At 41.9% G+C, this 72,089-nt stretch overlaps 3 protein-coding genes and 2 long non-coding RNA genes across 5 annotated transcripts in view; 3 read left to right on the forward strand and 2 right to left on the reverse strand.

The window, feature by feature from the left end:
• Positions 1 to 9,227: 9,227 nt before the first annotated feature.
• LOC119741648 lies at positions 9,228 to 9,912 on the reverse strand. The gene is made up of 2 exons (XR_005272760.1): positions 9,800 to 9,912; positions 9,228 to 9,461 (listed from the first exon to the last, which is right to left on the reverse strand). It is a non-coding gene; the product is annotated as an uncharacterized LOC119741648 (long non-coding RNA).
• Positions 9,913 to 26,779: 16,867 nt separating this feature from the next.
• Positions 26,780 to 34,986, reverse strand: LOC119741653. Its single transcript, XM_038217494.1, has 2 exons — positions 34,704 to 34,986; positions 26,780 to 34,330 (listed from the first exon to the last, which is right to left on the reverse strand). The coding sequence occupies exon 2, from the start codon at positions 32,504 to 32,506 to the stop codon at positions 27,053 to 27,055; it is 5,454 nt and encodes a 1,817-aa protein (XP_038073422.1). The 5' UTR covers positions 32,507 to 34,330; positions 34,704 to 34,986; the 3' UTR covers positions 26,780 to 27,052.
• Positions 34,987 to 39,569: 4,583 nt separating this feature from the next.
• LOC119741033 lies at positions 39,570 to 40,532 on the forward strand. The gene has a single exon (XM_038216631.1). The coding sequence runs from the start codon at positions 39,570 to 39,572 to the stop codon at positions 40,530 to 40,532; it is 963 nt and encodes a 320-aa protein (XP_038072559.1).
• Positions 40,533 to 62,947: 22,415 nt separating this feature from the next.
• LOC119741660 lies at positions 62,948 to 67,570 on the forward strand. The gene is made up of 2 exons (XR_005272762.1): positions 62,948 to 63,533; positions 67,538 to 67,570. It is a non-coding gene; the product is annotated as an uncharacterized LOC119741660 (long non-coding RNA).
• Positions 67,571 to 71,973: 4,403 nt separating this feature from the next.
• LOC119741668 overlaps positions 71,974 to 72,089 on the forward strand; it is a 1,536-nt gene continuing 1,420 nt past the window's right edge. Inside the window, exon 1 of the mRNA XM_038217510.1 lies at positions 71,974 to 72,089. This exon is cut by the window's right edge and continues 483 nt beyond it. The gene's annotated coding sequence lies outside the window, so the exon portion shown is untranslated.

Genomic DNA, 72,089 nt, shown 5'->3' on the forward strand with positions numbered 1-72,089 from the left:
AGTGCCTTATATTGCCCGTTAAAGTGACCCCATTTTCCCGGCACTATCAGAATGCATTCTTTTAAACTGCGTATATCACTGCTCCTTTAAAACAGGTGTACCTCCTCACGTTGCCAAAAACCCATAATTGTATTGCATAATCTACGAGCTCATGTGACTGGGCACACTTAATTTTGGTATTGGCTAGAGCCAAAAAGTAATAGTGCCTAATTAGCCCGTTAAAGCTACGCCATTTTTACTGCACTATTGTAATGCGAATTCTGCTGCGTATATCACTACCTCTTTAAAACAAAGTGTACCTCACATAATTTTTGCCAAACAAACTTGCAGTTTTATTTTATAATCTACGAGATATACTACAATCATGTACACTATATTACTGTACCGTATACAAATGCCCCGGATTTTGTTTTAAGGGAGGGGGGCACCGTTGGCATGTGACGTCATTTGTTATTTGTCCACCCACTGACAGTTTGCAGTCCAAACGTCACGAGCCTGCCGCACCCTTGAGGCCAACACAGGCGCGGATCGGGGGGGGGGGGTAAGGGGTCGACCCCCCCCCCCCCCCCCCCCAGCTGTGACACCATCCCCAACAAAAACATACAGGTATAATGTCCGTCTGTTCAAAATACGGACAGAGGCAACTTAGATAGGGGTATTATTTTGTACACCATTCTGTAATCCAGGGTTAATAATCGTCGAATTTTAACAGCGCCCCCTATGGTACCCCCAATTTATGATTTTACGGAGGCCAAGTGTCCGGAGAAAAAAAACCTGTGTACATTTTCAGATTTGTTTGCTGATGAAACCCCCTCCTGCGAACATTCCTGGGTCCGCCATTGCAACAGTGGCGTAAATCTATGCCGGGGACTGGGGGATGGGGGATAGCTAAACCCCCCAAAAAAATCGGGCCGTGAAATTCAAAAAGGGGGGGGGGGGGGGGGCTTGCTGGAGACCACATGACACTGGGGGCGCTGTTCATGATACAGATATATCAGTGGATTTCAAGCTTTTTGTACTTCTTGTACTCCTTTTCTCAGTACTATTTAATACATTTCGGCGGTTGGAAAGTTTGAAAAATACCTAAAAATCTGCCTTTTTTTTCTCTAAAAACGAAATGATGGGAGGGGGGGGGTGATCCAATAGCCCAGCCCCCCTCCCCGGTCAAAAAGTGGGGCGGGATATATAGGACATAAAACAAACATTTGTGTACACCTTTTCCCCATACTGATAATTAATCGGTTGATTTTTGATACTTTATCGGTTGATACAGTATCGTGCAGGGAAATGGGGTCAAGTTTAACGGGCTAATTAGGCACTAATTAGTGTTCGGCTGAAGCCAATACCAAATTACATATGCCCACTATAGCATTATCTCGTAGATTATGAAATAAAATCTTACTTACTTCAACATCTCTAAAAGCGTTGGCAAATTGCGCGAAATGTGATGATTCCAATTATGCAGCTAATTTAATGGTGATTATCGCATCAAAATTTGAAATGAAATGGTCCCTCGGATGTGTAGTTTGATACGGCGTGGAAAAAAACTATTGTTATTTGTCGTTTATTTTGAAAAGTTCGTTGAATAAATGAAGTTGTCGTGCTGGAAAATAGATCACCTTTTTCCGCATGTGTTATAAATTTTGTTTTACTTCTTGCGAATGCGCGGCTAATACGCGGTTGAATACGCGGCCGGAAATCCGGCCGAATCCGTGGCTACCTTGAGTCAGGTCAGTGCGAGCGAAATGTTATACCAGCGAACTCTAGCATTCGGACGACAGAGGGCGTTATTTCGGCGGTAGTCTCCCATGCGTTGCAAAATTTGAGTCCGGCTTGCTCGAGCTCTTAAACTAAAAAATAAAACCTACACCGTAGGGCGGCCTACTAGTACTACTACCCTACTACCGCCCGGTACCGGTAGCCTACTAGTATTCAACTGTCTGTAGACTAGTGCAGGGGTCATTTAGGTTTCGAGGTAAGTATCTCTTTGTTTAGCTTGACTCAACTCCAGGAGCACGTTTTGGCGGCCCTTGAACTGGAACATGTTTCTGGCGTCACAGCCGTGACCTGAAACATGTTTCCTGTGCACCGCGAAAACGACTGACCGGAAAATCGTTCATGACGTCATGTTACTACAGTCAATTGACCGGTTCCGCAATCGCAAATCGTCTGAAGCGTCTTGTGGCGAAAAAACGCGCTTTCACAGGAAGCTACCTATCTATAAATTTGCGCAAATTACTCACCTACTTCATGATATGAATAGTTTTCTGCGATCGTTTGAAAGAGAAATTTGCCAGGACATTTTGTAGAGGTCGGTGCTTTGACAGGTTCCGCAAACGTTTTCCGGTTTCGCAAACGGCGCCCTCTGTGAGACTGGACTGAAAATATTCCTTGTTTACTGGCCAAATCTATATCGTTTTTGCCCCGAAACCAGCCAAGAAAAGATGTGGATTATATTTCCCTGTGCATGAGCCAAGGTCTGCACATTATAATGCGTCCAAATTTACAAAATGTAACTCCATGAAGTTGTTATGGGGTCATTCCGTGTCAAATCAACACGCTTTTGGACCCGACCCTCACAGATTGAAACAATATTTGGTGTGATGATTGGCCTATATGAGAAACCCCCAGAACTGATCTTTTTTGTAAATTGACTCGTTAGTTTTTGAGATACGGGTCAACGAACTTTTGACTAATTAGCATGACCTCCGAACTTTAAATACTTGTATCTCAAAAACTATAGTGCCTACAAAGCCAAGTTGTACATCATATTAAAGTTCTTTGAATGGCCTCCATTTCATTAAATAAAACCAAAATCGTAGCATGAAGTGCAGAGAAAATGCGTAACAAAATGACCTTTGACCTCAAATTACGAAAAACAATATGCTTCAAATTTTGTAATTTTTTTTCAAATGTTAGTTTATGATGTCAGCAACAATCTTTAAAAAAAATTGGGATGGGCGGTCTTAAAGTTTTTAAGTTATGATTTTTTGAAGAAAGCCTGTCCATGAAAAAGTATGCATAATAATGTACATGTACATGTATATGTATACATTGTACTTGTACTGTGTACATGTGCACATTTTACCTGTGCATCATGTTTGCCCTTTACAACCGCATAGTCTCAACTCATATCCAAGTCAGGTGTGTTTACAAACACAAATTTATGCCCCGCAACCGTGACTGTTCCCATGACATAACACCACTCTTTTAACATCAACTTACACGTACGTACCTTGGTCACATGGAACGTTCATTGACAGCATTAGTGTCTTCTGTAGGTTTTATATGAATTAATCCCTAATCCCTATGATCTCAGAATAAATACAAGATTTTTATTGTTTTAGCCACTGTGACCTTGACCCTTGACCTTTGGACCCCAATGCGATAGGCCTATTTGGATTACCAAGAACGATCCACAAACCAAATTTGAAGTTCACATGTAAAGTATTTCTCAAGTTATCGCACTAACAAAATTTCTTTTGTTTTAGTCACTGGGACCTTGACCCTTGACCTTTCGACCCCAAATGCAAAAGGGTTCTTAGGATTACCAAGAACAATACACAAACCAAATTTGAAATTCATATGTTAAGTATTTCTCAAGTTATCGTGCTGACAAGATTTGTCCGGACACACACACACACACCCACACACGTTTGTTTTACATACGCTATGTGGACATTCCTTTGTTTTCGTGTAGTTAAGAAAACTCGGTACATAAAATAACTTCACTTAAACTGTGAAAACTCTTTTAACCCAATTTTTTTTCTATGATTCCCTATAGTGTTTCTCTTCATTCTGCTACGGATAAACCTAACCCAAAAATGCCTTTATACCTGTTTTTCAGAAAGGGCAAAACGTTATGTGGACACGGCTTAGTCCACATAATAAAAACACAACCTGCATTATGTGGACATCTTTTGTTCACAAATCCACATAGGGAATGTAAGACAAACTCACCCCCACACACACCCACCCACCCACCCACACAGACTTGTTTCACATACCTAGTGTGGACTTTCCTTTCTTTTCGTGTAGTTAAGGAACACCAGTGGAAAAACTCATTTTTCTCAAACTGTGAAAACTCTTACAACCCAATTTTTTTTCAATGATTCCCTTTAGTGTTTCTCTTCATTCTGCTACAGATAAACCTAACCCAAAAATGCCTCTAAACCTGTTTTCCAGAAATGGGGAAACACTGTGTGGACGTGGGCAAGTCCACACTTCGTCGCTGCTACCTACATTATGTGGACGTCTTTTGTTCGGAAGTCCACACTGCGTATGTAAGACAAGCTCACCCACACACACACACCCACCCACCCACCCATACTTGTTTCACATGACTAGTGTGGACTTTCCATTGCTTTCGTGTAGTTAAGAAAAACCAGTGAAAAAACTCATTTTTCTCAAACTGTGAAAACTCTTTCAACCCAATTTTTTTTCTATGATTCCCTTTAGTGTTTCTCTTCATTCTGCTACAGATAAACCTAACCCAAAAATGCCTCTAAACCTGTTTTCCAGAAATGGGGAAACACTGTGTGGACGTGGGGCAAGTCCACACAACGTCGGTGCTACCTACATTATGTGGACGTCTTTTGTTCGGAAGTCCACACTGCGTATGTAAGACAAGCTCACCCACACACACACCCACCCACCCACCCACCCACGGAAGGACAAGGCGGAAACAGTATGCCCCTTCGGCTTCGCCGCGGGGCATAAAAATATGTTATACCGGTCTACGTTACTTTCATTTTTCGCTCAACCAAAGTCTGTGTTGCAGTGTTCATCTCCTCGGCGGAGATCTTGTATACGCGTCCTGTTTCAGTGAACGGTTCCACTGCTGTTAGTACATCCTTGCCATGAATTACAAGTGTGTCTGGTCGATAGGGGAACTTGAAAGATGGAGATGGCCCATGGGGATGAAGGAAACTCAGTTCCACTTCTTGGGATGCTGGAAGGATCTGCTGAACACATGCTAGCCACCAGTAACAGTCATACATCACTGTAACATCTGTATCTGTCTGTATCTGTAGCGTACTGCAAGCAAACTCCACTATGGGATATACGGTTGCAGGCGCGTGGTGGCTAGCAGCATCCCTAAACAATTTTGTTAGTAGGCCCCCTTAGTGTTGAAGACAACTGCATCTCATGGAGTCTTGACTTAAAGGACTCCACTGAAGTAGCTTCCCTGACTTCTGGAGGAAGTAGGTTCCACTGAGCTGTTGTTCTTGGTACGAAAGAGTATCTGTAGCAGTCCTTCTTAGATGTAGGGTGAACAAAGGATAATGAAGATGATTTTCTAGTTGACATTTTGTCCCGTTTGGAATCAACTTGGTACTGATCAACATCAATTGCGATTTTGTGGTGAATGGATTTGTAGAGCAAGGTTAGTCTGGATATGATTCTGCGTTCCTCCAATGATTTCCATCCGAGGTGGGTGATCATGGATGAGACACTACTTGTGCGCCTGAAGTCCTTACAGACGAACCTGGCCGCTCTGCGTTGGACAGCTTCAAGTTTATTTTTGTGGTCCTGATGGTATGGATCCCATATGCTGGCGCAATATTCTAACTTGGGTCTGACCAGGGTCTTATATGCAGTTTCTTTAACTTTGGTGGAGCAGCTGAACAGATTCCTGCGCAACAGTCCAAGAACTTTGTTTGCTTTAGTAGTAGAGTTACTTATGTGTTCGGCCCAGTTCAGTTTGTTGTTTAATTCTACTCCCAGGTAGGTGTGATTTGTGACTGTTTGGAGAGAATTGCCGTTTATCTTGTAAGATGACAGAAGAGGTTTCCTTTTGTGGGTCATGTGCATGGCGTAACATTTGGTGACGTTAAATCGCATCTGCCACTTGGACTCCCAGTTACAAAGGGTATCGATGTCGTTTTGTAGTTTCTTGTTGTCTTCTGGAGTTTGAACTTCACGGTATAATATGCAGTCATCTGCCAGAAGTCTCACTTGAGATGAGATTCCTTCCGGAAGGTCGTTGAGATACAAGATGAAGAGTAGCGGTCCAAGCACAGTGCCCTGGGGCACTCCTGATGTCACAGCTATTGAACTAGATGAACTGCCCTCTAAGACTACTTGTTGAGATCTTTTTGTAAGGAAAGTGTTGATCCAGTGGAGTAGAGAGCCAGAGATCCCAACATGTTTCAGCTTTGACAATAATCTCTGATGTGGAACTAGGTCAAACGCTTTGCTGAAATCCATGATGATTACATCGGCTTGCCCTTGGTTATCTAGGATTTTAGCGAGGTCGTTTACGGTCAGGGTGAGTTGGGTTTCACACGATCGGCCTTTGCGGAACCCATGCTGTTCATTGTTGAGAACGTTGTACTGATCAAGGTGACACATGATGTTAGAGTGGATAATATGTTCAAGCAACTTGCAAGGGATGGATGTCAGTGAAATTGGCCTGTAATTTGATGGATCTGAACGGTTTCCTTTTTTGAAGATAGGTGAGACGTTAGCCCTGAGCCAGTCGTCTGGCAGCTCCCCGGTATCAATGGATTTCTGGAAAATTTGTTGTAGGAGTGGAGCAACACTGTCAGCACATTCCTTCAGGATCGTTGGAAGGATGCCATCAGGGCCTGGTGCTTTCTGTGGTTTTAACTCTTTCAATAGCTTTTTGATGCCCGCAGTTGTGATGGTAATAGAAGACATTTGTTGAAACTTCGGACTGTCAAGGTTTGGGATGTTGTCACAGTTTTCCTTAGTAAAGATAGACTGAAAATGACTGTTTAAGGCATTTGCTTTGTCAATGGGTGTTGTAGCAATACCATTAGCAGTGTTGAGTGTTGAGACACCAGTTGAGCTTTGCCTGAGACTTTTAATGTATCTCCAAAAGGGCTTGGTGTTGTTTGATGTCAAGTTTTCACCTAAATCCAGCAGATGTTCACTACGAGATTTTCTTAAAGTACGGTCTAAGAGGCGGCGCAGCTGTCTGAAGATTTCCCAGTCAGAGGTAGCACCCGTACTTCTGGCTTTATCATAGACATACCGGTACATGTACCCCTTGATATCTGCAAAATCAATACATGCAGTTTGTCCATGGACTTGGAGGCAAACTGGTTCCTCCCTTGAGTCTGAGGAGGAGGAAAAATCAAGCACCTTAATATTGTCTTTAGACATCGGACAAAAACAGTGCAGCTTTTGTGTTCCTAGAATGGTACGTGCAATTTGGAATCTTTGCCTGAGAATATCCGCTTCATTCTTCATCTCTCACCGAGGAGATGAACACTGCAACACAGACTTTGGTTGAGCGGAAAATGAAAGTAGACCGGTATAACATATTTTTTATAAGTAATTTTGTTCTGCCCTTAATATATATGAGTTGAGACTATGCGGTTGTAAAGGGCAAACGTGATGCACAGGTAAAATGTGCACATGTACATGTACATATACACAGTACAAGTGTACATGTACATGTTTACTTGTACATGTACATTTAATATTATGCATACTTTTTCATGGACAGGCTTTCTTCAAAAAATCATAACTTAAAAACTTTGAAAGCGCCCATCCCAATTTTTACTTAAGATTGTTGCTGACATCATAAACTAACATTTGAAAAAAAATTACAAAATTTGAAGCATATTGTTTTTCGTAATTCGAGGTCAAAGGTCATTTTGTTACGCATTTTCTCTGCACTTCATGCTACGATTTTGGTTTTAATTTATGAAATGGAGGCCATTCAAAGAACTTTAATATGATGTACAACTTGGCTTTGTAGGCGCTATAGTTTTTGAGATACAAGTATTTAAAGTTCGGAGGTCATGCTAATTAGTCAAAAGTTCGTTGACCCGTATCTCAAAAACTAACGAGTCAATTTACAAAAAAAATCAGTTCTGGGGGTTTCTCATATAGGCCAATCATCACACCAAATATTGTTTCAATCTGTGAGGGTCGGGTCCAAAAGCGTGTTGATTTGACACAGAATGACCCTATGGTTCGTTTGATCTTTGTTCACGTTATAATTATTTGACTTGCTTCAATCTGTAACTAACTTCTTCTCATTGTCTTCTCTCCACAGGTTTCTTCAGGCTTGCGAGCTACAGTGCCTAGGGTGCTTTTGAGGAATCCTTGGTTTCATTACCAGAAATTATAGAATAATAATAATAATAATAATAAAATTAAATGACTTTCTTGCTTTTTGTGCATTCTGTCAATCATCTTGCAATCATTAATATTTTTCTTTTTTGTTGTTGTCTTATTCTTATTTAGACACACTCTGACTTTGGATAGAACCAGACACAAACCTTGTACCGAATTGCTCCAGTTGGTTGTTTTTTTCTCACTTATAAGCACAGACCAGCTATTTATGAATTTGAATTAATATTTTCTCCAGGATCATTTTAATTCCTATGACACTTGAGGAAGTGACTGCATGGCTGGATGAATTGGAACTGAATCATTGTCTGCAGGGGAGCACTGTTTATTAATATTATTTGTTTATTTAATTATTATTATTTATTTACTTTTGTTTATTCCCTCCCCCTTTTTTCATTTTACTGTTTTTTTTTTGTGGGGGGGGGGGGGGGAGTGTTTCAATTTGTTCAGGGTAAAAACACAATATGCTTAATTTTGTGTGCACCAACATCCAGTAGGGGGAACCTGGGGGCCGGGAGGGGAGGGGGAACAGGCCTCAGCAGGCCAGATACATACAGGCCACATACATATTGTTTCACGTTCAAATTAAATTTCACAAACAAATGAGAACAAATTGTTAAAAATGTCATAAATCCTATGGCTGTTTCATAGCAATGGCAATTTCTAATTATAATGTCGTTGGAAAGTTAAAGAGAGGGTTCAGTTACTCCTCATACGTTGTTGCACATATTAACTCTGTACGTGTATCATGCTTGGGCAACTGTATTAGCAAACCTCATCTACCGTTCGGTGATGCTCTTAAAAGAAAATGTCAACACATTCATCACGTACATCCCGATAACCCTTTCAATATATTGACATGTGATACCTGCATGTGTAAAATGTAAATTTAATACAAAACTAAAGCACTCAAGAAGCTACCCCTTTTAAATCCAAAATTATACCTGTCGTATAAATAAATGGTGATGAATCACAGAAATAGACATGTTCTGTGGGTTTTTCATGCAAAGTAGCATAGTTGAACACCTCACTTCTCTTTCACATGTACTGGTTAATAAAAATGTATGTAACGCCTTTAAATGTATTGCCTTTATGACGCCTGCATGTCTGTTTAATTGTTATACACAAATAATTTAAGCACTCCAGAAGCTAGCACTATACAAAAAAAGAACTTGTCACATAAATAAATTAATTCAAAGGAATGGTGATGAAGACACACAGCTACATGTACTTTCACTATAATATTCAACTTCTTCTTGACCTTCACATGTAAAACTGAAAAAGATGTGCAGATGGCCTCTTATGGCCCATCAGGAGGCTGGCGTAATCTTCTTCTTTGTCTTTGGCATTGTCTGGATGAAACAGAAATTTTATATAAATCATTTAGTTTATGACCAAGTTGAGAAAAAAATTGAGAAATGGTTTATAGTTTTTGACAAATTTTGTGCTCCAAGAAAACAATCAAAATGTGTGTCTCTGTACTGACAAGAGACTGGTCTTCATTATGAAATATTAGTGTACCTATTTTTCTTTTTGTTTAAAAGGGTAAAGAGTAAGGTTAGAACCCACCGAAAAAGGATAATTTTAAATTTACTAAATTACTGGAAATGTCCTTTGGGTTAGAAACACACCTGCGTTTTATTTTCCATATTATTATGCACTATTTTTAATTGTTCCCCACAAACCTCACCTCCTAGCCTGGGCTGACTCATGCACCCTGGATGTGGAGAGTTGTAACTCTAAAATGAATCCAAACCCCTGAGGCACAACCGCTTCAACACCAAGTATGGGGTGAATTTTTTTAGAGCACAGGAAAAACGATTAGTGGGAATTTTGCTCACTAAGAAAGATTTTTGTATTTTAAATTTTGAAGTCCGAATTTTTTTTTATCCAAAACCTACAGTGCTATCCGGAAGCTGGACAGAAACAAAATCATTTTGTTTCAATTTTTTTTCAATTATGCACTGAACACCCAGAAATGATCATCAAATTCAACATTTTTAAACAAGGATTAATAGAAATTCTAAAAAAAAAGAAAAAAAAGATTCATGCCAAAATAAATAATGTGCGCCGCGCTAGGGGGCCGTCATCAACAATACTTGTCAATAGCAGCACTGGTTAATACAGTCGCACCATGGCCAGTGTATTGTATAGGTAGTATGAATGCGTTTGCGGAACCGGCCAAACGACCAGCAGTTAATCTGGTGGGTATAGAAAAAAAATTCACAGACTTCAAATCTTATATTTGTATGGTGGAATAATGAATAATTTCCGAACAAGTTGCATCTATCGCCATGATTTAATTCCCCTGAACAATCGTGTAGCTGGCCGACAAACATGAAATCACGCTTCCGTGCGCGTTCCATTTTGGCAGTTCGTTAACGGCAAGTGACGGTCGTAGGGGATTTATTTTTAAATGTAAGTGAGTATCCTAAAACTAACACCATTTTTGAAAAGTAGATTGAATAACCTTTCCATCAGTACCAAAGTTTAAGTCCTTGGCGTTTTTGTCTTCCTGAAAACGAGAGCTAGTTTTCCGAAATTGCGGAACTGGTCAAATTGCGGAACCGGTCAAATTGCGGAACCGGTCAATTGACTGTACCTACTGCACTGCACACAACCCCAAAACAATCACGCAGCGACCGGACATGATTAACAGTAATATTCAAAGCAAAAGTGGGAGTTTTTTTTATTATAGCGTTTCCCTTAAGTTCTAAAAAAGAGTAGGCCTGATATTCTGTATCAACTTTCATACCAATTGAAGGTAAAAACCCACGGAGCAACTATAGAATGCAGGGCCACGCCGGAGCAAGGTTTTTTTATTTTGCTTGGAGGCGTGGATGGAGGCCGGCGATGTGAGGATAGGAGTAATAGGCTACAATATAAGAATATGCAAACCTGCAAAAAGTACAGCGAATGCACTTGTCTTCTCATCAATGATCAGAATGGGAAGAGAGGGCGCTTGTACGTCGGGGCACGGAGTCGCGGAGGTGCGGAGCCGCGGAGTCGCAGAGACTAGTCGCGGGGCACTGGAGACGCGGAGTCGCAGAGACGCACGCCGCCGATAGAGGGCGCAATTCTCGGCGGTATTTTTTACAAAGGAAGGTTAAGGTAGGAGGGCGACGGGGCACTGGAGTCGCGGAGTCGCGGAGTCAGGGAGACGCGGAGTCGCAGAGACACGCGCCGCCGATAGAGGGCGCAATTCTCGGCGGTATTTTTTAGAGAACGAAGCATCCATATCCATTGTTAATTTCCTCGCAAAGGAAGGTAGGAGGGCAACGGGGCACTGGAGACGCGGAGTCGCGTAGTCAGGGAGTCGCGGAGTCAGGGAGACGCGGAGTCAGGGAGTCGCGGAGTCGGGGAGGCGCGGAGTCGCAGAGTCGCATAGACGCACGCCTCCACGCAGCCGTACGGAGGCGCGGATGTAGAGTGAAGTGGCCCTGCATGGAGGTAGGTTGACTGCAGCTCCACGCCTCCTCGCAGCCGTACGGAGGCGCGGATGTAGAGTGAAGTGGCCCTGCATTCTATAGTTGTACCAAACCCACTATTTAAACTCCATTTATGGGTACACACCTGTAAATCGATCCGCCAAGCTCATGAATAAAAGTTATACCCTCAAAATATTCTATATTAGAGAGTTCTGAGCGCCGTAAAATTGGGGAATTGAAGGGATATGGTAGTGAACCTCTGGCCCGGACTTGGGGCTTCCAATTCTGAGCATTTTGGATGCTATTGGGCTCGAAAGTGGCGCTATTTTGCCATGTTGTGGAGGGATCGTTTTTCAAGATGGCTACTTTTCCGCTTTGGGGAAAATAGGGGTCGTCTTCTTTGCGTGAAAATATCTCGAAAAGTCAATGGTCAACCCACCATAAATTGAAAAGAAAATGAAAGATGACACATTGATCATCATTTTTCTGTGCAGCTTGAATACCTGTGAGAGTTTTGAGTATTTTTAAAAGAATTTTGAAGTACGGGCATTTAGCACTAGTGTCTATGGGAGTTTATTTGCAGGTATGCACCCTATAAAGAATCACAAAGATGGCCGTTTCGCGCATGCGCTGTGCCGCGGCAGTGGTCTTTTCAGTGGGCGGAACCTACGGGGAGGGGGAAAAAGTGTTTTAAAGGTATCAACAAGGGTTTTTTGCCGTAACGGATGCTTCCAAATCATAAGGGAGCAGTAGGCTATCACCCGATTACAACAATTGATACTTGAAAAGTGGGGGGGGGGGCATTTTGAGCTTAAAAGTAGCTGGAACTCAATTTATTGTCGCTGGGGGCGCTCTACAGCTTAGCAGGGGCAAAACAATCACTATTTTCGGGCTTAATATCTACCTCGGATAATATTTTTCTTTCATTTTTTTTTTCAAAATATTGACTTTGGAGATATTCTGCTTGTCCTGAATGTGATTTTGTGTTAAAATTTAAAAGTTGCCTGCTATTATAGGGTACACACCTGTAAATCGATCCGCCAAGCTCATGAATAAAAGTTATACCCTCAAAATATTCTATATTAGAGAGTTCTGAGCGCCGTAAAATTGGGGAATTGAAGGGATATGGTAGTGAACCTCTGGCCCGGACTTGGGGCTTCCAATTCTGAGCATTTTGGATGCTATTGGGCTCGAAAGTGGCGCTATTTTGCCATGTTGTGGAGGGATCGTTTTTCAAGATGGCTACTTTTCCGCTTTGGGGAAAATAGGGGTCGTCTTCTTTGCGTGAAAATATCTCGAAAAGTCAATGGTCAACCCACCATAAATTGAAAAGAAAATGAAAGATGACACATTGATCATCATTTTTCTGTGCAGCTTGAATACCTGTGAGAGTTTTGAGTATTTTTAAAAGAATTTTGAAGTACGGGCATTTAGCACTAGTGTCTATGGGAGTTTATTTGCAGGTATGCACCCTTATGGTAAAAAGTAATGTCGTCTGCTAAGCTTTTTTACCTCTCCGCCATCTTGAAACATAAGTGAACCGACCGGAAACCTCGGTTCAACTTTGGTCGAAACAATGACGTCATTTCAGTGTAACTGAAGCGCTAGCCCAACTGCGTCTGGCTGTACAGTACTATCGCAAGCTCTGTAGTACGGCCAGACGCCCAATGCTTCCACAGAGACTGAATTTTGTTGGCCGCTGATGTAGTGATTTTGCTACATCTTTCGATCGAGATTATCTTTTCATCCAGGACACAAATTTCCAAAGTTAAGGTTCTTAGTCATAGAGCAACTCATACCTTTTCGAAAAAACGTTCTTTGGTCTCAATATTTTCATCCATCTGGCCAAAAGACGACTTTGTTATCATCTTCCACAAATATCGTCCCGAAAATGCTCCCCCATGCGATTTCAAAATGGTGGCCGCGCTGTAATGTATGCATTATGCGAGCGCGCTTGGGCAAGATAATGAATATGCATCATAGTTTATGACGTTTGTCGGACACTCAGCGCGGCTGGCCATACAAACACGAGGTCATGTCTCATGAACTAAATACATGTAATGCATATTCATTAATATTCATAATAAAGGCTCAAAAGAATGCAAACAAATGTGAAGAATTATTAACTTCTTTGTTGGGTAGTCGATAATTTTACTGTTGGTGCTATTGGTTTATACCTGCTCATGCGTTTCAAAATTCACACCGAAAAATGGTTTTAGTTACGAGACATACATCCAACGAAAAAAATGCCCACCACCAATTCACGATTGTTACAATTGTATATAAATGTAGCCAGCCTCGCTGATCTGATGATAGATAACCAGTGGCCAGCTGTGCGTGACATAGTTTAGCATAGTTTTTCCTGAGATCAACCACGTGGTGGGGGCATTAATTTAGTCCATGGGTTTGTTGGCATGGTGGGTCCAGCTGGGGTCGTAGATTCAGGAATATTTCCTTCAGTTCTCAATTAACTTTAGGGACTAGTAAATCTGATATTAATTATTTCTTGGATTTTTTCAAAACAAAGCCATTAATTGTATGTAACGTTCACGCGCGGATCCAGATGGGGGCACACCAGGCCCGTGCCCCCCCCCCCCCCCTTTCGAAACTTTTTTTTTTTTTTTTTTTTTACGAGTCGTCTTAGGGCGGGCGGGCATTAAATACATCCCTTTGAGAACATGGCTATCTTTTTCGTTTTTGAGGAGTCATTATGGCGGGCGGACGGGCAGTCATCATATCAATCGCTTTGAACATAACTATATCATACATACTTATCAACAAAAATATACAATGCATAAGTTTTGAAGGTCGCCTGTCAATTATTGTCTCAAAATTTCTTTCTAAGCGAGAATATATTTTTATAAGAAACTTTTTTATTTCCCGGCTGGAATAGGGGGCACATTTAATACAGCACTTGCATTTAATGCTTCATGTCAAAATATATTCCAAAATATATTCTAGAGTAGAACATGTACCGGTACACAAAATAATGTAGGCCATGTGGGTTTTTTTTTGGATAAATGAAGAATAAAATCGTCATCCCCCTTTTTTTTTTTTTCCAGCCTCAGATTTACGTCTGGTTCTCTAAATATTTTTTTAAAAGCAAAATGAATGTTTGACTGAATGTTTGCGGCGCTATGCACCAGGAGCTTCTAAAGTTCAAAATTTTCCGGGCCCTCTATGCGGGCTCCGAACCCATGCCGTGGCTTCGCAGGTTGTTGTATCACAACAAAAATTCACCCACAGGTTTGAAAAAATCCTGGGGAGAACAGCATGGTTTTCAACTTTGAGTACAGAAGAAACTTTATTAGAACAAGAGTACATTTTAACAAATGAAGGAAAATTCTTCATAAATTAAAACAAATTCTGCTTCAAAATTACAGAGGAAAGTGCCCAGTAATCGCCTCAGATTGCACCGCCTTGGCACCTAAAATCAGAAATTTTCCGGGGCCCTTAAGCGGGCCCCGAACCCCACGCCTATCGCCACCCCGCTGCTGTATGCCAATCAGTTTGGAAACTGCATCTGCTATAGCTATTTGCATAAAATTTAAATATGCATAAGGCACTTCAAAAACCCATAGTTCAATGATAAATCCCTTAGCTGTCTTAGAATTTGTTTTTGGAGAATTCGTTTGTTGAGAAAAAGTTATTGGACATGTTGGAAATTGTTTTAAACCTTTGTTCCAAGCTTGTTGGTAAAAGGAAATTGTATTCTTGAATTTTATATCTTCAACGCTGTGATTAGAAAGTCCACTGTTTTTGAGAACTCAAGAAGCCTCCACTAAAGTTTAACTTTGAATCCTTTGAATCCTTTGGAAAGTTAAGGGTTGGAGAGTCACCTCTGTGCTGACGCCCCCTGTCGTGTTTAGGGTTCACGACTTGATACGTCCCCCGCAATAAAGGAATCACTCGCTTTATTCCGGTATATATCTCTTAAAACTATACACAAAATGTATTTTTTAAAGAAAGGAGAAGACCCCACATAGTCTTCTCAATTTGTGGAATATTTAAAGAATTTAATTTTTTTACAATTACAAGGAAGGTAGATTACAGTAGATAACCAGTGGCCAGCCGTGTGACATAGTTTAGCAGTTTGTCTTTCCTGAGATCAACCACTGGTGGCCCCGGGACATTATTTAGTCCATGGGTTGGTTGGCGGGTCCAGCTGGGATCGTTTGTTCAGGAATATTTCCTTCAGTCACTCCATCAGACATCACTGTTGTAAAATGTTGCACATTTCCCTTCAAATACACAAAACTATCAAACATGTACATGTAACTCTAATTTCCGAAACGTGTTCTTGATTTGTTGAGCATTTTAACAAGTTAAATCACTATCCATCTTCAACTATACATCGCCTGCAAGAGATGAGAAAACAACAAACATTATTTTATCGCAACATTTCCAAAGTCTCCTTGTAAATTTCAGTGTGGCCGATGTTTCTTCGGATATTATTTGAGCAGTTGCCATTATCCACCGTCGTCACCGCACAGGTCTATTGTACTACCGTGTAATGCTCACGCTGGGTGACCATTTCATTGTGCTATTGTTAGGCAATTTCGGGCGTGATCCCGCGGTCGGAACGGGGCCCGGGCGAACGCAGGCGCCCGGGGGGATTAGGAACAATAGGCCCGTTCCTCCCGTGCGTTCGCGTCGGAACGGGAAAAATCCTTTTGATCTCCTCCCTAAGCCTAAATGTGAAAATCAAAATTTGGCAAAGTGCGACACGTTTTTGTACATGTGGATGTGTGGCCTATGTTTACGGAGGCAGTCCAGTAAATAGGCCACATTTATGGGGCTAAACCTAGGCCTATTCGTTAGAGTGTGGTAGCAAGAGAGTAAAATAATGGCCTCTCTCAAAAATTGTCCATTTTCACCTCTAATATCCCACCCCAGATTTCATTTACAAACCTCATACATTCAGCAGTCATTCACGAAGCTAATGATCGACTTGAAACAGACCTAGTCCGAATAACTAAGACTCTACGGATCGCTTTTTTGGTAGGCTTATCTAATCCTTACTTTTACGACACCTCTATTTTTTATGAGTTCTGTTCAAAACTGACTTTTGCAGATGACTGTCCAGTACCAAAGTGACTTCTGCAGGCTAAAGCAGTCTTTTTCTTCATATAAACTCATGTTACTGTTAGTGGTAATTTTGAAAGCACTTTCAAAGAAAGTGTGACTTTCCTACCTTTTTTCGCAGTCAGAAGTGCATGCCGGTCCTACTCCTAGAACTCCTAGGCCTAGGTTATGTCTCCAGGTAGTGGAGCCTCATAGATTAAGAACCCCGCAAAATTGTTTTCAGCACAAAACACTAATTAAGTACAAAAACGTCCATCAAAATGCAGACATTTCCCACAGAACCGCTGCATAGTTTGCCCCCAAACTCCGTACCACACCTCATGACATACTCAAAAAATATGCGCAGAACAAACATCGCTGGATTTTGTCGTTTTTTTTTGGCTAAAATGATGAAAAATATGCGCTTACCGCACTGAGCCAACCTGACACTTGAAACGTGCACGCATTATTATGATCGAGCGATGATTTTCGGTTCGCTTGGAGCGCGCCGCGAGTACAAGCCTTGTACGCATGCACATACTATCATTTCGCTTGTACCGTACCCCCCGCGGCGCGCTCGGAGCGAACCGAAAATCATCGCTCGATCATATGCGTGCACGCTTCAAGTGTCAGGTTGGCTCAGTGCGGAAAGGGCATATTTTTCATCATTTTAGCCCAAAAAACGACAAAATCCAGCGATGTTTGTTCTGCGCATATTTTGTGAGTATGTCATGAGGTGAAGTACGGAGTTTGGGGGCAAACTGTGAAGCGGTTCTGTGGGAAATTTCTGCGGGAAATTTCTCACTTGCGCCGCAAGTGAGTTCAATTTTCGTCTGGTGCGTTGTCGTGGAAAGCATTCTTGTCTTGCTTTCCGCAAGAATGGACGACAGCCGTTGGAACTGGCGTTTTTTTACTGACAAGCCACCGAAATCGTCAAGATTTTTCACGTTTGTTTTTTTTGTGGTCTGTTTCAAGTCGATCATTAGCTTCGTGAATGACTGCTGAATGTATGAGGTAAAATGAAATGTGGGGTGGGATATTAGAGGTGAAAATGGACAATTTTTGAGAGAGGCCATTATTTTAGGGTCTCTTGCTACCACACTCTAACGAATAGGTTATGTCTCCAGCACTACATGTGAATGAAAATGAGCATGTCAGCTGGAGTTACTCAAGCTATTCTTTGTTATGCAATAGAGAAAGTTATTCGTTCAGATTGTTAAGGCAAAAAAAAAAAAATTAGGCCCCTAGCCTACTTCTGTTTCCGATTATCGGACTAGCTCTAGCCTACCTGTCTGCTGACTACTGACAGGAGTACTGAGTACTCCTAGAACTTAGCCCAGGTGGACTCCCTTTCCTCCCTACGTTACGGAGGGAGTCTAGGGCACTGATCTCTATAAAGACTGGATGGATACACCAGTCACACAGTAGACTTTGCATATTGACCAATTCGCCCCCGTTCTCACGAAGATGGCCGCGTATATTACAAAAGTTCTACGCGTATATATTGCGCGCGCTGTATGAAGAGTTGACGCGCATTTTGGTCACGTGCACGTATTATGATGTTCTAAAAAGGACACATTTCCGCAGTGATTATTATTTCCAAAATGTTGAAAAAGGAACTGCGACATTAAAAAAATTGTAAACCGTGGTCAGTGGTGGTGGTCAAAATATAAATCAAGTGAACTGCAATGTTACAAAAGTATTCATGATGCCTATAAAGACGGCAACTTGTCCTTTGTAGATCACCACAGCCGGTCTCACTGGTCTCACCAATATGGCTTCAAATTCATTCATTGTGCGGCTCTTTATCTGCTATCCAGTCTTTATATAGAGATCAGTGGTCCAGGGTATGAAGTGCTCAAAACCGGGCGAAACAAATTATGACCAATATTTTCAATATTTTTACTTTGTTGGAGAAGCTAATTTTTACCTCTTAGTATTCTATGTGTCCTTATCTATCCGGGGGTTCAGGAATTCCATATGCGATGCTGACCGACGTTATTCAGGAAAATAAACTCTAAAGCAACGATAAACTTGTATGTTTTTGTAGACTCGTTTCATCAGTTTCTCACACGTACAAAATTATGGACCAGAGAGTCAGCATGCATAATGCAGTACACACAGTGAAATGACCGAGTTCGTACATGGCGTATGGCTGTGCAACGTGAACGCGCAGTGCGCATGCGCAATTTGCTTAGTAACCGCCCTCTTACGCATGCGCACTAACTTGAAGGCGCGGTCGCTTATCCAATGACCGAGTGTGTTTTTGTGCCAGTTACCAGAAACATGTTTCGGCTTTGGTCATTGGTTGAGCGTTTTCATGACGTCGGTTGGCTGGAGTGACGTCACTGTTCCAACCAAAACTAAACAAAGGAGGGCGCTAGCATGCGTGCGCGCTTTCGTATGCACGTACATGATGTACGACTCGGTGATAAACTGATGAAAAGAGACTACAAAAACGTACAAGTTTAACGTTGCTTTAGAGTTTATTTTCCTGATTAACGTCGGTCAGCATCACTTATGGAATTCCTGAACCCCCCGGATCAATAGATAAGGACACATAGAAAATGTAGGCGTGAAATAAGCTTCTGTAACGAGGTAAAACGTAACAAAAATCTGGTCCAAATTTTGGGTGGTATTACGTAGAGAATTCTCATCCTGGACGTCAGTCATAATGCAATGAAGACTTCGTCCAACCTGGGCTATCCTAGAACTGTGAGGCTCCGCCTGAACAGAACCCCGCAAAATTGTTTGCAGCATGAAACACCAATTAAGTACAAAAACGTCCATCAAAACACAGAAATAGCCCACAAAACTGCTGCACAGCTTGCCCCTAAACTCCACACAATACCTCATTACATACTCACGTTATCACGTAGGTTGCGCAGAACAAACATAGGTGGATTCTGTCGATTTTTAGGCCAAAATGATGAAAAATATGCCCTTTCTGCACTGAGCCAACCTGACACTTGAAATGTGCACGCAGAGATTATGATCGATCAATGATTTTTTTGTTCGCTCAGAGCGTGCCGCAGTGGATATGGTACAAGCGAAATGATAGTATGCACATGTGTACAAGTGCAAGTACCATACCCCGCGACGTGCTTGCGAGCAAGCGAACCAAAAATCATCGATCTTAACCCTAACCCACCTCACTCCTCCAAAATCCTCCTGGCGGTTTTGGAGGATTCTAGAGGATTGAGGATGAATGGTGATTGAATCAAATGAGGATTCTGGAGGATTGAGGATGAATGGTGATTGAAGCACATGAGGATTTTGAAGGATTGAGGATGAATGGTGAATGAAGCACAAGAGGATTTTGGAGGATTGAGGATGAATGCATTTTGAGGCAGGACTGTCTGATGATTTTGAAGGATTTGGCGTTGGTTATCCTTCATTTAAACACGAGTGCAAAGTTTTGGGATGAGGAGGATTTTGGAGGATTGAGGATGAATGCATTTTGAGGCAGGACTGTCTGACAATTTTGAAAAATTTAGGCGGAGTTGAAAAATTTTGGAGGATTTTGGAGGATTGAGGATGGTTGTAAGCAACAAGGGCCTAGGGGGCAATCTCTACGTGCACGTTTCAAGTGTCAGGTTGGCTCAGTGCCGAAAGGGCATATTTTTCATCATTTTGGCCTAAAAACCGACAGAATCCACCTATGTTTGTTCTGTGCAACCTACGTGAGTATGTCATGAGGTATTGCGTGGAGTTTGGGAGCAAGCTGTGCAGCGGTTCTGTGGGAAATTTCTGTGTTTTGATGTATTTATTTTACTTAATTGGTGTTTCGTGCTGCAAACAATTTTGCGGGGTTCTGTATCTATGAGGCTCCGCTCACGCGGAGCCTCATAGTTCTAGGAGTAACTACTGAGTGGAGCGTTGAACTACGGTCATGACGTTATCCTCCGTACTAACGCTCCACCGATTTGGAATACTTTGGTCACGCGGAGCCTCATAGTTCTAGGAGTAACTACTGAGTGGAGCGTTGAACTACGGTCATGACGTCATCCTCCGTACTAACGCTCCACCGATTTGGAATACTTTGGTCACGTGGAGCCTCATAGTTCTAGGAGTAACTACTGAGTGGAGCATTGAACTACGGTCATGACGTTATCCTCCGTACTAACGCTCCACCGATTTGGCATACTTTGGTCACGCGGAGCCTCATAGTTCTAGGAGTAACTACTGAGTGGAGCGTTGAACTACGGTCATGACGTTATCCTCCGTACTAACGCTCCACCGATTTGGCATACTTTGGTCACGCGGAGCCTCATAGTTCTAGGAGTAACTACTGAGTGGAGCGTTGAACTACGGTCATGACGTTATCCTCCGTACTAACGCTCCACCGATTTGGCATACTTTGGTGGCATGGGTAATCCTTACCTTTAGGACCCCATTCCTATATAAGGTTAAAAGACTCAAAACAGCTGACTAAAATACCTCAAAAGTGACATTCTGATATTTCTTGACACATTTGAACAGTTGGCAATGACACCTTCTTGAATAATCATTTTGTAGAAAGAGGATAGGGCTTTGAAAATATGAGGGGTTAAAGACGACAATGACGAACAGAAATTATATTAAAAATGCAAGATGGTGAACTGCAAAATTGGTAGAAAAGTCACATTTTCTTTGAAAGTGCTTCCAAAATTACAACTAACATGAGTTTATCTGAAATAGCCTACAAGACTGCTATAGCCTGCAAAAAACACCTTTGGTACTGGACAGTCATTTGCAAAAGTCAGTTTTTGAACAGAACTTGTAAAAATAGAGGTGTCCTAAAGATAAGGATTACCGTGACATGTGCAGTATGGTATGCATTTTGTGCATACCCTCACGAGGACAAAAAAAAGGCCCCCCCAAAAAAGTGGTAAAGAGAATACAAATGAGAAAGCTAGAAACCCTGAATAGATCCACAACATTCCATAAAACCCCTTAAATTGTTCCAAACAACCGGTAATTTTGAAAAAAGAAAAATAGTCTGAACTTATCGCTCACAATTAAATGTGTCTGCTGAGTTGCACAGTCCATTTCACTGACATGAATCTGATACTTTGATCATAGCACGCGTGTGTGACGTCACTATTGAAGAAAAACAAGTCGCGCTTAATCAACGACTGTTTCATGTAGACATATGTGCCCCGCGCCGTCTGACAGTGTGGGTTTTAAAGTTGTCAGTGAACATGTAACCAATATACCCAAGTGTTCAAATACTGTGTATTTTAACTTTTAAGGATTGAGGTGATGGGTTTGAAGTCTATTTCTGTAGCAGTCTTGTGTTCGTGAATAATGTGTTTTTTGGTTGTTTTCGTTTTTCATATATTAGCATTAATTAGCAGGCACCTACATGTATCTTTATCTCAATACTTCCTTGGGTATAATTATGCCAGGTCTGCATATTGTTGATTTCATATTCAGTTACACATTTCAGCAATTTGTTTCACTTGTATAATTAGTGTAAATTCACATTTTGTTCATGCTATAATTGAGTAAACCTTTTGTCCTTCCGTTACCATCCTTCCGTTACCAAATTACAATCCACTTAAGATGTTGTAATTATATCACCGAAACACTAAAATTCAAATGAAAGGTGGCATAGTATACATGTAGTTAAAACTTCAGGGATTTCATTTCCTACCTTTAAAATATAAAGGCCCCATAAAATTCACAGAGTTTATGCAAAACACATGTAAGTTAGAAAACCCTTGTCCTTTTTACCGTCCTTCCGTTACCGACCTCATTAATATTCATAATTCATGAACGAGAGGTATTCATTCATTGAAGGTAGCATTTACACAGCAATACAATGGTGACATTTGTTTGATGTAACTTATAACACTGTACCGGTATGTGATACACACATTTGAAATTTTGTATAGTGAGTGAAAACGTCCTTCCGTTACCGTGGAATTGCCCTATAGCCCAACAACGCTTAGCCCCACTTCTGGGCCTCCGTATTGCTGCGCTGTACGTTAGGCCACACGTCTGGTAAGCCAACCAAGTGAGGAGTTTATAGTCCGAATTTGGTGCATATGGGCTCCAGAAAGATGTCTAAATTTCTCAAAAAATTTGAAGAAACATTACCTGATCTATCCAGAGGGCAAAAGATGAGAAATTAAAGAATACAACCATATTCAGTGGGATAAGTATGTAAAAAAAAAAGTGCCAAAAAAAGGTGCGCCAGAGTTTGGACTAAACTCCTCAGTAGGTTGGAAAACCAGACGTGTGGCCCAACGTACAGCTCAGCAATTCGGAGGCCACACAAGTGGGGCTAAATACAACCCTGAGAGTACGACTTCGATACACTCTGTCTTTCCTTTCTTTTCAAAAAGCGACATATTTGACGTTTTACATCTGAAAATTATATAATTAATAGAAAAAGATGTCACTTACTAGCATTATGCCTGAACTTGTAATTTGGAAACCAACCCGCTGCTGCAGACATGTGTGGTGACTGGTGGTATGAAAATTCCCAAATTGGTGACTGTCTACATTTTGACTGCAGAGGGCGCTATAACACAATGTGCATGAAGAATGTGCTGAAACTGCAAAGATACAGTTGAGCCAGTTATTACTGTAGTAGGTTGGGGGATGCAAATGGTCCTCAATGAGGACTCCTATAGTTACCTGTACCATCCAATTTAAACAAAATGTGTTTTACCACAAGCTATACTTTTACCATAACCTGGAGTTATATTTTATTATACAGAGTAGCATTACTTTACCAAAAAAAATATACATCTTAAAAAGACCATGTTGCATGTAGGCTGGATGGAATAGACATCGTAAAAAATGCCAAGAAAACATCGATGGAGAAAGACGATCTTTGCAAGCTTATATTCACAGAACTTGATCTCTCTTGTCCATATTTGATCTCTCTTGTCCATATATGTATTTCCCGTGTTCATGAATTTATTTCGAGGAAGTACTACTGGTATATGAAGTGAAACGATGCAGCGTGTTTCACCGAAATCTCCTGCCGTAAAACGAAGCTATTGCCGGCCGGTCAACACCCAGTGCACCCAGTGCACCCAGTGCACCCAGTGCACCCAGTGCACCCAGTGCACCCAGTGCACCCAGTGCACCCAGTGCACCCAGTGCACCCAGTGCACCCAGTGCACCCAGTGCACCCAGTGCACCCAGTGCACCCAGTGCACCCAGTGCACCCAGTGCATGCACACAGATCTTACTTTGAGCTTTTGGGGTATTTTTTTTTCTTTATCTTTCCCCTCTAACGGGCGTTAATTTAATCAGTTGGATTAAAGACAACCTACCTTATTTACAGATGTGTTATGAAAATTACAATGGTCTTTACATTCCCCCCCCCTCCTCACTAGTACATTGTATTTTCCCCAATGAAAACAACCATAAGGTTAATTAACCAATTAATCAATCTGTTTCTCTCTGTAGGATCTGTTTCATTTTGCACGTCTGTGACATAAAGATCAACCAAGGTTGCAGTATGTCTGGTAGAGAAGGTCAGTTATATTGTTTCTATGTATCTGTTTTACACATTTAGTCTGGTTCTTAATGTGCTTGTTCTTAATTAAACTTTCGTTTGGATTTCTTGGGTATTAGCTAAACTAACCCCCAAACCGATATTTACATTTTTCCACTTTCTCGGCTGCCATCTTGGAATTTCAAATGCTAGCTCTACATGTATTTCCCCGATAACTGGACTTGTAGTGCAGGTTGCAATTTATGGATTTTAAAGGCAATGGAACTCACTGCAGCCTGTTTTCACAAATATTTGACACTATAAAATTAGTATTTCCTCATCATTCAGGTACAAAAAGAGAAAGTTTCTTCACAAATGTTGGCAACCGATTTTTAAACTGGTTTTCATAAATGTAAGGTTTTATAACATTAAAAGAAGAGTTTTTGCTAGAAAAAAAAATATGTTCTGTTGCTACACAAATGTCAAGAAAATAACTTTACGAGTGATACACATGGTTGTCATGGCAATCAGGCTTAAAACGCTTTGTTTACATAAATTTAATGTATTTAATATACATGTTACATGTGGGGTTTTTTGCTAGTAAAAAAAAAATAGTCTATGCGGAGACTTGTCAAGAATTCGCTTTGAACAAAAAGATCAACTTCATCGAGGTACAGTGATTGTGGGAATCTAATATGGCTGCAATATCGACATGAAAATAATGTTTGCATGATATTTTTGTTTGTTTTGAGTTGCTGTTCTGGCAGAGCTTACGGGAGAAAATCCAAAGCTCTGGTGGTAACAATTTTAACAGGGATTAAGTTTGTGTGGACAATTTTGGGGAAACACGCTGCATCGTATCACTTCAAATACTTGCCATCTTAAAATGAACTTTTGAACACGGAAAATACATACACAGACAAAAGAGATCAAGTTCTGTGAATAAAATGGCAAAAATGTTCCTTCTCCATCGGTGTTTTCTTGGCATTTTTACGATGTCGAATCCGACTGACCAGTTGACCAGTTGGGACTCGATTCTAATTATTAGCCTTCCTTGAGTCGAGTCGAGTCATTCTTTTAAGGGACTCGAGTCGAGTTGAGTCATTTGCTCGCAGTGACTCGAGTCGAGTCGAGTCATTTACCCGTTGGGGGTTGAGTCGAGTCGCCAGAAATTGTGACTCAAGTCGGACTCGAGTCGAGTCATTATCTCGAATCATTACAACTCTGGCTAGTGTATAGCTATGCACAGACTGGTTACCGCGTTTTCATATTTTGTTTCGGCAACCGGCCGAAACAGCCTTTGTGTTTGTTCAGATTTTTTTTGTTTTATTCTAACTTTTCTTTTTCATTTCATCAGCCCATAGCATTTGTACCAGGGGTGTGATTTTTCTGGATTTTTCCGGATTTCCAGATTTTTAGTCTAACGTCTGTGGAATTTTATGCGGATTCCGGATTTCCAACGTTTTCTGTTTCCGTAATATCGCCCAAAAACTTCTGGAGAATAGGCCCTAATTTACGATAATGGATGGACTGGTGACACAAGTCTAATAAGCAGTGCGGTCAAGAACCTGATAGACATCAATGCAGTGTGCGCAGTGGAGTACTTGAGGACCAGAATAAACACTCTCAATGATGTCTTAATAGAGTCTATTTGATCAACAACAAATAACACTGTAAGCACGAACATTACCGAAGAGGAATAAACCTGTTTTAAGCCCTTACAAATTACCACAAAAAATTTTTCTGGCTTCACGGTCAGCACTTTAAAAAAAAGGAGTTTTTTCAAAAAGGAAAACACACGGTAAAATTATTTCCCATCCCCTTGCTGAAAGTCAACGGTGTCCATTTCAACCGTAAGATTGAAATTTGGTGTTTTTTAGTTGTGGACATCTATAACAATGTAAGTTAGTTAAACATAAGTTCTGTAGCGACCGTGGACACTAAGTCAAAAAATTGATATTCTTTACGCGTACTTCTATAGTTCTATAATCAATGAATTCTGTTCACTTTATTCCACCAAATATTGGAGTACAAAGGGATCGTTACTCACAGAGTCGTTCACAACATGCACAAAAGTTCACGAAGTTCGGATCGGAAACCTCTTAAAATCACACAGTTATCACAGCGACCTGGATCGCACTGAAATGTTCACAAGCGTGAGAAAACTCTGGTGGTATCTTTAGGCTCCTTTTCGGCTTAAAACTCCTTCAAGTTTGGACGGAATTTGGCAATATATATCAAATTGTACTTGTACGGTAAAAGATAGGTATCAGCTCCACGGAGAAAATGCTAGAATCAAGGTCGTAAAATCGCCCCATAATACTGTGCGCAACCATGCTTTCCATGCAAATGAAGTGCGGGCAAGGTTAAACTATTCATGGTGGGGCTAAAGGTTAAAGGGTAACAGTTGTAAACATTAATTAACATATACATGTAAGGGCGAGATTCTGGAAACTACATTCCGGCCCCAGTCGCACTGATAAAGGGCGATAACAATTCTAGTTTCCAATATCTCAGAACTATTAGTAAAGCTCTAAACTACAACAAACTACTTAATCTTATGAACCACTAAATAATTTTGACCACAAATGTGACTTGGCCAATTCTGCGTAGTCGAAAGTTCGGATTCTACTGTCCATACTTCGAAGTTCATACGATCACTGACGTTCAAATATTTTGGAAAATGGTTTGAAACTTAACACAAATCAGAATGAATAAACTGTTCAAGTGATCTGCCGAGATGAAGTCACCAAATCACAGTCCATGTTTCGACGCATGTACAGCTGGTTCCGGTTCTCCTGGTAAGCAAGGTATTGTCACTGTAGTTTTCACTATTCCGGTAAAGTTGACAGATGAGGATTCATCAGATCGTAACCCTGGTTCGGGAGGCAAACAGATACTACACCTTGCCCAAGGGTGACCTGAGACTATGTAAGGCAGGGGAGTCTCTTCCCCTGAGATGTCCACTTGACGGACATCTGCATACCTTCCCTAAGAGTTCAAGTATTGATGATTACTCGACGTCCTGCTCTAGAAGCAGACACAGCTTGGTAATAGGCCTGACCAAAACTGAAGTCTTGGTCATCACTTTAACGCTGCGTACGTGTCCTCGTTTGTCCATGAATACCTCCTGAACAAGTCCCATTGGCCAGGAGTTTCTCGGGGCGCTGTTATCAACGATGAGCACAACATCACCCTTCTCTATGTTTCTGCTAGGTTGGGACCATTTCTGGCGTTGCTGCAGGGTAGGTAGGTACTCTCTAGTCCACCTCTTCCAGAAGACATCCGCCATGTACTGCATCTGACGCCATCTCCTTCGTGAGTACTGGTCCTCCTGGGAGAAAACTCCAGGTGGCAGTGTTGAATCAGGTTTCAGAAGTATCAGACTGTTCGGCGTGATGACACTCAGGTCATGAGGGTCATCCGGTGCTCGTGTCAGGGGTCGGCTGTTAATTACAGCCTCGACCTCACACATGAAGTTGCGCAACTGTTCCTCACTCTGGCACGTCTTCATGTACTGCTCACTCAATATGGCGTGGAGAATTTTACGTATTGTTCTGATTTTCCTCTCCCACACACGTCCATGATGAGAGGCTGCTGGTGTGTTGAACTGCCACTTGATGTCATGCTTCAAGGCAAAATTGTTGATTTCGCCATGGTTCCACTCCTGCATTGCTCGCTGGAGCTCTTTGTCGGCTCCAACAAAGTTGGATCCATTGTCTGGGTGGATTTCTTTCACTTTGCCACGCCTAGCCATGAATCGTCTGAGTGCACTGATGCATGAGCTGGTGTCGAGGGAATCGGCCACCTCAATGTGAATAGCACGGCTAGTAAGGCAGGTGAATACTACACCATATCTCTTTCTGATAACTCGCCCATACTTGATATCGAATGGGCCGAAATAGTCCACTCCAGTATATGTGAATGGTGGGGCATCGGGCCGTACACGGTAAGCTGGCAAATCAGCCATCCTCTGTTTACCGGGTCCAGCTTGGTACTTTCGGCATATGACGCATTGGTGTATCAAGCTCCTGACTGCTACACCAGCTTCGAGTATCCAGTACCTTTGTCTGAGTTCCCCTAGGATGTGATTTCTCCCTTGATGTCCGCTTCTCTGGTGGATGTGTCTGATCACCAGAGTGGAAATGTGGTGGTCTTTTGGCAGAATCAGCTGGTGTTTGGCAGCTTCGGGGATTGATGCATGCCGAAGCCTGCCACCAACTGTTAAGAGTCCATCACGCAGCTCTGGGTCTAAGCTAATCAATGGACTTCCTTTATTGATCGGCTTTCTCTGGTGTTCTATTGGGGTAGCTTCTTTTCCAGCAGCCAAAGGGTTGTCTGGATTTTGGTCGCTTGTTTTCACATTTTTGAGTGCCTCAACTTCTCTGGGAAAAGCACATCCTTGAACATACTTCAAGATGGCCTTTTCAGCACACTGCATTTCTTCAACTGTTAGAGGCTTATTCTGCAGGGGTTTCTTGTTACAGTTGGTCTTCCTGTGCTGCAACATGGTCTTTAGGCGTAACCACCATGCTATCGCCCTTTTTAGCTTCGTCCAGTCTGAGTAGTGATGGATCAGCTGGTCTATGGCACTGGTCTCGTTGGATGTCATCACTACATTTATGTTCACTTGGGAAGCACCATCAGCCACTTCGCAGTTGTCATTTTCCTCGTCATCTTCCATCTGAATTTGTTCGGCACCGGGCCAGCTTTCTTCTGGTTGGCTGAGGAAGTTTGGGCCTCCCAGCCACTCCGGTTTGTTGATCAGGTCTTCTGCACTGAGGCCCCGCGAAGCATGGTCAGCAGGGTTCAATTTAGTGGGGACATATCTCCACTGGCTAATATCGGACGCATCTCTGATCACGGCGATGCGATTCGCTACAAAAACTGGGAATCTGGTGGTCTCATTCATGATGTATTTCAGAACTGTCTGGCTATCTGTCCAGAATACAGTCTGATCAATGTTCACTGTGAGCTCTCTCTTCAAGAGGTCATCTTGACGGACTGCAGAGGTGGCTGCAGTTAGTTCCATCTTGACAATAGTGTGCGTCTTTAGAGGTGCAACTCTGGCTTTGGCACACACAAACTCGCAGTGGGTTTCACGGTTTTCATTTGTCAGGCGCAGGTAGGTTACAGTACCGTAACCTTGCTGGCTTGCATCAGTGAAGTGATGCATTTGTACATTGGCCACCTTTCCGAAGTTCACAGGTTTGAAACATCGGTTCAGTTGCACCCTGCTCAGGTTAGGCAAGTCCTTGAGCCAGTTTTCCCATTCTTGTTTTTCCTTTGTAGGGATGGGATCGTCCCACCCTATCTTGTTTCGGCACAACGACTGCAGGATCATCTTCGCCCGTAAGACAAAGGGAGAAGTAGCTCCAAATGGGTCGAATATGGAGCTCATCACTGATAAGATGTTTCTTCGGGTCGGTTTCGGATTCACTTTTTCCTGGCTAAATTGCAGGCGATCATCTTCAATGCACCACTGCACACCCAGGGCACGTTCCACTGGTAGCTCATCAGTTTGGAGATCAAGGTTCCTCACCTCTTTGGCTAGATCTTCTTTGGGTATGGTTGCAAGCAGTTTTCTGCTGTTGCTGGTCCACTTTGTGAGCTTGAAGCCCCCTTCTGCTACTGCTCTTTTCATGTCTTGTGCAAGGCTTATGCCTTCATCTTCAGTTGCCACAGACTTTACGAAGTCATCTACATAGAAGTCATTATGTATGGCTTCTATTACTTCTCTTCTATATTTGTGTTCATTGTCAGTGGCTTTCTTCTTGAGGGCATAGTTGGCACAGCTCGGTGAAGATACTGCACCAAACAAATGCACCAACATTCGGTACACCTCTGGTTCCCTCTGCAGGTCACCTTCCGGCCACCACAAGTAGCGTAGCATATCACAGTCTCCTGGTGTCACCCTCACCTGGTAAAACATCGCTTCGATGTCTGCCATGATAGCCACATTTTCTTGTCTCCATCGAAGAAGAACGCCATACATGTGGTTGGTCATGTCTGGGCCTTGTAGTAGTTGGCTGTTTAGCGATGTTCCCTTGTAGTCTACCGGGCAGTTAAATACCACCCTCAGCTTGTCTGGCTTTCTTGGATGATATACGCCGTGGTGTGGGATATACCATACTCTGCCATCATCTCGCTTTATTTCTGGTAGTGGTACCCTCTCTGCAAAGCCCTTTCTTTCTAGATCTGTCATGAAATCAGTGTATTGTGTCTTCAACCTGTCATCCTTACTGAGTTTCTTGTTCAGTCTTGCAGCAAACATGCCAGCCTGGGATCGGTTGTCTGGCATGCAGACCTTACAGTCACGGAACGGTAACTTCATCTGATAGTGACCACTGGTTTTGACGACAGACTCATCCATGAAAGTGATGAATTGTCTATCTTCGACAGACATAGCTTGCTTGTCATCATTCAGGCGCTCGTTGAAATCCATGTTGATGTTGACGCTGACCTCCGGCTGATCTCTCAACTTTCCAGGCAGTCCATACACTAGCCAGCCCAGGGGGCTTCTGATGGCGTAAGGATCGCCAAGGTGGCCAGCTGCTGTCTCTAAAGGTAGTGACGCAGCCGGAACATTGACTCCAATCATCAGGCTGACTTTGGGAATGTCAATGTTTCTTTGGTCTGGGAGCTTGATTTGCTTCAGGTGGCTCCACTCGTTCAAGTCTCGCTGGGTTGGGGCTTCTTTCATTGTAACTGGCATACTGTCCTTCATGAAGACTGCTGGGAGATCAATGAAGGTGTCACCGTCGATGCTGCTGAGCTGCAGTTCGTCCAGAATGACTTCAGTGTTGATTAGTTCTTCTGAGTTCATTGTTTTGATGATCAGCTTGGTTTTTCTGGACTTTGTCTTCAATTGTCGGTTTAGCTCTTTGGTGGAAAAGACAGCTCCACATCCATTTTCTATGAATGCATATGTGGTAATGCACTCAGTACTGGATTTTGCTTTGATCGTCACTGGAACGATTGCCATCAGTGGGTTGGTCTTATCCGTGTTTGTCGCTCCACATGCCTTTGCTTCTACACTCACACAGCCTGTGGTCACCTTTGCAGTTTCTGGTTCTTTCTGTTCATTCTTTGGTGTGGCTGGTTGTCGATCCGGGTCATGCATGCAAGTGACATGCCGCCTTGAACACAGGCTGCACTTGGCCCAGTCTGGGTTTGGGCATGTCTTTTTCATATGCCCCGGGTTTAGGCACCCGAAACACATGCCCCTTTTGTGGCAAAATTCGGATTTCGCCTTTGCGTCCAATGATGCAAACTTTCTGCAGTCCAGCACACAGTGGTTTGTGCCATCCCCACAGTGTAGGCATGGTGCTTTGGCTGCTTTGTTTTCCTTTGAAATATGTTTGGGCGCGTCTCTTCTTTCCTTCACTGTGGCTGCAAAGGCTTTCCTCTGAGTAACTCCTCTACTTTCATGCCGGGTTGATTTGTAGAGTTGTTTTTTGTCTTCCTCATTTCTGCGTTGGTAACCAAGGCCAGCAATTCGTGGGTCATTTTCGTTTCTGGAAATTTGTCCCACGAATCTCTCAAAATCTTCCAATGTAGGCGAGCGCTCTTCAATTTCTCTGAATTTGCCTACTTGTCTGATCCACTGCTGTTGGAGGGCAACAGGCAGTTTTCCGGCCAACAGCTTCAAGAATTCGAAGCCGTCCATGCTGGCCATGTCACGGTTGCTCTGCTTCCCGTTGCAACAGTTGATGAGAAAGATGGAGAATTTCCGCAAGCCTGTCTTGTCTCCTGTTGCAATCTTTCCCCATTGCTCGGCTTTATTCTTGTAAGCCGCCGCCAATATTGATGGTTGTCCATAGTCACGTTTGAGTAGCTGTTTTGCCCGTTCATAGGCTTGTGATGGGGTTTCAATCATAGGACACTCCTTAATAAGCTCATGGGCTTCCCCCTTTGTATACTTTAGGAGGAGTTCGAGCCTTCTTGCTGGGTCGTTGGTTTTGCCCTCCACCACATAACCAAAGTTCTTCATGAATGTCATGTAGGAGAGGACATCTGCTCCACTAAAGGGATCTATTTCCGAAGATGGAAGTGCAGCTTCCCTTTGGCTGTCCACAAATTTACTGAGAAGCAATGCCATCGGTACCTCTGGAATTTGACACTCTTTCTTGTCACTTTCTTTTGTCACTGGCTCTTTCATCAGGGTTTTATCTTTATGGAAACTGCCCTCATCCTTAGATGGCATTGGATCCACAGGTTCACAAGATTGCTGTGTGGCAGAGGGTTCCCCCTTTGAGTTCTCACCATAGTCTGGTGCCGGGGCCATCACGGGTCGGGCAGGTTCGGCCATAGGTTTGATGGAAAAAACCGGTGCTTCGGGTTTCAGCTGGTTTATCACTGCAGGATTACGTCTCGAGGCGTCAGATTCAATGGCATGTACAACTTCGTCCACAAAGTTTTGGGAACCTTGGGAACATACGTTGGATAATTCTTCGTCATTAAGCATCTTAGTGATAGCTTTTGCTGCCTGTAGCTCAGCATTTATTTCGATAACTTGCTGCTCACTTTCAATCTTGGCTTGCTCTTCTTGGATTTGCTGTCGCCGTCTTAGGCGTCTTATTTCTTCTTCTGCTTCTTGCAGTTGGAGCTCTCGCTGAAGAGCGCGTTTACGCTCTTCGAGCTTGTTCCTTAAGAGCAGCAGATCTGGCCGCAAGCTCGACTTCTCTCTGCTGATGCTTGTGTAGCAGCATGGAAATTGTTGTCTTTGCTGATGAGGCGTTACTGATGTCAAATCGTCCAGAAATACTTTTGCGAGTCAATGTCTTAGATTTATCTCCGAAGAGTGCCACAGAGATGCTGTCTTCTGGATGAATTTCTTCTGCAAGTTCTGGGTCACATGTCATTTCCATTTGTAAGTTTGCCGAGACGGGAGGATTTGATCCGGCCCCAGTATTATGTGGTGTGAGCTCTGGCATTGAAGCTGAGCTGGAAGAATCAGCTTTATCTTGTGATTTTTCTTTATTCTGGGTTTCCATATTTAGGCAGAGGGGTTGGTCTGCTACCCGCTGAAGAACGGTGACCGTTTACAGTATTTAATCGTCCTTGCCCAGTTTCCAGACAAGCGCGAGTCACAGGGAGTCGTTTAGCGTTCGTTTATAAACGTGGCCCAATTTCCGGACAGAGCGGAGCGGCAGGGGATCTTTCCCGATTTCATCGTTATAGTCACAAAATATTCATTTATCTGTATGCTGCTATCTTTTACTGAATGTAGCGACCGTGGACACTAAGTCAAAAACTGATATTCTTTACGCGTACTTCTATAGTTCTATAATCAATGAATTCTGTTCACTTTATTCCACCAAATATTGGAGTACAAAGGGATCGTTACTCACAGAGTCGTTCACAACATGCACAAAAGTTCACGAAGTTCGGATCGGAAACCTCTTAAAATCACACAGTTATCACAGCGACCTGGATCGCACTGAAATGTTCACAAGCATGAGAAAACTCTGGTGGTATCTTTAGGCTCCTTTTCGGCTTGAAATTCCTTCAAGTTTGGACGGAATTCGGCAATATATATCAAGTTGTACGTGTACGGTAAAAGATAGGTATCAGCTCCACGGAGAAAATGCTAGAATCAAGGTCGTAAAATCGCCCCATAATACTGTGCGCGACTATGCTTTCTATGCAAATGAAGTGCGGGCAAGGTTAAACTATTCATGGTGGGGCTAAAGGTTAAAGGGTAACAGTTGTAAACATTAATTAACATATAAGGGCGAGATTCTGGAAACTACAAGTTCTATTGATTCATATTTGGAAATACTTAAGTGGATGGGAAGCAGACTGTGTGATTCAAGTTTTTCAATTGACAATCTTATTCCTTATTTAGATAGACGTACATGTACGTGATGGTCAGTTTTTACATTAGTTAATCCTCGATTTCTGAATCATCACTTTCGGGTGAAGTGCGCTGCCCTTCACTTGGAATGTTTTCACAGTTGGTGCAATTGCACAAGTCTGTGCATGGCAATTTTTTTCAAGACAGCTACACTGGCCTTTTGTGCATTGACTTTTTTTTACATGAGCAATGGGCAAATTACATGACACTGTCTGGGGCAGGGGGAAGATCCATCCAGTGGATACTGATGTCATCGCCGATGACCTTCCATCCTCTTCTGTGTGGAGACTAGACAGCACTTCAGGACGTGCATCCAGGGCCCTCTTGTATATGGCTGCCTGGTAGTTAGCCCTCTTTACGTGCAGGTGCAAGGCATCCTTGTTTGGCGGCATCAGTGACTCCATCACAGTTCCCATCTGAAACATGTTGTATCTGCAAGTTGTCAAATTACGAGAAAAATCCCTTTCTTAAATGACAGCAATTTTTAATTGCAAATTGCATTTTCTTATTGTGCAACAGGCACTGCATGTTTTGACTTGAGAAATAAACATTAGCAATGAATGGAATGTTTTTTAAAACTGTACGAGAAACAAATTCCCAGAGATTGTCAATTCTAAAGTAGGACTTGTACATGTATATGTTTGCAAGTATTTCCAATTTGATTTAGCTACAAAATTATGAAACCTTGACTCAAACTAAATTGTGTAGAGGAAGGCTCTATCTCCAACCAGCCCCTGCTTTAGGCATGTTATATTTTTCAGGGGAGTATGCTCATGTGACTCCATAGAAAAAAAGGCAAAAATACCTTGACTTTCATGTTGCTGTTTCTTTGCAAGTCTTTCTGCACCGTCTATCCTGGAAACATCACAGATACTTTTGTAGCACTGCTGAATGTGTTGATGGTATCCAAATGCCTGTAATTGAAAAAATGTTTTTAAAATATCACTCATTACTCTCATATCAATTATTTCACAATCTAAATCTTTGTCAGTTGATTGGAGAATTATTTATGGGTCAAAGAGAAATGTTCCATTCAACTCAGCTTCACCTTGTAGAATGGAACATTCTTTCATCCAACTTAGGAAAATATTTACACCATGGCACCTTCAGGTACAAACATTTATTATCCGTATATTATTCTTCACATGTAGCGATCAGGGGAAAAAAATTTAAAAATGGAAAAAAAGTGAAAATCTTAAATCTAAATATATTGACGTGAGGGCTTGACATTTAGAGAAGTGGGCAGGTTCTCATTATTTTTTTTATTATATTATACTTTCTAGAAAAAAAATAGCAAGCAAATAAAAGTACAGTTGAAATGAGGACGCTATCATATGACATGTACGTATGAGCTGCCAGCTTAAAGAATGCAGGGGTGTGAAATCTCCGCTATTTAGCGGATTTCCGCTTTTTTGTTCAGCGTGCCACATTTTGTTTTCCGCTTTTTTTCTTCCGATGGTCCAGATTTTTCCCCGCTTTTTCCCCCGCGCGTAAGCATTGATTTTATTTCCGTTTATTTTATTTTCCGCCGCCGAACGCACCGATCCGCTCTCTACAACATACACGTAGCTCTGGGATGGGGGGCGTGCAAGCGAGTATTCAATGTACAATGTACATGTACATACGTACATGTACGTGTGTACTATACGATGCCATGTGCATGCATTTTTCAGCTCGAAGCCGCGTGTGTACACAACGTGTAAACAGCATCCGGGGAACCAACAGTCATTGCGCTTTAATTGGCTGCAGATAAATATGAATATTCACACATGCGCCATGAAGCGCGTTGGGACTCTTTGCGGCCGTTCCTGTGTCTATGCATGTAGTGACACGCGATGATCTCCACAATAACTCGCTGTAAACATCGTCTTGTTGCAAATATAAAGCCTTGAAATAAGACTAGTAAATTGTCGCCGTGCCGCGCGCCGGTAGAGGGCATCATGCGGGGCAAAGTTCATGTGTGCATTTCATTGCATGCACGCATCCTGCCTGCTGCGTGTATTCTGCTGCATGCTGATACGTACGTATAGTGTGTCGTTTTCAAATGTTTCGAACGTATTTTGACATTATTAATTCCACAAGATGTCAGTGCAACACAAATGTGTTATTATCCAAAGAGGTTCGGAGTTTGATACGGACATTGACAAGACCGATCCTCAGGTTACGAATCCGTGGAAATGGATTTGGATGGAACACATGGTTAATGCCAATGGGCAGAAATTAGGCGACTCAAGCCAATATGAAGGAAAAGTTAACTTAAAAGATGCATAAATTGCAAAACATTTTCGACCAATAGTTGGCCAAGGCATGCCAGGAGGCTTTAAAATGCACCACAGAGCATCTACATTTCAAAAATTTTCAGGGGCCCTTGGGCGGGCCCCGAACCCCACGCCGTAAGGGTTCGCACTACGCGCTCGCAGGTTCGGTTATTTACAGGTTCAGCTATTTTCAGCTATTTTTTTTTTACTCCACTCACACCCCTGGAATGGCAAAATGTTGGTTTTAACGACTTCGTACTTAGATAAATATAAGTCTACATCACTCTACTTACCTGTAGAGCGAATACTACATTTGCATTGTTCCCTATGCCGGCAGGCAATTTGCTAAGAGTTTTACACAATAGCGCCCTCACGTGTCCTACCCACGACGCCCTGTGACATGCGCACTACGTTAGCGTCCTCTTTTTCTCTTAGCCGCAGGCGAGGTATAACGTGGAATTTCAATCGACCTGAATTTCACTATTTTATTCGTACCTCTTTTGCTTGGAGAAAGCTATTTCGAAGAAATAAAGAGAAAGTGTTTATTGTAGAGTTGTTCTAGTGAAGTTTTTTGAGTGAAGTGAAGTAAGAATGAGTAAATCTAGGAAGTTGGGGACGACTGGGTGTATCGATAATGGAGGGACCTACATCCCACCAGACAAGCCCGAGTTCTTGGGGGACTGCACCGGTGATGGTACGTCACCGCAGCAGCAGTCCCCTAGTCGGCCCCTTCAGCCAATGCCGGCTGTCGGAGCTGACGGACCCGTTGACCAAGCGGGGGGCCGTACAACCCCACCCCCTCCGGTCAAAATTCACGGGTCTGCCAACTGAAGGGGAAACGCACCGGCAAGACAAGGAAATTGTCTGACGCCGGGGCAGTACCCAAAAAGGGACGTACGGCGAAAGGTGGCCCCGCTACGGGGCGCACCGTGCCTGTCCCTGGCCCGTCTACGGGGCACACGCAGCCGGAGGAAGTACTCCTCCATGGCTCAGTGCACCCCGGCCCACCCAGCCCCGTGATTACCACGATGCCTGGGGATGGGCTGTTATATGGCCGGCTGATCGACCGTACAGCACCCGCCTATGTTACCGGCGTGGGGGCGCTGTCGGCCGCCCGGGCTATTGATAGCGTAGAGCCGAATCCCTGGGATTCCCCCAGAGCGTTAACGCTACGCTCGGAGGGCCATGCCTCTACATCGGATTTTATTCGTTGTTCGGGCATCCCCGTGTCCCCGCAATCCTCGGCAACTACTCGGAGTCGTTCTTCAAAGAAGAAAAAATCAAAAAAGAGCCGCCATTCCAGCCGTTCTTCGACGAGTTCTAGCGAGTCATCCGGCCGATCACACCGTGGGAAACGCCACAAGGGTGGCGACCCGATCTCACGCGATGATTTTTTGGAGGCTTTTCACTCCCTCGCGGCCTCATTGTCGGGCCGACAGGGAGATTACGGTCACAGTTGGCCGACTCCGGGCCAAAGGGACATGTACCGCACACAGTTAGCCGTGCGCCGGAGTCCCCTCCAGAATTACAGCCCCCACACGCCAGTCATCACGGCCGTGGTGGGGTGACTACAGACCAGCGGACAATGCCGTGCACGGAGGGCCGTGCACCGGCGTCCCCGCCCGGTATTAGTTTACACCCATCGGTGTCACTGGAGTCCGAGCGGGGCTCGATACCGGGACACCGTGACAGCGTTGCTTCGCCCCCGGGGCCTGGTTCCCATTCCCCAGTGACAACTCGCCCCCCGGACTCTGACAATTCGGCGGACGAGAGCGAACTGACCCGCACCATGCAACGCCTATCGGTGGCTGAGACCGAACTCCGCTTGGTCCAACGGGATATGATCAGAGTTCTGAATCTTCCTGCTGGGGCCGAACCTCCTCCTCCTGAACGTCAGTCATTCAAGAAGAGATCGGGACCGACGGCAGAACCAGTCCGGGCTTTTCCCATAATGCCCCTGGACCGCGTGTGCGTTGACCACATCGACGGGATAATGCACACAAAGACATGGAGTGCCTACGCTAAACGCGTAGACGCATATTATCATTTCCCCTCAGGGGATTTAGAGAAATATTTTTCAACTCCAGTCCTGCCGGACTCGGCCATTGACAAACTCGCCGCTGACCGAGGGACAGCTTCATCCAAGGTTCCTTTTACGGACAAGACCTGTGGAAAGCTGGAGGATGTCACCCGGAGAATGGACTCGGCGGCACGCATGGGTATGCATGCGACGTCCTTTCTTCTTCTCCTATCCGAGTACCTTGCTCTGGGATATGAAGAAGATTCGGTGATACAGCCGACATGATGGTGGCTGCTCTCCATTGCCTCGATCGTGGCCTATGCTCCACTCTTGACCAGTTTGCTAGAGTGTCGACATTAGCAACATCGTCACGCCGCACCAATGTGCTAGATGCGCTCTTCCTCCCTTCACCGGGAGCACGAAAGCGTCTCGACGATCTCCCGCTCTCAGGCCCGGACTTATTTTCTGGTAAGTTCCAGGAAGCCATGGAGGCCGAGGCGAAGCGCCTCAAGGCCACGGAGAAAATAAATCTCAAGAAACCGGCCGAGCCGAAAACCGCGGACAAGACAAAGAAACAGCCGTCTTTTGTCATTCCCCGGCGCCGCCCCCCGGTCAGAGCGGCCTGTGGTGGATTTCGTGGGCGCGCCGATAAGGCGGTCAGCTCGCGCTATTCACAACCACATACCGGACAACAGCGTCCCCAGTCGGGACGCGGTTTCCGTGCGCCCACTCCCCGGTACACCGGGGCGTGGCACAAGTGACTTATGCGTCTCCGGGCGGCCTCCCGCCGCTGGACCCGTGGGAGGCCGCCTTCAGGAGTTTGTGGGGTCCTGGGTGCAGGTGACTTCCGACCGGTGGGTCCTCGAAACGATCAGCAGCGGTTACGCGCTCGAGTTTACGAGGACCCCCCCGTCGGACATGCTTATTCGGACAACGCCCGTACCGCCCGACACAGCAAAACGCCGCTCCCTCGAGGAGGAGATCGACGCCCTCCTTCTAAAGAGAGCAGTTCGTGTTGTCCCCCAAGGGGGGACCCGGGCAGGTTTCATGTCAACCTTCTTCTTGGCCCCCAAGAAGGAGACCGGCGTGTGGCGTCCAATACTGAACTTAAAACCCCTCAACAAGTTCATACGTCCGAAACGTTTTCACATGGAAACGTTACGGACCATTCTTGCATCGATCATAACGCCAGCGTGGGCGGCCAGTATAGACTTGAAAGACGCGTACTTTCACGTACCGATCAGGCCGGAACACCGCAAATTCCTACGTTTCCAATACAAGGATATATATAGTGTACGAATTTGTGGTGCTCCCGTTCGGGCTATCCACTTCTCCGCGGGTGGTCACCCGGATCGTGAAGACGATCGGGGCGGCACTGCGGCGACGAGGGATCATGATATTCATGTACCTCGACGATTGGCTAGTAGTGGGTCGTTCTCGAGGGGAGACGGAAGCGGCGCTCCAACTAACGTGGCACCTTGCTTCCGACCTGGGATTTCTCATCAACACCAAGAAATCCCATCCAGTCCCCTCTCAGGTTCCCACCTTTCTAGGTGCATTCCTCAATCTTCGCAGGGGACTGGCCCGTCCATCGGAGGATCGCCTGCTGAACCTTCGGCAGTGCGTGTCCCTCTTCCTCCCGACGGTAGTGGCTCCGGCCCGAGCCTGGCTCAGGCTGTTGGGCCTTATGGCCAGTCTGGTGGACTTAGTGGATTTTTGCAGGCTGAGGATGAGGCCAATTCAACTTCACCTGCTGTCTTTCTACAGACCCCGCTGGCACCCGATCGACCATCCGGTGCCCACTACGTCTTTGCTAGTCCCCCACCTTCGTTGGTGGCTAGTCGAGGCCAATATAACGCAGGGCCGCGTTTTCCGCCCGCCCCGCCCGTCGGTACTTATCACAACCGACGCGTCAGGATACGGCTGGGGGGCTACCCTCCACCCGCGACAGGTCGCGGGTGTATGGGGCCCCGCACATCAATCATCCCACATCAATGTCCTGGAAATGCTGGCAGTCACCTACGCACTAAAACATTTCCAGTCGGACGTCAGAGGGCAAGCAGTCCTGGTACGATGCGACAACGCCACAGTAGTGCCATACATCAATCACCAGGATGGCACTCGGTCAGGCCATCTGTGTGCACTAATCGACCGACCGCATGTAGACCTATTTGCGTCGCGAATGAACAATCAGCTACCGATCTACTGCGCGAGGGGCCCAGATCCCAACGCGTGGCAGACCGATGCGCTGTCGGTGCGGTGGGACGGCCTACTGGCCTACGCCTTCCCACCCATCTCCCTCGTTTCTCGAGTGCTGACCAAGATCGAGCAGGAGGATGCCGAATATTCCTCATAGCCCCGTTCTGGCCCCGCCAGCCGTGGTTTGCCCGGCTCGTCCGACTCTTGGTTCACCGCCCGGTAATTCTACCGAGGAGGGCCGATCTCCTTTATCAGCCCAGCTCGGGAATCAGTCACCAGGCTCCGGGGGATCTTCACCTGACGTGCTGGGTATTGTCACGCGATCCCTCTGCTCAGCAGGCCTTTCGCGACGAGCTGCTACAATTGCAGCCCAGTCCCGTAGAGCCTCAACCAGAAAGGTGTACGATAGCCGACTACGCCATTTCTTTAAATGGTGTAGACGGCAATCCATTCATCCCCCCAATACTTCTGTAGGGGAAGTGGGGGATTTCCTCCTATACCTTTTTAACAGTGGGCTCACGACGGCCACGGTCAAAAATTATCGATCGGCCTTTGCTGCGATCCATCAGGGATTTTCGGACGGTTCCTCCGTTTCCGGCAACCCTGCAATTAGCCAACTGATCAAGGGGATGTTTAATACTCGTCCCCCAGTACTCACATCTTGGGACCTCTTCAGTGTATTATCTACACTGGCGAAGGCTCCCTTTGAACCAATGAATTGCTCAACTTTGTTACAGCTCTCCATCAAAGTAGCTTTTCTATTGGCTGTTGCTACGTCCTGACGACGTAGCGAACTACACTCGTTATCGATACAGACAGGACACATCCGGTGGGAACCGGGGAGTGTCCGCCTGATCCCTACGGCCGGTTTTCTCGCAAAGAACCAGTCGGAGACCTTTATGCCCCCGGACATCTTTGTCCCGGACATCAAGTCTTTTTCGAACGAGACAAACGACAAACTTTGGTGCCCAGTTCGAGCACTTAAGTGGTATGTGCTTCCGTACGAAGTCACTTCGTACGGGACACGACAAATTGTTCATCACGACGACCCCGCCCCATGGGCTGGTGTCCCGCGATACAATCACTCACTGGATCGTGACAGCTATCCATTCCGTACCGGGCGGCTGGCCAGCGACCCAGGGACCCATTCGAGCGCATGGGCCTTTTTTAAGGATGTCCCCCTAGGTGACATCGTCAAGGCAGCCTGCTGGAAGAACCCTAACACGTTCTCCGAATGCTACCTGAAGGATGTCCTCCAGGCAGATGGCAAGGCTGGAAGAGAAGTGCTGCTAGCGGCCAGTCGAGCCTCACGGAAGCACTAACGGGTGAGCATATAAATATACATATATATATTTGTATGGGCATTAAGTTTAATTAGGTGTACCTATCATGTGTTCATTCCCATAATGGTTACACCCCCCTGACTTTTTGCGCACGAGCTCTTTGGGTTCCCCTGACGAGGTGAAGCCTAGAGCGTCTGGGGTGTAGGTTTTTGGTTTGGTGTTGTTTGCCTTTGGACACGCCTCATGTCCTACACCCCTGTAGACATACGGTAATTCGCGTATACCCACCGCCTAACTCGGTGCGAGTCTATGCATATGTAGTATTCGCTCTACAGGTAAGTAGAGTGATGTAGACTCCCCCCCCCCCACAGTAGTGTGGTTGGGGTCTACGAGCGAATACTTACCTGTAGAGCACCCCTCCCTCCTTCCCCACTATACTCGATTCCTTGAGTGCTTACGCGAGTAACGCTTGAGAAAAAGAGGACGCTAACGTAGTGCGCATGTCACAGGGCGTCGTGGGTAGGACACGTGAGGGCGCTATTGTGTAAAACTCTTAGCAAATTGCCTGCCGGCATAGGGAACAATGCATATGTAGTATTCGCTCTACAGGTAAGTATTCGCTCGTAGACCCCAACCACACTACTGTGGGGGGGGGGGGGGGGTGAATTATTACCGAGCAAATTGTGGCTTAAATTGAATGGTAGACCCACAACATACTACACAATCAAATCCCCAATGATGCCAAGTATAAAGTCAAAGTGGATTTTGTTCTCCTTATTTTTTAAATCAAGGGAACCGGCCGTTCTATACACAGTCGCCAAGTTCAGGGAGCATAGGCCTACTCAATATAAAATGTTCTGTAGTGTAATGTAAGAGTCTCTTCCTTGTCTTAAAATCCTATATCTGAGTGAGGGGGGGAAAATTCTTTGTTCTGTGGCTTTTCCTAACCTTGCCAATCATGATCATCAGATCATGCTGTCAACAATGATGGACGGTCAGATGGTCTACTAAAAATATTATTACTAGAAACATGTTTTACAAAACAAATCACACATCATATGAATCTACTAGGTTGTAGAAAAAAATATTCTGAAATATTCCGAATCCAACAGCTTCTTATAATTAAGTTCAAGGCAAGAATAAGAACTAACGTAGGCCGATGATTCCGGTATCGCCTTCCGAAATTCTCTCCTTCCACGAGAGTGCAGCATCAGTGCACGTGCATGCCGATGAACTTCTCCGCTTTTTCCATGATTTCTGCGTGTGTTGATCACCCCACATTCTTCCGACTAGCAGCACAAGCAAGTAATTTTATCCAGCTTGTCTCGAAGAACGATGAAACGCTCGATTCGGCATTCAAAACATGCATAATGCACTTCTTTTCGTCCGAATCGCCGTCGTCCGAGGAGCTCATGGCGGCTGCCATCTTGCTGTCTAGTAGTACTTACGCGCATGCGCGTGCTCTTACTTACAGCGCCCGCTATTGGTCCATTCACCGCACCACGACAGAAGGGCCTCGCTGATTGGTCGTTGGAAAATAATGACGTAATTCTTCACTCGGCATTTTTTGCGCCGAAACGGAGGAAATCTGAACTTTAAATCGCGATTTTGGTACCGTTTTGGGTCACGGATCAACGGTGGATTTTATATGTGAGCATCCCAACAGCTTCCTGACTAGTTTGAAGTACAATTTATTTAGATAAATGATATGTGATATGCGTCGCGAACCTGCAAGATAATCGGCCATGCATCTTGGTCTATAATTCAACATGTATAATCAACCCTAAGAAAAACAGGTTTAACATGTTCCAATCAACTAACATTTGCGAAGTACATATTTTTTTCCCCTCATGGGAAAATGTGTCTGAAAAATATTAAATAATAAATAACCCACTGCCCAGTAAATTCCAAGATGTTCTCATTTATTTCCAAATAAATTCTAGGGGTATATACTGCTAATATCTGGTTAATTGCTTTCCCATGAAGACCAATAACCCAGCCCATCCGTTTAAAGACAAGACGAAGGAACTAGACTTATGTTTGTGGACAAACACAGGGCTGTTTCGGTAACTTTTTTGTGACATAGTATAAGTTCCAACCAGAAAGGATGTGTAGTTCTGTTTATAATAAATGGTGGCATATAAATATGTGATTACATTCTCATAGGGCTTTGAATTACATGTATGAAGTCACTTGTCACGTGAGGATGTCATGATGACGTCATATCGATTTTCATCTATAATCATCTATAACAACCTGCCGCTAGAGGGTGCTCTAACATTTATGACATCACCGTTATTTTTGTTGGTTAGCCAGAGCATACCGATACATCGTTGAAAGCAAGTTCACATCTTTTACCAATTTTAAATTACTAGGCACTTCCGGTTTCAACCGGAAGAAAGGGTCGCGTGATTTTGCACGTAATATAAAAAATGAAGACCCTGGATTATTTTATCAATTCCTGCAAACGTCAAGTTCAGGTTTCTCACGGTTACTTTTGTATTAATTTTCAAACATTACACCCATTTATCTTTTACATGACGTCAGGTGACCCATGATGACGTCATCGTGACGTCACTTCAATTTTCATCTATAACACATCCTTGTCTAGTTACATACCAACTTTCAACTCAATTGGACCTGTAGTTCTGTAGATGTAGGCCTTCAAAATATCCACTTTTAAAATGACGTCACGTGCCATGTGATGATGTCATCGTGACATCACTTGAATTTTCATCTATAACACATCCATAGCTGCCAACTGTTACGAATTTTTTGTAATTATTACGAATTGTTTGTTAAATTACGAAAATACGATTTGCCACTAAAACATTACGAATTTCCCATTTTCTACCTAACGAAAAAAATAATACTTGTAAAGTATCGTTTTTGACCGAAAACTTCTGTATGGATGGACTGGTGACAAGCCTAATAAGAATGCAGTCAAGCACCTGTTAGACATCAATGCAGTGTGCGCAGTGGAGTACTTGAGGACCAGACTAAAACTATTTTCAATGGTGTGTCATTTGTGTGCATCTCGTAGATGTGTGGTTGTGTGTACTGTATGTGAGTACTTTTCAGTGACGATCGTGAGCACATTTGGTCGCTTATTGCCGGGATGAGACCCATCATAGTGCGAGATTTTAATCATGAAATTTAATAAGAGTATGGTTGGAATAATTGATAATAGAGTTTGAGTTTGTCACAACGTCCAGAAAAGATAAATCAGCATGCGTTTGCAAGGTATGTTGACGGGATATTTCTATTGCATACGGTGGCCCTAAATCATTGTGTGTAAAAACAAGATCTGAAGATACGAACTCGAAACTCCACATCGATAGCATGCATCTCAAAAAATATGCGCACATGTTATTATTGTTAGTATTTGTTGTATTAAACAAATACAGACATTAAAGCAAAATTAATTTAATTTTTTTTTTTTTTATTATCTTTTGGCCTACAGTACATTATTATTCACAACAAGAAGGGTATGCACATGTATGTGTACATGTAAACCATGTACCTGTACTCGATGTTGGTAAAGCTTTTGAAAAAACGAGCAGTTGAAAATGACCGCGCGGGTTGATTACTAATTGGGATTTTGAAAAGTTGGCAGCTATGCACATCCTGGTCTACAAATGTACATACCAGGTTTCAAGCAAATTGGACCTGTAGTTCTGAAGATAAAGGCCTTCAAAATATGCACCTACATGTATATTGTGTCATCACGTGACTTGTGATGATGTCATGATGACGTCAATGTTCGTCACACAGCGGCAGGTGCTGGTCTAAGTGTGTGCCAAGTATAAAGGCAACCTGATTGATATTAGTGGCCAAAGTGCTGGGTACTCCTAGAACTATGAAGTATGAGGCTCCGCGTGACGGAGCCTCATAGATGTAGAAGCCCGCAAAATTGTCTGCAGCACAAAACACTAATAAAGTACAAAAACGTCCATCAAAATGCAGACATTTCACATAGAACCGCTGCACAGTTTGCCCCTTTACTCCGTACTTTACCTCTTGACATACTCACGTATCATGCGCGGAACTAACATAGGTGGATTCTGTCGGTTTTTAGGCCAAAATGATGAAAAATATGCCCTTTCCGCATTGAGCCAACCTGACACTTGAAACGTGCACGCATTATGATCGAGCGATGATTTTCGGTTCGCTCGGAGCGCGCCGCGGGGGGTACGGTACATGCACTTGTACGCATGCACATACCGGTACTATCATTTCGAGCCATTTTGGCCTAAAAACCGACAGAATCCACCTATGTTAGTTCTGCGCATGATACGTGAGTATGTCAAGAGGTAAAGTACGGAGTATAGGGGCAAACTGTGCAGCAGTTCTGTGTGAAATGTCTGCATTTTGATGGACGTTTTTGTACTTTATTAGTGTTTTGTGCTGCAGACGATTTTGCGGGCTTCTACATCTATGAGGCTCCGCTCACGCGGAGCCTCATAGTTATAGGAGTAAGTCCCGGGGACAAAAAAACGTGTACAAATGCTATGGGCCAAAATGACTGAAAAATACAAATCTTAATGAAAACATCGGCTGTTTCTGTCGGTTGCCGAAACAGCCTATAAAGCACAGGGATTATTAATATAATCAAATTTTAACAATCTAAAAAACCTTGGTGTATTAAATTTACGGAACTTCCAAACGACTTCTCAACATTTTCTGGAGGGAAATTTAATACAATATATGTCTGCTTTCTCTTGTTTCTAACAAAAAACAATCTAATATAAGGCCTTTTCACACTGTCCAAAATCTCCGGGTTGGAATTTGAAAAGTTACCCCCGCTACCCATTTTCCATGGCCCAAGTCCCAACATGGGTCCCAATTGTGCTGTAACTTCAACTTTACTTTACTTTATTTGAATTTATGCAAATTAATATAAGGCATTTATGCAAATTACTATACGGCATTTGGCAAAGTTGGGAAACATAGGGATCTCGAAAGGTACCCGGGACTAGAATAATGATGAAATCAACGTAAAAGGACAAATTGCTGTTTAAAGTACCCCAAAAAGCAATGTAAGACGAGAGTTATGGCCAAATCAATATGAAAATCATATAATTAGTGGCTATTTTGAATTTATGCAAATTAAGCATATTTCCACCACTTGGATTTTTTTGTACTTTTCTTTTCGGGACCATATAGAGATGCTCTGTGGTGTGATATTTATGTATACATACATGTAACCGAACTAGAAGTTATTAGGGAAAATTCAATTGTGATGTCAACACATGACAGCCATAATTTTAACTTTAATTTATGCAAATTAATATACGGCATTTATGCAAATTATTATACCGCATTTGGCAAATTTGGGAAACAGGGATTTTGAAATTTACCTAGGACTAGAATAATGATGAAATCAATGTAAAAGGACTAAAATTGTTGTTTAAAGTTCCTCAAGAAGCTAATAGTATGAGAAATAGGACCAAATCATTGTGAAAGTCCTAAAATATGCGGCAATTTTGGATTTATGCAAATTAGGCATATTTCCACCACTTGGATTTTTTTGGACTTTTAGTATGTCATTTTAGGGACCTTAAAGAAATGCACTGTGGTAAAAAAAATTCTGTTGCAATTTGTTTGAGGTCAAACCTTATATTGCCTCAGTGCGTGAAATTAGACAAAAAAAGTGGTCAGACAAAATGTCCGAGCACAATCAAAAGTGTTCTGCCATTGTCAAGTTTTGATCTGCCATTTAGCGTTCCAAATTTGAAGGTCATATGAGCAAACAAATAGGTTATCAACAGTCGAGGACTAGTTAAAACATACTTACATAGTGCTCTCTTCATGATTGAAAACTTGAAATGCGTCCTTTTTCCCCAAGTAAATTACTCTGTGAAACCTTGCGAGACGAACTTTCAAAAGGCCGCGTTTACTATACTTCAAACACGTGGACGGTACATACACGTGTGTACATGTACAGTATGTATGTTTACGTACACATATGTATTCATAATGGGTGTCGGACGCTTCGCCCCATTTCCACGTCGCCCCATGTCACGTCGCCCCTAACCACTTCGCCCCATCCCCACTTCGCCCCATCCCCACATCGCCCCATCTCCGCTTCGCCCCATCCCCACTTCGCCCCATCCCCGCTTCGCCCCATCCCCACTTCGCCCCATCCCCACTTCGCCCCATGTAGTATGAAAAAGGTGAAGGCTAGGGGTGCAGACCAAATAAACTGCCAAAGACCCCAGATAATAAATGCTCCCAATTCTAGAAACTTAGGAAAAATACAAACTCTCTGATGAGGTGCTCGAGACACAGATGAGAGAAATGATGGCTCTATCCCATTCAGAGACGCCTCTCCTATTGGATTGTGAATAAAATCATCAGCCGCTGGATTCAAAAGAATCCGTAGGTATGGGTCAGTGAGTTAAAAGGAACTCACTGCCTTGAGGAAAATGTTCCGTCGAAATTTGTCTGATATGTGACACTTACAACTTCATTTAGATGAGATTGGTTCCTCCAAGAGTGAAATTAGGATGTCAAAGGTATTGTCGTTCTCAGATAAGTGGGAGACGGGTTGGTATAGCCGGGTTGGGAACAAAGTTGGATCTTTTACTTCAAGCTTTTTTCTCGGTAGGGGAGAGCCTAGCTAGAGAGGTTGGTTATGAATTGTTCATTTGGTGATGGGCTAATTCTTTCCGTTGGTTAGCAATTAGTGAATCTGTTGAAATTGTTTTTAAGCCAAAAAAATAGATGAGTTTTTTTTTTTTTACATGTATTGTAACGGCTGGGGCGAAGTGGGGATGGGGCGAAGTGGGGATGGGGCGAAGTGGGAATGGGGCGAAGTGGGAATGGGGCGAAGTGGGGCTGGGGCGATGTGGGAATGGGGCGAAGTGGGGATGGGGCGAAGTGGTTAGGGGCGAAGTGACATGGGGCGACGTGGAAATGGGGCGAAGTGTCCGACATTCATCCATAATACACACTATGTAGTTGCAATGACAAGCGCCGGGCATTCACGCGCTCGTTTCTGTAGTAAGCCACGTTGTGAGAATTTAGTAACAATCACGCACTTAAAGCATACCGTGCAACACAACGTACTTTGATCTTGCTAAATTCTCATTACATGTATTGGGGTGTAAACGCATTGCATCTATTGCGTGAATATAAGACAACACGTATGTAGTTAGCAGCCGCTCAGCGTACGGTAAGTATTACAGACCGGATCATCGGAAATAAACAACAAAATACTTTTGAGTGCAAGCGTTTATTTCATACTTCTGAAAAAGACAACTCCACAAAGAATACATAAATCGCTCGGACATTTTGTCCGAGCACATCTGCATTTGGTCGGACAAACCATGAAAGTGGTCGGAAAATGTCCGATGTCCGACTGTAATTTCACGCACTGTTGCCTGGACTATTAAGTGAGCACATGATGGACAGTACACAGAGGAACTTTCCTTGCAAATGTTTTTCCACCACCACCACTTACATCCGCCAGTTATAGTGCTCCAAGGTTTCAAGAGACTATATAAATTACAAGGATTAAAATGTTCACAATTTTTAGGATACAGACAGCCTGCTCCTCATATTTATGGGGCAAATGAAACCATTCAATCCCTTGTTTTTCTATTTTGTTAAGCTAATTTGATACTTGCCGTAGCGATCTCACTGTGTCACGAGGCTACAGTACATGTATGATGTTTTCCTGACTGAATGTACATCTGTGGGAAGCTATTTTTTGTTATTCAAGTTTATTTTGCATTTGTTGTCATTTATTGCCACATATATCTCATTTTCATATAGGCCTACATGTATTTCATTTATTGTCAAGCATATTGTGTATGCCGTGGCTTGAGTTTCTTGTGTTGCCCGCTACTGGTCGGGCCTGGTGTTGCCCCAAAATTGTGTTAATACGCTTATATGTTTTATAATATGTCCGTTCTCACTTGCGAACTCCATTTTTTGTAATGTCTGTGAAATGTTTGTAGTTAGTGTATGCCGCTGTGGATTTGGGCCTTTGGTGTTGCCCATATTAACATAACCATAACAATTAACAATTCAAACGGTACATGCCATATCACAGGTATCCGGAATAAAACACTCCTCTGTGGATGTGGCATGAACAGAATGATTTGTTTTATAATAGGCCTATACCCTTTGGGAGACACTTTAGCGTCATACACTTATAGAGGCAAAATATTATCGTCACAAATAGACTCGATTGCTCGTGGTCGAATTAGTAAAAATTACCCGGCGAAATAAGGTAAAAATGGAGTTACGGGTCATTAAAGTTGGGGGGAAACATGTGTGCACTAGTTTATGGGAATGTTCCCCAAATAGCCAATTATGGGTTATCATAGCTGCCAACTGTTACTAATTTTTCGTAATTATTACGAATTGTTTGTTAAATTACGAAAATACGATTTGCCACTAAAACATTACGAATTTCCCATTTTCTACCTAATGAAAAAAAAAAATACTTGTAAAGTATCGTTTTTGACCGAAAACTTCTGGCGAAATGTCGCGATAATGGATGGACTGGTGACAAGTCTAATAAGAATGCAGTCAAGCACCTGATAGACATCAATGCAGTGTGCGCAGTGGAGTACTTGAGGACCAGACTAAAACTATTTTTCAATGGTGTGTCATTTGTGTGCATCTCGTGGATGTGTGGTTGTGTGTACTGTATGTGAGTACTTTTCAGTGACGATCGTGAGCACATTTGGTCGCTTTTTGCCGGGTTGAGACCCATCAGTGCGACAATTTAATCATGGAATTTAATAAGAGTATGGTTGGAATAATTGGTATTACAGTTTGAGTTTGTCACAACGTCCAGAAAAGATAAATCAGCATGCGTTTGCAAGGTATGTTGGCGGGATATTTCTATTGCATACGGTCATGACGGTGGCCCTAAATCATTGTGTGTAAAAACATTGATACGAACTCGAAACTCCACATCGATAGCATGCATCTCCAAAAAAATATGCGCATATTTTATTATTGTTATTATTTATTTGACTCCAACAAACAAATACAGACATTAAAAAAAAATAATTAAAAAAAATTACATTATTATTCACAAGAAGAAGGGTATGCACATGTATGTGTACATGTAAACCATGTACCTGTACTCGATGTTGGTAAAGCTTTTGATAAAACGAGCAGTTGAAAATGACCGCGCGGGTTGATTACTAATTGGGATTTTGAAATGTTGGCAGCTATGGGTTATTATAAGTTATTATTTTTTATCATTATTATTTGTAGCGGACGTTGTGTATTATTTACCTTTTCTTATTATTTTGTCTTTAATTAATACCATTTAATCATCTTTAGGTTTAGAAAATATTTTATCCTCATTATCTAGCTGGTGTACAATTTAGTGTAAGATCCCTTGACCACAGTCCCCGATCCCTGTACGACACATACAAACACATACACATACAAAATGCACAACAACAATCCATTATTCTCAAAAAACATATACACTCGGATAATAGCAATTAAAAGTGTATACATTTGAAAATCCTATGTTGAACTATTGATGAGTCCGGGCTATTTCTAAATCTCTTGGATGAACTGGGATACTCCTTGAGTGTTCTACTCGATCTAAGATTCATAGTGTGCCAACCTTTTGATTGAGGGAACCACTCATTAAATTTGCCTGATTTAAAAGCACCTAGAGCAAAGTTTGTACACATAGTGGTTCTTCTATCATAAAGGTGATCCAGAGTAGGGCTGAGTCAATTCGAATAATTGAATATTCGAATATTCAACCTTCCAATCGATCGAATATTCGGTTATTTGGCCATTCCAAATTCCCTCAAGCAAAAATATGCCATACATGTACATGTATGTAGTCAACGTACGTGAGCATGTCGGCATGCCATGCATGAATTTCTTCACAGGTAAGTCAGGTATTTGACAACAATCAGTTGTTCTTCAGTCGTCAGTAATTTAAAGATTAACAATAACCAGAGAAGCTAGAGTGAAGGATTCCTTGTTTGCATGGGGGACGTATTAAGCCGTGAACCCCAAACACGGCGGGTGGCGTCAGCTATTGTGACTCTCCGACCCTTAACTCGCAAACAGGAACCGAGCATATCTATTACTGGAAGCTTCTTGAAGTCTACAAAACGGTGTACTTCCTAGTCACAGTATTGAGGATAAAAAAAATCACTTTTATAATAATAACTCGCACTTTTGTCACCAAGAATTGAGGAAATGATTTTATATCATTTTAAATAAACTTATTCTCAACAACCAAAAACTCCAAGAAAAAAACCTATGATATTTAATGTCTTTATTCAATGAAATATGGGTCTTTGAATTGTAAATGCATATTTAAGTTTATGCAAATATTGGGCGTGGGCGGGGCATACACACGCCCCAGCTTGACACGTGCAAAGCAGTATTTCCTTGTTTGCCCACAGGGGATGTATTATCAGCTGTGTACCCAAAACACGAAGGGTGACATTTCAGCAAAAAAAAAAAAAAAAATCGCCAGCCGAGCTCCGGCGGGTGCATTGTTGGCGGGCTAATTAGGGCACAGGTGCGCTGACCCGGTTCTTTTGTCTGGCTAAGTGCGTGCTCTGTAGATAACTTTCTAACAAATAGGCCACTAAAAGGTTTGGATATTCCAACTTGCAACATTTTGATACATTTTGTCTAGCTGTGGTTTTCTGTGCTGTGAATCGTACCCCTGTGAATCAGGGGTACGGTGCGGTGAGTTGACCGCAAAGTCTGTCTGGCGAAATAAATGAGAGCTCTTTTGAGTTTGAAATCCTCTCTGTTGTCTGCCCTTTGTCTTGCGTTTTGCTCGACTTGGAGGACATAAGCCAGAGGTTCCCGCTATTATTACTGAAAGTATAATTGCTGAACTAGTTTTTGAAGTGTTTATGTATGTTTTATTTGTGCAAATATTGGGTGCAATTAGCAGACTAACCCAGCGAACAAAGCTGACGGACAGCGAACGAAAATGTGTTCGATAAAAGGGTGCTCTGATCAGTTGAGAGAACTAGATTATTTTGTACATGTATATAATTACGGAGGCATTGAGGCGAACATCTAACAGCCATAATAAATCTACCCCTAAAAGTAAACAAGAAATTCTTTTAGAAAAATCCCAGAGTCCGTAACGTAAATGAACCAAGGTTTTCAAAACGTTTTAATGTAATGTTGGGGTTCATGACAAGTTTTCTACAACACCGCCACGTGCTGTGGGCAGCATACTGCGTGCAAGGCGATTCCCTATAACCACGTGCATTCGACACGATTGAACAGGCGATGGAAAACTTTGGGGGGAATTGGCTTCGCTGTATCAGTGTAATGTACCGCTTCTTGTGCGACCCTGTGCGAGCAGTACGACCTCAAAATAAGTACATGAAAACGGAAAATACAAAGGCCCACCCAGAAAAAAGAAATCAAGTTCTTTGCATGAGATTGCAGAGGTCTTCTACATCGATGTTGGCATGCCATTTTCGCGATGTCAATAGCCGATCCAGTAAGCCCCTCCCACTGCGCACGTGGGCAAATTAACACGTGCTCCTCTCCAATTCCACGCTGCATTTTCCTATGCTGCACACATGTACATGTAACACCAACGCGCGGGGAAACTTGCCAGGATCGCATCGGGGAAAACAGCGGCGGTTTTCTTTCGAAAGTAGGGATTGTAAGTAGGACAACAACAAACAAAAATACGGACAACGGAAACGTTACTACTCATGCTAGAAGTTTGATATGAAAAGGTGTCAGGAAGTGTTTTGTGAAGACATGAAAGACAAAATGTCTTGTTTATCTTGTCGGAAGCATCAGCGATTGGTGTTGCAGTCCGGCGTTAAAGAAAATGGGTTGGCTTTACTGCAAGCACTCCCAAAGCAGAAGTAATAAATGTATGGCATTATTGCTTGGCATATATACAAGCTACTTTTATGGGTTTTTTGGCAGCAACTTGAAACTTAACTTTGAGAATACACTTTTGTTGTTAAAAAAAAAGTTTTTTTTCACCTTTTTATTTCATTGCATATCACCACCGAATATTCTTATTTGAAAATAAATATTCGAATATTCGATTATCGATCGAATAACCGAATATTCGAATATTCGGCACAGCCCTAATCCAGAGATAGAATAATACGGCAAACTCTTTTGGATCGACTAAATTAGATTGGTCTGTTTGAGTGTAATGCTTGAGTGCCAAACCGGTGATGTGTTTTCTAGGACTGGTCTATGATAGGGTAACAAGTTCTTTGAGTAAAACCAGTTTCTTTCAGTTTCCTGAACATGAATAATTTTCTATTAGCTAAATTTACCAATCATCTCAGCAATATGTTTCTCATGTTCTTAAATTTGAGTCCTAGTATTTTTTACCAATACGTGATAAAAGGTTTTTGCATAATATGATGATTGATGTGTGGGTCATTGGAGACAGCACATATAGCGGGGTTATTGAGGGGTCTGAGCAGGCGTCCAGGGGGCACAGGAATGCAATCACATCATCATCATCATATATCCATCTAATAGCCAATCTTGGTATAGATATGTGGGGGCCTCTGGTCACTTAAGCACACTTAAGTGAGCATATGATGGACAGTACACAGAGGAACTTTCCTTGCAAATGTTTTTCCACCACCACCACTTACATCCGCCAGTTATAGTGCTCCAAGGTTTCAAGAGACTATATAACTTACAAGGATTAAAATGTTCACAATTTTTAGGATACAGACAGCCTGCTCCTCATATTTATGGGGCAAATGAAACCATTCAATCCCTATACATCATGTACATGATGTAAAGGTATGTTCTTAAAATTGAAAAGGATTCCATTATTTTGCTGAACGTCAGTTGATGCATGGAACGCGTTTGCCTATGGAACACCCAATTTGTGAGCCCCCATGTGAAAATGATTGACCTCGATCTTGCCCCAATTCCACGACTGCAAGAAAAAAATGGTAGCTGGTACTTGTTGCGAGGGCTAAAGGGACAAGGTGATTGATTGCCAAAGAAGACATGGCTGGCACAAACCATAGAGCTAGCTCTATTTCCCACAGTGGTCTTAGAAATAGATTGAGTACCATGCTGCATTACAAAAATGTACACATCGAATCATTGCTCTTTGGACAAACAATGATAATGTTTTCTAATCTTAAAATGATTAATCTAAATTTAACTCTTATAAAAAAAAACCCACCATGGTTCGAAATAACATCGGTTACGTGGAAGTAAAATTTATCAGATATTCGCGAAAGGTATCAAAAAAACAGAAGAGCAAAATAAAGGCTCTGTGCATTTGCAATTAAATTGCTCCAGAGCAAGGAACATAGATAAGTATAATACGTGCAAATGATTACGACGCAACACACAGATGCGACGGTCGCGAAAGTCCATCACCGGTGATGGACTTTCGCGATCGGTGATGGACTTTTACTGGTGATGCATATTCACGATCGGTGATGGACTTTTGCGATCGGTGATGGGCTTTTACTGGTGATGCATATTCACGATCGGTGATGGTCTTTTGCGATCGGTGATCAAAGCTGCGATGACCAGTCGTTGAGTAAAAGTCCATCACCGATTGCGAAAGTCCATCACCGATCATGAATATGCATCACCAGTAAAAGTTCATCACCGATTGCGAAAGTCCATCACCGGTGATGGACTTTCGCGACCGTCGCATCTGTGTGTTGCGTCGTAATCATTTGCACGTATTATACTTATCTATGTTCCTTGCTTCTTTCCTTCTTTCCTTCTTTCTTTCTTTCTTCGGGCAAACGGTCACGTGACCAATATAAAAATGGCCATAACTCCTAAACTATTCAGCCGATTTCAAACAAACTTGGCCAAATTAAACCTTGTCACATGCCCTACCTAGCCATGTTCGTAAAATCCGGCCACTGGTCATTAAAGGGGCACAAGAGGTAATTTAATGAATATTTACAAAATGCTTCTTCTCCCACAGTCTTGACCCAATTGATGTAAAACTTGGTCAGTTGTATCTTTAGACCAAGCCTCACAAAAGTTGTTCACAGAATTTGGCCAGTGGTCACCTATTGGTCAGTAGGGGTCATTTTATGAAACAAAATTCAAAAACTGTTTTACATTTTAAATCTTTGCAGCCCTGTTCAGTGTATTTTTTATTTCTAATTCTCAAATTTCATATTCCTGACTTATTTGGTTGTTGAGTTATTTCAAGTTTTTCATTTTTCAAACACACATACAAAACAATATAAACACATAGGAATTCTGGGAAGGTTTCAAACCACCACGATACTGTGGATGTTGTGTGACATACAGTGCCACACTCTCCACAGACTTTGCTCAAGTTAAGTGGCCTTGATACTGCATACTTTTGCATCGTTGTAGCAGCAGTGCCACCTGTGTAAAGATATATGTGTTCAGCCAGATAATCCACCGTGGATTAATGAGTACTGAGACCAATAAATAACACTATTGCTGTGGTGAATTTTTGAGTATTTTTATGGATTAATCTACGGGCATTATTACTGTTTCATGTGTTGTCTTTACAGCTATTTTTTGTAATGTTTCGGCGGTCTTAATGTCAAATATTCATAGTTTTTTCTCTTGCATTCTTTTGCCGATCTCAGCCACATTTAGCGCAGCTTGTGGTCAGTGCGAGTCAGGATTCAAACAAACCGATAAAACGGCAATTTAGACTGATATCCGTGCTTCGGGAAGCACATTAGCTCTAGTTCTTTCTTTCTTCGGGCAAACGGTCACGTGACCAATGTAAAAATGGCCGTAACTCCTAAACTATTCAGCCGATTTCAAACAAACTTGGCCAAATTAAACCTTGTCACATGCCCTACCTAGCCATGTTCGTAAAATCTGGCCACTGGTCATTAACCCTCCGAGCAGCGAAGTGGTGATTTCATTCTCCACATTTTCCAAATATGGGCATAATTTTTTTTTTTTCAATGGGCCAATAAGGCCAAGCTTTCATGTAATCCTCACCCCTACTATACCCAACAAGCCTGTAGACTCCCATAGGCCAGTCCCTACCCACTCTGGAGTAAGGAGTGTTGAAAGACAGAAGCCAAGATGGCGCCCAATGCCTTTGTGCAGTAATGGGAGATCTTAGTGGCCAATCCCTCAGTGCCGCCGATCCCTTTGTGTCAACCCTTCGTGCCACCAGAAGCCCAGACAGGTTGTAAACCATCCCTGCACAGTGGTTTAAGACCCAGACATTTCAAAAAAAAAAATTCCCCAATATTATGCCTTAATTTAGTTAAGTTGTATCTAATGAGTTAATTTATAGCAGATAAAAATATTTTTTCCAACATCTTTACCGTTTATATCACTCAGGTACATAACTACACAAAACTAAGAGGGTTAAGACTGATTACAGTAGGCACATTGGTGTAACAATAAAAAACTGTTTTTCTATGCCGAAATTATATCTTCAGATAGAAAACTGTGCATCATCTTGTAGCTTGTTTAGTACCCTTTCAGCTAATATAACATTTGTTATGAAAAGTGTTTCAGAAAGTGCAGAAATTTGCGAGGAAAACTTACGGTAAATTAGGTAGAAGTACCAAAAAAAGCAAAAGACACTCAGATTATGTTCGCTGATACATTTCTACAATCGGCCATAAACGGCCTGGGTAAAATTGTCTATTTTCTTCATAAATTGGTACTCTGATTATTTGGCTACAAATATAATCAACCGGAAAAGTCGCGCAATGCATCTTTGTGCCGAAGAAAATCAACTTTGTAAGCAGTCCTCAGCTGGGATTTTACGTAAAACGCTGTCGCTGGCGACGCAGTGAACAGCGCCCTCTATTGTTGAGATTTGTCTAGCGTGATCGCTGTGTTGGGCTCGGTGTCGTCGCTTGCACTTCGGAAATCTGTGTAAGAAGGTTCAAATCTCGGGGCTCGTGTGGGATTTACAGTAAACCATTATTGAAGAAATTGAGCTGTTAATGGTTTTCTTTTTCATGGAAAATGTAGATAGAATTAGAGATGAAAGATTATATTTTTCGCACAACGTTTCGGTGTAGGCCCACACCGGGCGCGGTCAGCCAAACGACAACATCATGTTCCTGGTGTTCGTGATTGTAATAAAATGTCTTAGGCCTGGCAAGGCCAGGAAAACCAACAGAACACCATTTCAGCCAACCAAACGTGTTTTCCCCACGGAAGCCAGATACTTTCAAGGACTGATTTGTTGATAATAACGTCCAGCCACAACTCCTGACCAGAGCTGTCATTGTGATGTAAAGCATCGACAATGACTTAAATGTAAACACTGAGATCATAATATTTTCTGATAATTTTATGATTATTTTTCTGCATGACTTTTCTGAAACCAAGCCCTTACGTCCCCCATTTTCTTCATATGACAAGGACTCCTCCACTCCATCTGTTCCATTAATTTGGCAACGGAAAAGAAGATCGCACAATCAAATACGCCACCCTCTAAATGAGACGTGGAATAAATATCTAAAGAGAAGGGTCGGCCGGAAGAAGAGGCCGGATTATATAAGAACTAATAATAGACTACAACCGACATAGGAGAAGGTTACATAAACTGAACATTTCTAAGCGATTAAGAAAATGAAAGGAAAATTAGATATGAGCCGAATTTAATAGATCACCACCGCAGCTACTCTCTCAAAAACCAACCAGATTTTCTTTTTATGAACATTTTGTAAGTTTTGAAAAAGAGCCGTTTGTCAAAAACAAATGCTTGACACTTTATCAATTACTGTTGCGGAGGCTATGGATTTCACAATTATATTATGTCAGAAGGGGATGAAGCTGATGTTCCCAAAGCTGAGCTTGATTGCCCGAGAATTAATCCTCTAGATGAAGTGGGACCACGCCAGCAGCAGAAGAACGGGCGCGATATTAGATGAATTGAGGAAAGCCATTTTTGTAAGAGCAGTGGCCCAATATATGATTTTATCTGTTTTCACAAATAAGTCTCAAGAATTACAGGTTTTCTCTTAGCGAGAAGGAACAAATACCAGCTGCACTACTTAAGAGCACCATTTTCGGATTTCCACGGTAAAACACAACAGAAAATAATAGTAAGATTAATGATAACATTTTGCAAATAAATAGCCTTATCACAGGGAATATATTATTAAAAATAATAACCAAGTAATCACCTTGAAAACTTGCATTTGCAAGCTGGTTTAATCTTTATTTAACATAGTAAATCCAAAATTAACAACAACAAAATGTTTGGCTTCCGTGCCGGTACGCGCGGTGATGAGAAGCGATATGGTCGTGTAATAATCATTAATGCAAAAATCGTCAAAAGAGGGTGCCATTGATAAATAGCGCCCTCTTTTGAAATTTAGCTCCAATTTTTGACAATTTCGGTGAGTTACGTTTTTAGATAATAGCCAACCTAGTTTTCTGGACCCAGAGATGGTATTTAAACATGCTTGATGTATTTTATAGGACATTTGACTGTTTAAAGTCCTGGAATATACTGATGTCTGGGTCACATATGGTTTTAAACCACTGTGCCCTGGCAATGTGAATGACCTATATCTTGTGCATGTACAGGCATGCCAGGGTTATTTACCTATAAACACATGTGGTGATCAAATTCTCCATGTGGTTCCACGGTGTGATTTTTTTTGGTAAGCTGCTCGGAGGGTTAAAGGGGCACTAGAGGTCATTTAATGAATATTTACAAAATGCTTCTTCTCCCCCAGTCTTGACCCAATTGATGTAAAACTTGGTCAGTTGTATCTTTGGACCAAGCCTCACAAAAGTTGTTCACAGAATTTGGCCAGTGGTCACCTATTGGTCAGTAGGGGTCATTTTATGAAACAAAATTCAAAAACTAATAATAATAATAATAATAACAAAGCATTTGTAAGGCGCACAGTATCTGACAAAAATAGTCATTCAAAGGCGCCGGTCAGTGAAAAGTCAGTGTTTTACATTTTAAATCTTTGCAGCCATGTTCAGTGTATTTTTATGCCCCGCGGCGAAGCCGAAGGGGCATACTGTTTCCGCCTTGTCCTTCCGTGGGTGTGTGGGTGGTGTTAGAGTGGTGTTATGTCATGGAAACAGTCATGGTTGCGGGGCATTTGTGTTTGTAAACACACCTGACTTGTTTTATCTCTAATTCTCAAATTTCATATTCCTGACTTATTTGGTTGTCGAGTTATTTCAAGTTTTTCATTTTTCAAACGCATGTATAAAGCAATATAAAAACATAGGAATTCTGGGAAGGTTTCAAACCACCACGATACTGTGGATGTTGTGTGACATACAGTGCCACACTCTCCACAGACTTTGCCTACAACCGCAGAAGTGGTGTCTGAATACTGCATTCCTTCGGTCTGTCATAGCATGAAGCTGTGCCACCTTAAAGACATGTGTTCAGCCATATTCTCATGCCGTAGATTAAAAAGTACGGAGGCCAATAAGTAACACTACTGCTGTGATTAATTTTTGAGTGTTTTTAAGGATTAATATACTGGCATTAACTACTGTTTCATGTATTGTCTTGACGGCTATTTTATGTAATGTTTCGGCAGTCTTAATGTCAAATGTTCATAGTTGTTCCTGTTACATTCTTTTGCCGATCTCGGCCACATTTAGCGATGATCACCTTGTGTTCAGTGCGAGTTAGTATTCAGACAAACCGATAAAACGGCAATTTAGGCTGATATCTGTGCTTCGGGAAGCACATTAGCTCTAGTTCCTTTTCTGCCTTTGCTTACAGATTTATTCTGTCAACCACCCGTCTCCCTTACGGGTGTAACAATATGTAACAATTCATGAAGACAAAAGTATTTCGTTTATGAATATATATGCCCCCAACACTTGTAAAGAAAGGGTACAATTCTTTAAAAAGGTAGAAAAATTGATATCTCATTATATTCCTAACAATAATGAACTTATTCTAGGTGGTGACTTCAACTGTGTTTTAAACCACAAATGTGATAAAGAGGGAGGAATTAAATATGTAAGCGAGATACAACATTCATTAACGTCCTTTGCAAAAAGAAACTAAGTAACAGACATATGGAGAGACCAAAATCCAAACACGTATCAGTATACCTTCAGAAGGAAGAATCCACTAATAAAAACTAGAATTGACTACTTTCTTATTTCCACTTCACTGGTAGATACGGTCATATTAAGTGATATTATACGACCAGGCATTAAAACCGATCATCAAGCGATCTCAGTGACATTTGTAAACAATATTCAACGAGGACAAGGATACTGGAAATTTAATAGGTCATTTCTCAGTGATAAAACTTTTCAAAATAGAATGCAAATGTACTTAGATACGTTGTCAGAAGAGTTGATAACGGAATTTGAAGATGAAAAATGTCGATGGGAAATTTGCAAAATAAAGATCAGTGACTTTACGATCTGGTATTAAAAAAGGAAAAAGAATGTAGGAAAATTAGTCAAAGAATCGATAAAAGCCAGAATAACAAACTTGAATAGCGATTTTGAAGACAATTCTTTTGAGATAAACAAACTTCAAAGCACATTAGAAAACATGTATGATAAAGAGATTGAAGGACATAAGGTTCGATCCAGAGAAAGATGGTCTGAGGAAGTTGAAACGAATAGTAGATACTTTTGAGGTCTTGAAAAACGCAATGCCTTGAGAAAACACATTATACAGCTGAAAAGTGAAAACGGCAGCATAATAAAAGATCAAATTGAAATACTCCTTGAACAGAAAACCTTATACCAAAAACTTTACTCTTCAAATAGTGTTGATGCTGATCAAATGAACGGATACCTAAATGACACAGAATTTGATTTTGTGCTAGATGAAAAACAAAAAGAAAAATGTGAAGGAATTCTCACTGAAGCAGAATATGCCAAAGCATTAAAAACTCTGAAAAATAATAAAAGCCTAGGTATAGATGGTCTAAGGCCCAAAAAAAATAAATATTCGGTCTCTGGTCAGAACAAAGTTCCGGAATTGACGCGGGGACGCAGCTTCTTCTTTTTTTCTTCAAGCTTCGATTGTACAGACAAGGTGGGGTACTACATGCATTTGCTTTTTTGGTTTCCTCATGTACATTGGTGTCCTCAATAATTTGCCTTGCTGCTCTCGATAAATTGCCTTGGTGCAATTTCCCATTCCTTGGTGCTCTTTGGTAACAAAAACTGAGGAGGTGCGGCAAAAGAGGGCGCTGTTGGAGCTACCGCGGAACATTTTGGGGAAAAAAAAATTGACGCGCATGATTAAAATCGACGCGCGCGCTGACCAGAGACCGACTTATTTTTTTTTTTGGCCTAACCGTAGAAGGTTTTTTGGGAAACATTAAATTGCTCTTCATAGGTTCAATGAACAGAAGTTATAAAGAAGGAGAACTCCCTACGTCACAACGACGTGCTGTAATTTAACTTTTGTATAAGATTTGTATAAGAAAGGTAACCGAACCAATTTAAAAAACTGGTGACCTATTAGTCTTTTAAACATTGATTATAAAGTAGCTGCGAAAGCTTTAGCAAATCGTTTATCAAGTGTTATAGGAAACATTCAAGAAGATCAGTCCGGTTACATCAAAAGAAGATTCATAGGAAACAGTATAAGATTAATTGATGATGTCATTCATTTTAGTAAAATGAAGGACAAAAATACGGCAATTCTCTTCTTAGACTACGAAAAGGCTTTTGACACAGTAGAATGGGACTTTTGATTCAAAACGCTTATAAAATTCAACTTTGGATCCAACAATGTATACAAATATTCAAAGTACAATAATAAACAATGGCCATATGTCTCAATTTTTCACGTTAAAACGAGGCCTCAGGAAACGGTGTGCTCTCTCTACACTGTTATTCCTAATCATTGCAGAAGAATGAATCAAGAAATAAATGGGGTTATTAACAAACAAAACAGATTTACGTGTAACGGAATTTGAAGATGAAAGATGTCGATAGGAAATTTGCAAAATAAAAATCAGTGACTTAACTATCCGCTATTCAAAAAAGAAAAAGAATGTAGAAAAATGAGGCCTATCTTACTAGGCAATAGGCAGATTTACCTAAAACAGATTTACGTATTTCAATGTACGCAGATGATACAACTCTTTTTTTATCTGATTTTGCATCAATTACAAATGCCATCAATATTGTGACAAATTTTGGAAGTATTGCAGAACCAAAATCTAACCTCCAAAAATAAAAGGACTAATTATTGGTAACATTGATCTGGACCAAACCTTTTAGAAATTATAAATTGGCAGCGAGGACCAATTAAAACATTAGGCATTTATTTTGGAAATAATATGAATGAATGTTATGAATTGATGTGGGAAGAAAAGGTGATAAATTGTGTGAATTTAATTAATCAATGGAAAAGAAGACATCTGACATTACCAGGAAGAGTAACGTTTGTAAATAGTCAGGCAATACCAATATTTACTTTTTTAGCATCTGTTATTCCAACCCTACAAAAGTATGTTTTGAAAATAGATAACTTAGTGTTTCCGTTTATCTGGAATGGCAACACAGACAAAATTTCAAGAAAAACAAAGGTTTGCAATTTAAACAAAGGTGGTCTTAACTTGACTTCCAATCTCATAATATAGCACTTAAATGTAACTGGATATTTAAATTGTTAAACAATAAGCTTGGGAAATGGAAAATCATTTGCAATTTATTTTTAAACTCATGTTGCCCAGACCTTTCAGTCCTCAATATGAATTTTAAAAAAGCAAAGTGCTGTTCACATATTACATTAAACCTTCCACAATTTTATAAAGAGTATTCTGTTGGCAGGAACTGAACTCAACAAAGACTGTACAAATCGATTTACAGCCAACTAATATAAAAGCACAAATAATGTCTGTAACTCTTTGTGTTTTTGTTGATTTATTGCAGGAGGAAAGAAGAAACCTTTGAAGCAAGCCAAGAAAGAGCACAAGGAACTTGATGAAGTAAAAAGCTGTTTCCATTTTGTCTTTTTATTCCCCTAGCTGTAAGCCGGAGGGGGACATTGCGATAGCTTTTGTGTGGATGTCTGAGTGTGTAAATACCGGCAATCATGGACCTAGGACAAAAGGGTTATGGCACAAACAATACGTCCACGATTGACCGAACGTCCACGATTGAAATTCGTGTACAAAACCAGTCACAGCTGTTGCTAAAAAGTTAGTAGTACAAAACAAAGGAATGAGGATTACGGACAATGAAGAGTCCACGATTGCCGGTGTTTACAAAGATGGGTGTGTGTGAGTTTGTTTCTGCATTCAGTAGGGGACGTTGAACAAAAGAGGACAATAGGGTCCCCAATTCCCATGTGTACAAACATATGGGATGTCTTCCTAAAAAGTTAGAGTACAAACAGAAGAGGGACAATAGGGGGTCCCCTATTGTAGGCAAATAAACACTTGTATGTGTGTGGGTGTTTTAGTTAGGTTAACTCTTGTCAGAACAATAACTTGAGAAATACTTTTCTTAGGAACTTCAAATTTGGTTTGTGGGTTGTCCTTGGTAGTCTTAAGAAGCCTCTTGCTTTTTGGGCCGACTGGTCAAAGGCCAAGGTCACTATTGTTAAAACAATAGAAACATTGTCAGCACTGAAGCTTGAGAAATACTTTACTTAGAAACAACTCTAAATATGGTTTGTGGGTTGCTCTTGGTAGTCTTATCAAGCCTATTGCCTTTGGGGCCGACAAGTCAAAGGTCGAGGTCACTATTGCTAAAACAATAGAAATCTTCCATTTTGGTTAGGGACACTGACAAGTGTCCGTACTAACTGACATAAAAACTGCCAGCATGCCAGGGGGATTGCGCAAGTCTCACTTGCAGTATTTTTATCCCTCTGGCTTTCAAGCCAGACAGGGGATATTGCGTATTCCTTCTGTGTATCGGTGTGGACAAGCACTACATTCACTATGTGGACTTCGGAACAAAAGATGTCCACATAACCAGTTTCAAGATACATTGTGTGGACTTGCCCACGTCCACACAAGGTTTCCCCCTCTCTGGAAAACAGGTTTAGAGGCAATTTGGGGTTAGGTTTATCCGTCACAAAATGAAGAGAAACACACAAGGAATTATAGAAACAAATATGGGTCGAAAAGGGTTTTCACAGTTTGAGTAAAAGAGTTTTTTTCACAGGTTTTTCTTAATTACATGAAAAGAAAAAAAAGTCAACACTAGGTATGCAGACCTGCCAACTAGTACGACTCTGCCATATTTCATACGGGAATTTGTTGAAAATACGACCGTACATTTTGCCCCCATAAAATACGGGTTTCGACCATTTTGGCATGGCTGGAAAAAAATCCTAGTTCAAAGCGGCTGTGAGTGTAGATTATGCTAGATAAAATCGGCTGAATCAACGTACACATGCACGAAGCCAAGTAAACGATGTACTGCACGAACTGAATCTGGTTTTGCGATTCTCACTGAAGGTATGATGTAAATGATGTACACAGTATCACAAACTAGAACCAGTCCAGTTCTGGAGTGGTCCGATACTTCAAGCAGTGGCACCCCCGCCGCAAAATTTAATGTCTGCATTCATAAACAACTTACCAGCAGGAGTACGTACATCAGATCGTACATGCAGTCGCGATCAACCGACTTTCTTTTTCTAAGTGAACGCGATACAGAATACGCTTCGATGTTAATGTTCGTTAGTCACAACACACGTGCACGCGTTGTTTCGTTGAGCATGTTGAGCATGTTTTAGTAACTTTATAAAGCGTTCTGAAATGATAATAAAAATTGGAATAAAAACAATGCTGCGCATAGAGCGATTTAATCAGCCAGCACATGCAAGAAATCGTTTTCTTTTTAAGGTAGGCCAAGTTCTTTTTGATGTGTTTTTGTAAAATAAAAATTGGTCACTGTGTATTTTTTTTTACATTCAGTACGGCCATGCATGTGATTATGATTGAAACTGGCACTTGTCTTGGCAGCGACATGCGATAAAACATGAATAAGTTTAGATTATCACCTGCATAATAATTTTATTTATTTCAAATATTAGGGTTTACTCTAGTCTTTAGTTTAAGAAGACCTGCTATTAATAGTTTTTAAAGCAGTTTGTTTATGAATAAGGTATATGATCAATATCCTTATTCATGCAAACTGTTTGATTGGGTTTAACACCTGCAGGGAGACTTCTGGTCATGTTTTTGTCTATAACGTAATAAAGATGCATTAAAGTTGCAGCATTGTAGCCACATTTATCTGTTTGCATAGCTTGTACGGTATATGCATATTTTTGAAAAATAATTTTTTTTATGAAAAATACAACCTTTGGAGATTCACAATAAAGTTTTTTGATCCCAAAGGTTGGCAGGTCTGGGTATGTAACGTAAACATGTGAGTGTGTAGACACTGGTAATCGTGGACCAAGGACAAGAGGGTTAGGGCACAAACAATATGTCCACGAATTGACCGATAGTCCACGATCGTGTACAAAAGCAATGAGTAAAAAAGTTAAGTACCAGTACTTGCTAAAAAGTACAAACAAAGGAATGAGGATTACGGACAATGGGAGGGGGGTCCACAATTGCCGGTGTTTGCAAAGATGGATGTGTGCTAAAAAGTACAAACAAAGGAATGAGGATTATGGACAATGGGGGGGGTCCACAATTGCCGGTGTTTACAAAGATGGATGTGTGTGGGTTTGTTTCTGCATTCAGTAGGGGACGTTGAACAATAGACATGATAGAGGACAATGGGGTCCCCAATTCCCAAAGGGTCCCCAATTTGGCAATGTGTACAAAACATATGGGAGGTCTTCCTTAAACGTTAAGAGTACAAACCAAAGAGGGACAATAAGGGTCCCCGATTGCAGGCAAATACACACTTGGGTGTGTGCATTTGTTTATGGTGTAAATCGAGGACACACACGTGCAACATCATCAGTGAATCGAGGACAGGAACGTAATCAAGGACGGTCTCGATTAAAAAACGTGTACAAAACCAATGAGAGCTGTTGCGAAAAAGTTGAGTACAAATATTCTGTGTCAACCAAGAAGTTTTTAATAGACTGGGTGAAAGTCACTTCTGTGTACATGTATCACAACAGATTTTAGCTCCCAAGTCCAATTTGTTTCCAAGTTGTACATTATAACAGGTGTGGAGGCATCATCATAAAAGCCAAGTGCTTGTGGTGAATCTGCCCAATTAAAATAAAATAGGAGTTTAAGAAGGAATCATAATATATGATATCATAGAAATACAGTAAACAACATGGATCACAGACTGCTTAATAGTGACTTAGCATAGCTTAATCAATTAGTAATGATAAAAATAGGTTCAGTGGAAATGTTGTGTAAAGATTAAGGAAGTTGGTTATTTACAAATTTAAACACAAAACACCTTGTTAAAAAAATCATTCTTGCTAATTAGAGAGTCTATTCATTGAAGTGGTTCAATTGGAGGGGGGGGGGTGTCCCCACTGAATTGTGCCACTGATGTTTCCCTCACTAGGCATGTCACATGTAGGCATGTGGCTCTGCTCAGCATAACATAACTGTCTTGTATGTTTACAATGTTACATGTATATGTATAAGTATTATGCTTTCATAGGCTGAACAAACAGCGGCGTGGGGGGGGGGGGGTTGGACACCACATTTACGGGGAGCGCTCTTCAGAATAAACATGTATATCAATATCAAAAAACTCGCTCTTACATTTTTAAAGCTTTTGTACTTTGTTTCTCCACTATTCAGTTGGGGGGGGGGGATATATATATAACCCTCCCCCCCCCCCCCCCCCCGGATTATTACCCCCTTGTGAACAAATGTACATTGGAAATCAGCAAGTGACCTGCAATTTTAGGCTACGTGTCTTGGCTAGGGCTATTGTCTAGGTCTTCACATATTTTTAATTATATGTACATGAGACACCTGTTTCTGGTTACAATAACAGATTGGATGCTACTGGTTACATGTATTTGATTATTCCCTCTCATTAGGATGACTTGGCCCTGAAGCAAAAGCAGAAGGAAGAAAAGAAAAAATTGGAAGAGGCAAAGTCAAAAGCAACTAAGAAAGGGCCCTTGAGTAAGTTATTCATATATATTTTAAATGTTTGTGACCCTTTTACCCTCTAGCTCTAGCTGGCCAAAAGGTTAAAAAAAAATTTACCTGGTCGGTCACATATTACGCTCCTGATCATAGCACATTTGGTGCCAATTTTATTAAGGACAGGATTGGCGTTTTTTAAACCGAACCGAACAAAGGACTTCCAAGGCGAACCAAACCGAACTGAATTGTTCGCAAACACTAATTTAGTACAGCATGTATATTTGCACAATTAAAATAATCAAAACTTCCACCATAAAATTATCATATTTAACTGAGGGAAAGGTCCTATGGCCGATTTTAAACACAATGTTTAAGACCGGTTGGAGTCTGGATGCTGATAATTACCTGAGCCGAATGAACACCTTTTCGGTCAAAAATTTAAAACTTTTCAGTCCAAAAGTCAAAACAAGTCAAAACTTATAAATTCACAACGATTTTGTTCAACAGTTTTACTTCATGTTTTTTTTTAAATGCCCCTCCTTCTATATTATATTATGTCCTCACCAGAAGACGTAAATAACTCCTTATATGTAGATTTGTGTGTGCATCACGCGTACTGGGCAATGTGACACAGAACGCAGCATGCTCAAGTGAGGATTGTGAACGTTCAACCAATGAAACTGTAAAAGGCACAGGATTTTATAGGAGTCAAAATTTCATTTGACACTGGAAAAGTGTTTAAGACCATAAGACCATAAGACAGGGATCAAATGATAGAATTAAATAAAAAATTATCTTTTTTGAAATTCTCCCAACGGTAACTTCTGGTCTGACAACGTCATAATTTTGTAACCTCGCAAAGTTTTATGTAGTTGATATGAAAAAATAACAAATAACAGATTTTTTCAAATCTGGCTCTTAAATTGCTTGTTATTTGATACCTGATGATGTCATAATGATGTCAGGTTTTTTTTTAACATCTTCAGACGGGGTTCAAGTTCATACTAGATTTTATCATAATCCCATAAATCGTTAGGAAGAAATTCGGTTCGTTTTAATTTTGAAGCTTCTGTCTGTATTTAAAATTCTTCTAACTTTGACCTTCCGGTTGACCCAGAGGTAAAGGTCAAGCCAGTCAGGTAGACAACAAAAAGTTTATCAATTAATGGTCTGTATGATTACAACGAATGAACATGATTGATTATTTTGTTTAAAAGTAATAAGTGCAAGACGTTGGTAATTTTTTCAACCAAAATCGCTTGTAATTTGACATCCGATGAAGTCATCATGACGTCAGAGTAACATGCACCACTGGGGATGAGGGTCGATATATGTTGAAAGTTACAAGTTCATACCATATACAGTTTAGGAGAAAACCCGCAGAGAATATTGTCTTGAAAAATAGAAAGAAAGAACTAGAGGTTCGCGTTTGTTGTTACAAACGCAGAGTGGTCGGGTAGGCAATTTGTTCATTAAACACTGCCGAAGTTGAGTTATAAATATATTCATGTTAGAACAAGGATCACAAAATTAAATCCTTTCCAGTACAATCAATTATTTTGATTAAAACAATACATCTTTAACGGTGTGATAAATTTTAGGAAATATTCTATGTACACATACAAGTTATTTCTGGCTTAATGGCGTCATTATTCAAAAACGGGAAGTGAATACTGTTTAGTTCGGAGTGGATAAATGTTCGTTGTGAAGTAAAATAACGTATGAAAATATGGAAAATATAACTGTATGCATTCATAACACCTAACTCCGGTTTGATGACGCACAGTATTTGGAAGCAAAAGGTAAACATTGTAAGGGATATTGTTATTTTGGCTACGAAGATATACGACATGAATCAAATGATATAATTAAATTAAAAATATTATCGTTTTCAAATTCTCATAGAAGTAACTTCCGGTCTCATGACGTCATGAATTTGAAACCTTGCCAAATTATCTGTGGTTAATCAAAGAATATCAAGGGGCGGTTTTGTGAAATTTTAACAGATGGTTTTCAAATTAAAGAAAGCAAACACTATTTAATATGCCGCTAGGGGGCGCCCTTTCGAAAGATGTCGTCATCACACTGTTTTGTGTCTGGCATTCCTCAATAAACACTTTCAAAATATATGTGTGTAGTAAAATGCTTCCCCTTTTGAGTTATACTCGGTTGTTATTGCACTTCCAGTAACACCGGAAGTGAAGGTCAAGCGGTTTTGTGTCCGGGGACAAGAATTGTTTCTCACAGCATAGTCTACTACCTCACGAAAAAACAAACACGATACTATATTTAGTTCAAAAGATATAGCGCAAACTATTTCATCAAAATTTGCCCTTAAATCACTTGTAATTTGATACATGATGACGTCATGTTGACGTAACAAAATATATAGTATCTTCGTAACGTGGTACAATTTCACACTAGGTTTTATGATCATACCATAAACTGTGTGGAAGAAATTTTGCTTTGTTTTGATTTCAGGCTAAAGTCTTCATTTTGAATTCACCTAACTTTAACCTTCCGGTTGACCCGGAAGAAGGCGTCAAGTGAGTTCACGTACACAATGAGAAATGTTCATCAATTACAGAATATAAACATCACTGATTATTTTGTTCAAGAGTTATGGGTGAAAGTAATTTGACCCTTTTTCAGCTAAAATCACTTGTAATTTGACACCCGATGACGTCATCATGACGTCAGAGTAATATGCACCACTTGGGATGAGGGTCGATATATATTGAAAGTTACAAGTTTAATCATGAACCGTTTAGGAGAAAACCCACGGAGAAGTATTGTCCGGAATAAAAAGAGAAAGAAAGAAGATTTATGAGAACAATTCCAGACAGTGGTCGGGTTGTGCCCGACCACTCAAAGAAGATTGATCAACAATCAAAATAAAGAACCAGATAACAAGAACATGTGAGATAGACTAAAAACTGGACAATAGCGAGCAACACTAGAAATAATTAAATGGACCTTAGATTCCTGTTGGCCATTGAATTAAAAGTATGCACACTGCCTGCTGCACATGTATCACCATCTAAGGAATTCCCTAGCTGTACGGCACTGGGCAAAGAAATAATCCTCTAACTGGCTGATACGACATCTCATTGGCTGCAGAGTAAGCGTATGCAGAGAAGATGCAAGCCAAGTATTTCTTGCCGGCACACACAGCTCGGGGACAATCGTATGGTGGATGAAGCCGATTGGATTGTATCTTGTTCAGCATACATACATTACTGACATTGCGTCAATGACCCAGATCACACAGAGCATTGCCGTCACAAAGAAATCGTATGGAGTACCCTGTCAATGAGATGGATAAGAGATGCAGCAGCAGATGACTAAAATAGAGCACAATACTCAAGAAGTGGAAGGACAAAGCAGCGGAAACAGCAAGCACAGATGGAGACATCATTGAATATTTCATAGGCCTTCCTCATTATTCCAAGTTTGCGATCAAATATGACGTCCGAAGGTTAATTTCGGATCAAACTTGAAACTTTCAAATTCATCGCAACAACTGAGAATTGAACCGTCAAGGAGTAGATTGTCATGCGGTGGATGGAGGCTGCGAGATCAGGAGATGCACAAGCTAGGTACTCTACTTTAATGTGTTCAACTTAATGTTCCACTTGTCGCACCATCTACATATGCTACAAAGATCATCATTTAACGATTCGCAGACGGCACGACATCACTGAGGTGAATCAACTATCGCAATCAGAGTTACATTGTCAGCGTAGCGGTACAGTGAATTCATGGTGATCTTAAACAGGTCGATTGTGTAAATGTTGAACAACAAATTTCCAAGAACACTTCCTTGAGGAACGCCTGAATGGACATTGTACCAGTCACTGAAGCTGCCATAGACACATACCCGGTGAGTTAGTCCCCTCAGAAATTGAGTCAAGACTGAGAGCAACGATCCACCTACCCAAACACTCTGTAACTTCCAAAATAAACCGTCATGATTGACTCGATCAAAGGCAGCCGACAGGTCCAGTTGGACAACCCTTGCCTCATGACCATGATCATGAGCTGACAGTAATTTGTGAGAGATTGTGAGGAGAGCATCTATTGTACCAAGATTCTTGCGATAAGCAAACTGGTTGGATGACAACAAACTTGATCATTCCAAAAAGTGGGAGAGACGAGTAGATACCAGGGGCGATATTCATGAAACCTTACTAAGCCTAGTTGGCTACTAAAAAGGCATGTAGTTGTTTACTAAGCCTAGTTTGTATTCATGAAACATTGCCAGTGAAGTTAAATTCTAAGGTCTACATCACTCTACTTACCTGTAGAGCGAATACTACATATGCATTGTTCCCTATGCCGGCAGGCAATTCGCTAAGAGTTTTACATACAATAGCGCCCTCACGTGTCCTACCCACGACGCCCTGTGACATGCGCACTACGTTAGCGTCCTCTTTTTCTCTTAGCCGCAGGCGAGGTATAACGTGGAATTTCAATCGACCTGAATTTCACTATTTTATT

This window comes from Patiria miniata, unplaced genomic scaffold (genome assembly GCF_015706575.1).
Source record: "Patiria miniata isolate m_02_andy unplaced genomic scaffold, ASM1570657v1 HiC_scaffold_11, whole genome shotgun sequence".
In the NCBI taxonomy this organism is placed as follows: Eukaryota; Metazoa; Echinodermata; class Asteroidea; order Valvatida; family Asterinidae; genus Patiria; species Patiria miniata.

Coding starts and splice junctions, on each gene's coding strand:
- LOC119741033 (XM_038216631.1), top strand. CDS start 39,570: ATGATATTCATGTACCTCGACGATTGGCTAGTAGTGGGTCGTTCTCGA.
- LOC119741653 (XM_038217494.1), bottom strand. CDS start 32,506: ATGCTTAATGACGAAGAATTATCCAACGTATGTTCCCAAGGTTCCCAA.